The sequence below is a fragment of the Cervus elaphus genome, chromosome 4, assembly GCF_910594005.1.
Source record: "Cervus elaphus chromosome 4, mCerEla1.1, whole genome shotgun sequence".
Taxonomy (NCBI): Eukaryota; Metazoa; Chordata; class Mammalia; order Artiodactyla; family Cervidae; genus Cervus; species Cervus elaphus.
Window position 1 is genome coordinate 2973169 of NC_057818.1, and position 72089 is coordinate 3045257.

The 72089-nt window shown below is 41.2% G+C and overlaps 1 protein-coding gene and 1 non-coding gene across 2 annotated transcripts; both read right to left on the reverse strand.

Annotated features, from left to right (window-relative positions):
* Window positions 1-32458: 32458 nt before the first annotated feature.
* On the reverse strand, window positions 32459-37139 carry LOC122691467 (cytochrome b-c1 complex subunit Rieske, mitochondrial). Its single transcript, XM_043898003.1, has 2 exons — window positions 36828-37139; window positions 32459-33283 (listed from the first exon to the last, which is right to left on the reverse strand). Exons 1-2 carry the CDS (start codon window positions 37039-37041, stop codon window positions 32673-32675), a joined length of 825 nt encoding a protein of 274 aa, XP_043753938.1. The 5' UTR covers window positions 37042-37139; the 3' UTR covers window positions 32459-32672.
* Window positions 37140-39343: 2204 nt separating this feature from the next.
* TRNAH-GUG lies at window positions 39344-39415 on the reverse strand. Its single transcript has one exon. It is a non-coding gene; the product is annotated as a tRNA-His (tRNA).
* Between the last annotated feature and the right edge of the window lie 32674 nt (window positions 39416-72089).

Here is a 72089-nt window from a genome sequence, read left to right on the forward strand (position 1 = left end):
CTTCTTTCTGTGTGTTCACAGACCCATCTCTTCACCCCTCTACCATGCTTCATCTCCAATGTCTCTAAATGCCACTGCCTCCTCAGTGATTTTCTTGCTTCTAGCTTATTTCCTGCTTACTCAATCTTCTGCTTCTGCCAAGTTCACCTCCCACAAATGTAAAGCAATTTCAACTTTTAATATTTTTATTTATTTATTTATTTGGCTGAGCCAGGTCTCAGTGGCAGCATGTGGGATCTTCAGTTTACATTGCAGCATGCGATATCTTTCCTTGCAGCATGCAAACTCTTAGCTGTGACATATGGGATCTAGTTCCCACACCAAGGACCCAAGACCCCTGTGTTGGGAGCATGGAGTCTTAGCCACTGGACCACCAGGGAAGTTTTCGGTCATGAACTGAGACCCTCTGTGACCTTGTCCCTACCTTCTCTTCATGCCACTCTCCACTCACTCCCCAAGGCATTCCAACACCCTTTATTTCCTTCCCTCTGTATGCCCAACTGTTCCATGGCATCACAATGTACACACATGGTAACTTTCCCCAAGAAAGCCTTTCCTCCCTGGGTCTGCCTAAAGTGCACCACCACATCTGTGAAGGCCGCCGTAAGCATCGCCAGTCCTAGACAGACTCCACCAACCCTTCTTTTTTGGGTCTCTACTAGACCATCATATCACATACTATGCTCTAGCACAGCTACAGTATAGCAGATGGGCCAATGCTTCCTAAATAAATGAGTGCATTTTGTCATTTCCTTCTTCCACCTGTTCCTACTTTAATTTCCCCCCCCCAAATTTGAATACACCTGAAATTTGAATACATTTGAAATATATTTTTATATAATTATATAATTGGAATTATATATAATTCCAATATACAGTCCATGGAATTCTCCAGGCCAGAATACTGGAGTGGAGTTCCCTTCTCCAGGGGATCTTCCCAGCCACCAGGTGGCTCAGACAGTAAAGAATCCACTTGTAATGGGGGAGACCTGGAGGAGGGCATAGCAACTCGCTCCAGTATTCTTGCCTGGAGAATCCCCATGGACAGAGGAGCCGGGTGGGCTGCAGTGGGCTTCCCTGGTAGCTCAGCTGGTAAAGAATCTGCCTGCAATGAAAGAGACCTGGGTTTGATCCCTGTGTTGAGAGGATCCCCTGGAGAAGGGAACAGCTAGCCACTCCAGTATTCTGGCCTGGAGAATTCCATGGACTGTATAGTCCATGGGGTCACAAAGAGTTGAACATGACATTCACTTTTAGGTTCGATCCCTGGTTGGGAAGACCCCTGGAGGAGAGCTTGGCAACCGACTCCAGTATTCCTGCCTGGGGAATCCACATGAATGAGGGCCTGGCAGGACACAGTCCACGGGTCAGAGAGTCTGACACTACTGAGTGACTAAGCACACAGCCCCAGGATCCCTTCCTGACTGTGAGCTGCCTCCCTGCTGACAGCCTCTGTTAGAGACTTTTATCCCCTCTCTGCAGCCAAGCAGGCATTTCCCACAAGGCACACATTCCCTCCCTCTCACCGCTGCACACCTTGGTGTCACTGCCCACGAGTGACCGCAGGGGAACATTAGGGGGAGCCCCAAGTGAGAATTATGGGTGCCACTCAGTAAAGACCAGACTTGCAGAGTAAGGCTGCTGACAACCAGACATTGCCAGAGAGCGAGGGGAAGAGCACACAGCTTCTGAGAGGTGTGCTGCTCATCTCGTTGGCGCAAACCAATTGGATTCAGCAGATTGTTTCTGTGCGCCTGTGAGGTGCCAGGCATGGACGTCATAACAAGAACTGTCTGCCCTCCCTGAACTTCTACCCCGAGGAGAAGACGAGATGTAAATGAAGTCGTGCTGCCACGGGGACTTCAATGGAAAGTGAATAGATTGGATATTAATACCTACTAGTGAAAAGGGGCTCTATATTTAAAAGTATAGAAAAATCAAGTTAAATTTGAGTAAGCATCTTTACTCTTGGACTCCTTGGAGCTTTTCAAATGGCAGTGGTAGAGAGGGACATCAATGAGATGGTGGAATAGAAGTTTTCCACACTCATCCTCTCCACAGAAACACTGATTTTGACAACCCATGGATAAGATTACCTTTGGGAGAAACACTCTTAAGTTCAGTGGAGAGGTCCTCCCTGTACCCCTTTGGAGCAAAAAAAAATCCAAGAACAGATCCTTTGAAGAGGGCAAGAAGAACCTTTTCACTTCACCCAGACTTCAGGGCACTGGGGTTCAGTGCCAAGAGAAGCATCAACCCGCAGAGTCTCCCACAGGGGCAAGTCTGGTCTCCCCTGCCGTGTAGGACGCTGCACAAGAAGCCTACTATTTTCTCGCCTGACTACTTTCTCACCTGGTGTCATGAGTTTTTTAGTTAGGCGAAAATTCATAAGTTTTCTAAGATACATATTAGATGTATTATTTATATTTAATATACATATATACATACATAGTAGAAAGCAAAGTAGAAAGTAATATGTGTATATATATATGTATAGAAAAGCCTTTCTACTATGCTTGATAAACGCTTGACAAAAACATTTAAAAAAAAGAAGAGATAGAGAAATTGGAAAACATAAACTAAATGAAACTGGAGTACTTAATATGAAACAGAAAAAGCAAAACAAATCAGGTAAAAGTAAAAGATCACCATAGTCCAATTGTTTTAAAACATGGCTGCTCATTAGAAACATATATGGAGCTCTGGAGAAAAAAAAAGCAATACCTGGGCATTTGTATTTTTCAAAAAATTCCAAGATAATTCTGATATGCATCTAGATTTTAAAAAGTGATTACATATTTTTCTTTTAATAGCAGTTTTGGTGATATGCATTTCTGTTATTTTTCTATTAACCAATCATGAACTATGGTTTTAACTGAGTAATACTTACACAATCACAAGAGTAAATGATGTTTATCAGTTTTTACAATCAATAACTAGACAAAAATAAAAGATAATTACAACTGCAAGCCATAATGGGAACATGATTAACCTACAAAATAAAATAATCACTTGCGTTTGAGGGGTGTGGTCAAGCAGAGTGGTGTGGTAAGTGGGTGTGCATACATGCATGTATTTCCATCTGCCCAGTCAGTCTATGTCTTTGGTTGGTGCATTTAATCCAGTTATATTTAAGGTAATTATCAATGTATATGACCCCATTACTGTTTTCTTAATTGGTTTGGGTTTATTTTCTGTAGACCTTCTCCTTCTCTTGTGTTTCCTGCCTAGAGAAGTTCCTTCAGTATCTGTTGTAAAGCTGGTTTGGTGGTGCTGAATTCTCTTAACTTCTGCTTGGCTGGAAAGCTTTTGATTTCTCCATCAAATCTGAATGAGAGTCTTGCTTGGTTGTGGTTTCTGCCCTTTGGTTATTTTAAGTATATCATGCCATTCCTTTCTGGCTTTTAGAGCTCTGTTCAGCAATTAGCTGATAGTCTGATGGGAGTTCCCTTGTATGTTATTTGTTGTTTTTCCCTTGTTGCTTTTAATATTTTATCTTTGTCTTTAATTTTTGTCAGTTTTATTACTATGTGTCTCAGTGTGTTCCTCCTTGGGTTTATCCTGCCTGGGACTATGTGCTTGCTGGTCTTGGGTGACTATTTCCTTTCTCATGTTAGGGAAGTTTACGGCAATTATCTCTTCAAATGTTTTCTCAGGTCCTCTCTCTCTCCTCCTTCTGAGACACCTATAATTCAAATGTTGGTGCATTTACCATTGTCCCAGAGGTCTCTTAGTCTGTCCTCATTTCTTTTCATTCTTTCCTCCTATATTCTGTTCTGCAGCAGTGATTTCCACTATCTGCCCTCCAGGTCATTTATCCATTCTTCTGCCTCATGGTTTTCCATGGAGAAGATATAAGAAATGTTTACCAAAGACCTACAAGAACTAAAGAATGAACAAACAGATGAATAATACACTAGAAGGAATCAACAGCAGAATAACTGGGGTAGAAGAATGGATAAATGACCTGGAGGGCAGAATGGGGGAAATCACTGCTGCTGGATCATCTTCACTATCATTATTCTGAATTTTTTTCTGGAAGGTTGCCTAACTCCATTTCATTTAGTTGATTCCTGGGGTTTTATCTTGTCCTTTCATCTGGGACAAAACTTTCTGCTTCTTCATCCTGATGAACTTTCTCTAATGTGGTTTTTCTTTTAGCTGTTGTTTAGCTGTGGTTCTTGCTTCTTCTGTCTGCCCTCTGATGGAGGAGGTTAAGAGGCTTGTGTAAGCTTCCTGACAGAAGGGACTGGCAGTGGGAAAAACTAGGTCTTGCTCTGAAGGGCACAGTCTTGCTCAATAAAGCTTTAATCCAATTATCTGCTGATGGGTGGGGTTGTGCTCCCTCCCTGGTAGTTGTTTGGCCTGAGGCAACCCAGCCCTGAGGTCTACAGGCTCTAGGGGAGAGTTTCAAGAGGGCTTATGCCAAGGGGGACCTTCCTGGACTGCTACCGCTGGCCCTGTGGTGAGCTCCTGCAGACCCACGCCTCCACAGGAGACCCTCCAGCACTGGCAGGCAGTTTTGGTTCAGTCTCCTGTGGGGTCACTGCTCCTTTCCTCTGGGTTTCTTGATGTGCACAAGATTTTATTTGTGCCCTCCAGGACTGAGTCTGTTTTCCCCAGTACTGTGGAAGTCCTCTAATCAAATCCTGCTGGGCTTCAAGGTCAGATTCCCTGGGGATTCCCAGTCCCTTTGCCAGCTCCTCAGGATGGGAAGCCTGATGTAGTGTTCAGAACCTTCACAACAGCAGGAGAACTTCCTTGATTTTATTGTTCTCCAGTCTGTGGGTCACCTACCTGGCGGGTATTGGATTTGATTTTATTGTGATTTCACCCTGCCTACTGTCTCACTGTGGCTTCTTCTTTGCCTTTGGATGTGGGGTATCTTTTTTTGGTGGGTTCCAGCATTCTCCTGTCGATGGTTGTTCAGCAGCTAGTTGCGATTTTGGTGCTCTCGCAGGAAGAGATGCATGCATGTCTTTTTACCCCACTATCTTAGAATTTGAACTTATTAAAGCAAGAAGCAGAATGGTGGTTGCCATTTGTTGGGTTGGGGAAAATGTGGAGATCTTATTCAAAGGTACAAAGTTTCAGTTATTCAGGATGAGTAAGTTGTGGAAAATTAATATATAGCATGGTGACTATAGTTAATATTACCATATTATACACTTGAAATCTTGGATCCTCATCACATAAAAAGAGATAACTATGCAAAGTGATGGATATGTCAATTAGCTTGAGTGTGGAAATCATTTCACAATGTACACATAAATGAAAATATCACATTTTAAACTTAAATATGTACAATTTGTAATTGTCAGTTGTACCTCCATAAAGCTGAGGGTTGCTGTGAATCTCTATGAAAGCAGAGTTCAGTTCAGTCACTCAGTTGTGCCTGACTCTTTGCGACCCCATGGACTGCAGCACACCAGGCTTCCCTCTCCATCACCAACTCCTGGAACTTGCTCAAACTCATGTCCATCAAGTTGGTGATGCCATCCAACCATCTCATCCTCTGTCGTCCCCTTCTCCTCCTGCCTTCAATCTTTCCCAGCATCAGGGTCTTTTCTAATGAGTCAGTTCTTCACATCAGGTGGCCATAGTATTGGAGCTTCAGCTTCAGCATCAGTCCTTCCAATGAATATTCGGGACTGGTTTCCTTTAGGATTGACTGATTTGACCTCCTTGCTGTCCAAGGGACTCTCAAGAGTCTTCTCCAACACCACAGTTCAATAGCATTAATTCTCCAACACTCAGCTTTCTTTTTGGTCTAACTTTCACATCCATACATGACTACTAGAAAAGTCATACAAGAAAGAGGTGTAATCTGTAACATTTTCCTGACTTATTGACACAGAATGCCATTTGGGGACGACCTGTTTGGATGGCATTTCACCAAATAGGCCCTAAGAAATACAGTTAAAGAGCATTTCAATACAGGAGCCCAGTGCACCAATTTCAGAAGAGCCTGAGAGTGCTGAAAGTTGACCATAGGGTGATTTTGGAGATGCTTCTTACCAAGTAGGTATCCAGATTTGGTGTGGAAAAATATCTGAGTTGAGCCAAGGAGAGAAAAGTATCCAGACACATGTAACAACTACTGCTAAAACCTGGAGTTGTGAAACACTGCCATGGAGCTAGAGAACTGCATATAATTCTATATTAATGGAGTATAAAGTGCTAAGGGTACAGCAAGGGAGACAAAACTGAGTAAGCTAGCAGAAGACAGAACAAAAAGGATCTGCCACCAGTTAAGAGGTTTGAGTTTGTTGCTTTGTTGCACTGACTTCCTTAAGAGTTAATGACATTTGCTCATTCATTTACTCTTTCATTAATATACTCAATCAACATTTAGTGAGCATCTGCTGCAGAGAAGAGAGGAGTCAGGGAGAAGTCAGAAGAGGTTAGAGATGGGCCACTGGCCAGAAGTTCCTGGTCTAACAAGGGCTCAGGACCATTTATAAGCTCTGCAGAGCCACACAGCTCCCCTGAAGCCCAGCCTGGCCTGCCAACACCACCACCACACCTTTGCTCCTCATGTCCTCGGGTGGGAAGGAAGTGGCCCAGCATCTTCAAATCATTCTTGGGCCTTTAATTGCCAGATGAGGCCACCAGAGTCTGTCACATTGGCTAAAACAAGAGTATTAACATGGATCTTTGTCACTGAGAGGACGACCTATTGAAACAATTCCAAGGAGTCTTGCCTAAGAAAGAGGAGGCCTGGGAAAGCAGAGAGAAAACAAAGCTTGAGTATAAATAGTACTGGCAGCAACCACCTTAAAGACCTTGGTTTAGTAATGTGGAGATGACAAGGGATTCACAGCAAAAATAAAAAAGCTCATGATTTATGAAGCACATGCCAGGAGGGTCAAGGCTGACAATAGAGATGCTAATCATAAGCCAAAGCATGTTATCTGTCAAGGCAGGTTGCTATCTTTAAAAAACTAATGTTGGCAGAGTGGTTGGTAGCGGGAAAAGAGCTTCTTTCAGTCTCCCCAGGCGAGTGCCAACAGACTCCACCTGACGGTTAATCGTGGCATCTCCACTAGCTCCCTAATGAGGCCTGGGGTCAGACAAGCTGAAAACAGCTGGACCAGGCAAAGTGAACGAAGAGGCCCTGTATGGTTGGTCAGCACACAGAGCCAGAATGGTGGCCACAGGACGGCAGGCAGCCACCAACTCTATTTTTGTCAATGCTGCAATCTCAGGAGGGAGCACAGTGAATTCTGGCTCCTAACTCTTCCCACTTCCATTACCTGTGCCTGTGAGAGCAGAGGCTAGACTATTGCCTTTTGCTCAGCCCCCAAGAAGGCATGGAAACTTGTTTGCATCTCCTCCTTTCAGCTGAAAGCAATGAGCTTTGAAACCTAAGAGCCTCTGGAGTTTGATAACTACCTCATGGGCAGAAACACATGAAAGACCCAGCAAGTAAGAGTGAGGGAACTGGTGACTGAGTGTGTTCTGGCCTTGAGATTCTCCTCACCAAATTGGCTTCCATATATTCCAAATTGGCTTCCATGTAGGTAAAATTGGTTTACATATAGTTTGGGAAATAGCACATACTATGTCACTCCATGGACTGGTTTCTGAGCAGGAGGTACAACAGATACCAAGACCCTAAGGTGGGGAGGACTGGGGCTTTTTTTGGAGGTATTCAGACCCAGAGTGGTCCCAAGAAGAGAGGCTGAAAGTACTAGAGAAGCTGACTAGTACCCTCCACTAGTCTAACCTGCTTCCATGCCTTCTTCAGTAGCAGAGTACAGTTTTGCTATGGAAAAAAAAAAAACAAATACCAGACAGTGCAGCTCACTGAGCCTTACCAGAATCTCACAACAGGAGTTTGCTCTCCTAGACTGCTGATCAGAACTGAACTTTGCAGTCCAAAGAGTGGTGGGTTTCCTATACCACCAGCTCTACTCGTGTGATATCTCAGATTTGCATTAACTATCTCTGTGAATTATTATAAAGGCTCTTCCAGCCACTTGAGTTTGACCTATGATCTTGCACAGACATAAAGAACAAAGGTCTCAGAACAAAAGCACCTCCATTCTGCCTGTCACCAAACGATGTCCTTGGCAGTCAACTCGTTAAGTGTCTCTTTGGACTAGGGAACAAAGACCTCCAATAGTATTTTGGAATTTTACTCGTCTGTACTAGAGGAATTTCAGTGTGTTTTTTGTTTGTTTGTTTGTTTGTTTTTTCACCATAAGCAAAGTATTTGTGGCTTTGGAATTAGATAGTGGGGTTGAAATTATAGTTTGGCCACAACCACACGGTCATGTGCCTGGAGGCAAGTTAATCTCCAAGCCCCAGTTTTCTGATCCACACAATAGGGCTATAGCTGGAGTTTACAAATCCCTGTTTTGGCACTCCATGGTAAACAAATTTCATCTATCTCCACCTTATCCTGCTTCTCTCTGCTTAATCTTTTTGTTCCAGTGACCAATTAATAACTGGTCATCATATACAGGTTCTAAAGAGAGAATATTTGGAAAATGGTACTATTGACTTATCTGGGAAAGTTTTACAATTCCTGCCAAAGCCAAAGGTCTTGCTGCCTCCCCTAGTCACCTGCTCATAAGATGTTGGATCATGGTTTTGGCAGGGATAATGGACTGCACCCCAGGCATTCTGGGTGATGGTTGGCCAGACCACTTGGAGTTTGGATAGTTTTCCTTTGCATGTCAACTGGGGTAGACCATAGACTCCAAACCTTGCAACACAGATGTCATCTTAAAACATTTACTTTGCAAGTGAGGCCGTAAAAGTTGGCTCTCAGCATGGGTTTTGTTTTCTTTCACTACTGATTTTCTGAAATCCATAGCAATTATTCTCAAAAAAAATCTGCAGTTATTCATTCTTATCTCCATTCAAATCTTGGGGTTATAAAAAGGGGTTGAGAATTGGCAAAACAGTGACACATCAAATCCTAACAGACAAACTAGTTACCTGCTGAGTTTGACCTGAGGGTACTGTTGCACCATCCCCAGGCCCCTAAGGACCCAGAAGGGTCCTCACAGCATCCGTGCCTTCTCCTCCTCTTGTATCCCACTCACTTTTGAAAATCTCCCCTCTATAATCCAGGCCCAGGCCAATCAGTGTGTCCTATTTCTGGCCACAGAAATCGGTTCAGCAGTGGGCATACCACCCTACCCAAGGCAAAGTGGTACAATGGACCCGTGCAAGGAAATACAATGAAACTCTGTTTAAGAAAGGGGCAGTAGCAGCTCCTCCTCACAGCTAGAGTATCTCCTTAAAATCAAAATAGGTAGGCTAGACCTTGTAGGCAAGAGTTAGATAAACCCAGTCTTAGATAAACAGTATAAAACCACAGGCCCTCTGATTCTGGGAACTGTAAGCACATACGTTCAAACTGCCTCAAGACTCTCATGAGGTACACGGGAGGTTATCACAGGCTACGTCCATTTGTCTCTCAAAGAGATAAGTAAGTTTCCATTTTTACTTCTTCTAATTGGCTGTATAAATTGCATGAAATTCTGCCCAGATTTTCTAGTCTGGCACAGACCACCTGAAAGGATATAAGCGTATGCATATCCGGGAATAAATCAGGTTTGCTCCCTCCTCTATGTTGGCATTTGGGGCAGAGGGGAGGTCTTTTTGTTAGAAGGATTTTTAATTTCCCCAACAGCCTATTTTTTAGAAGTGCTGACACAGACTCTCTTCTCCAGGCTTGAAACTGAAAGGATGAGCTGCAGTCATTTTTATACCCTGTGGGGAGAAGTTGCTTCAGAACAGGCTAACACCAAGGAATTCGAGCCAGGAACAGACAGGAAGAAGCAGGGTCATGATGGCTTCAACTGAATCCCTGGATCCATTCTTGCCTGATTATTCCTGGACTTTGTCATTTTGTAAGCCAAAATATTCCCCTTTTGCTTAGTAAATTGGGTACCGTTTTCTATCTTTTGCAAGAAAAAAGATCGTTAACTGATCCTGGATGATTTAATGTCCAACTACTATAAGCATTTTAAGTGTTTTCCAAAATCTTTAAATATGTAATAAAATTCTGAGTCCTTGAAAATCCTGATTCATCAGGAAGGCTATCAAGGCAAAGCCTTGACCTCTTGTTTGTCCTTCATGTAATTCTCTCACTGGGTAACTGTCCAGCCAGTGTGGGAGTCTTGCTGCCTCTAAGGCAGCCCATTTCACTCTATGCAGCCCTATTTGCCCATGAGCCCTTCCTTAGGTCTGCCTTACCTTCCTTCAACAGGCTAACTATGGACCACAGGGTCCTCTATATCAAAATTAGTTTTCACACCTTTCTGAATCAGCTCTTCTCCAGGTTAAACTTCTATTATTTGTGCACCTGGTACACAATCATTTCTTATTTAAAACCAAATCAATAAGTGGGTATCACCTCCTTTAATGAGGGCTGATGAACAGAAATCCAGTTTTGCTTTACTGTGTCACCAACGATCTCAGTGTCTTATAAGAGGTGTCCTACAAATGCATCAGACCCATGGCCTGGGTTCTTGGTAGACAATTACCTGGACTATCAGTTTTGAGGATAGAGAAGAATATTGTGAAAGACTGTGCTTTGGTTAGGAAGCTGGAAGTTGCTGGTCTCCATTACAGCCCCAGGCACAGAGAGATTCTTGTGGGCCTGTAAGTAAACTAAAGATGCACCAGAGGCTGTGCAACAAGTGGAGCAACTTGGGCCCAGAGGTTCTGTACCCCTTCCAGTAAGGAAGAAGATGAAAAAACAAACTGTAATTGACAAGGATCAAAAACCTTAGAGCCAAGTTGTCTCCATTTGAATTTCAGTTCCAGTAAATGTTCTACCAGGAATGGTGGCAACTATTGATGAGTACCTTGGTGTTGAGGCTTTGGGACATGGGAGACACTATAGTTCTTCCTGCCTAGTTGTTCCACATTTGTCTGGTTAATTCTACATAGTGGAGTGAGGTCAAACATTACCATTTAATCTTTCTTAACATAGGCAGTCCAAAGGAGGTCAGAAAAAATTAACTGGAATTAAGAAGAGGTGGAAAGAATACACAGCAGAACTATACAAAAAAGATCTTCATGACCTGGATAACCATGATGGTGTGGTCACTCACCTAGAACCAGACATCCTAGAGTATGAAGTCAAGTGGGCCTTAGGAAATATTACTGCAAACAAAGCTAGTGGAGGTGATGGAATTCCAACTGAGCTATTTAAAATCCTAAAAGATGATTCTGTTAAAGTGCTGCACTTAATATGTCAGCAAATTTGGAAAACTAGCAATGGCCACAGGACTAAAAAAGATCAATTTTCATTCCAATCCCAAATAAAGGCAATGCCAAAGAATGTTCAAAGTACTGGACACTTGTGCTCATTTAGCATGTTAGTCAGGTTATGCTCAAAATACTTCAAGCTCGGCTTCAGCGATATGTGAACCAAGAGTTTCCAGAAGTACAAGCTGGATTTAGAAAAGGGAGAAGAACCAGGGATCAAATTGTCAACATTCGTTGTATCATAGAGAAAGCAAGGGAATTCCAGAAAAACATCTACTTCTGCTTCATTGACTATTTGAAAGCCTTTGTGTGGATCACAGCAATCTGAGGAAAATTCTTAAAGAAATGGGAATACCAGACCACCTTTCTTGTCTCATGAGAAACCTGTATTCAGCTCAAGAAGCAACAGTTAGAACTGGACGTGGAACAATGGACTGGCTCAAAATTGGGAAAGGAGTACTTTAAGGCTGTATATTGTCACCCTGCTTGTTTAACTTCTATGCAGAGGACATCACACAAAATACCAGCCTAGATGGCTCACAAGCTGGAATCAAGATTGCCAGGAGAAATATCAATAACCTCAGATATACAGATGATACCACTCTAATGGCAGAAAGTGAAGAGAAACTAAAGAGCCTCTTGATGAAGGTGAAAGAGGAGAGTGAAAAAGCTGGCTTAAAACTCAACATTCAAAAAACTAGAACATGGCATCCAGTCCCATCACTGCATGGCAAATAGAAGGGGGAAAATTGGAAACAGTGACAGATTTTATTTTCCTGGGCTCCAAAATCACTGTGGATAGTGACTGCAGCCATGAAATTAAAAGATGTTTGCTCCTTGGAGTGAAAGCTATAACAAATCTAAACAGCATATTAAAAAACAAAGACATCAAAGGTCCACATAGTCAAAGCTATGGTTTTTCCAGTAGTCACGTACAGTTGTGAGAGTTGGACCATAAAGAAGCCTGAGTGATGAAGAACTGATTCTTTCAAATTGTGGTGCTGGAGAAGATTCTTGAGAGTCCCTTGAACCACAAGGAGATCAAACCACTCAATTCTAAAAGAAATCAATATTCATTGGAAGGACTGATGCTGAAGCTCCAATACTTTGGCCACTTGACATGAAGAGCCAATTCATTGGGAAAAACCTTCACGCTGAGAAAGATTGAAGCCAAAGGAGAAGAGGGTGGCAGAGGAATGAGATGGTTAGACAGCATCACTGTTGGACTCAATTGACATGAGCTTGAGCAAACTCCAGGATATAGTGAATGACAGGGGAGCCTGACATGCCACTGTCCATGGAGTCGTGAACAGTCAACTTAGCAACTGAACAACAAACAACATGGGCAGTCCAAAGGAGGACAGGAATAACTAATTGTAATTGAGCTCAGAATTGACAGCATCAGCTAAGTTGAGAAAATGAAAGGCCTTTTGAAAAGTTTTGAATGCTGTAAGCCTGTGCCTCATTAAGGGAGTTATGTAACAGTAGCCCTGGAAGAATCCTCATCCAAGTTAGCATTTTCTCTGAGATTGCTCTAGGGGGTAGGGGCGGGGGGGAGTGGGGCACTGTGGAAGGAATACAGTTTCATCCAACTATAAATTAACCATAAAATCTCAACAACTTAACACAGAGCTCCATCTGTTAAATGAGAAAGCTTGGCTGGACCAATTGTCAACATTTGGTGGTACCCAGGTTTGCGATCACCATCCAGGAAAGAGTCCACAAACCTACAGCATCTGTCTGTACTTGAGAAGGCTCCCAGCAGTAGAAGACTCCAAAGTCAACTGCAAAGAGTCAGCCTAGCTTCAGTTTCTCTGCTTGGTCCTCAGAGCCTTGAAACACAGCACCTGGGAGAGGTCTGTGAACAGACAGGTGGAAACTAACATCTGAGGAAGACCACATCACCTGGGAGCTTCCTCTGCTTTGTGTGATTAAAAATAGTAAAGAAATATTTCACAGGATTATTGCTAAGATAGCAATAGTTCTGTTTGAGAAATGTAACTAATATTGGGACTTTCGGTACTGAAAAAGAGCTTTCCAACACCAATTAATAGACTGTTGGATAATGTCATAATTAAAGTTGCTAGAGTGGTCATTAAAACAGCATAATTATGCTAAGTAGTTTGTAAAAGAAAAAAAGAGAGAGTGAAAGAGTAATGGACACACTCGTGGCGTGAACTGGTAGGTAATGGGCTGATGATTTATGCCAATAATCCTCACAAGCTGCCGTCAAGTCAAATTATTAAGGGTCTTCCCCATAAGCTAATTTGACAGCTGACTTTAAAAAGTGACAGGATAGGATAATGCCTGGACTAAACACAAAAGGGCAGGTGACAAAGTGCAAAATGACAGGCAGCCATATTAAACTCTCATTTCACTTTAGGAGGCCTGGATAAAGGCAAACTGTGCAACTTTGAGAATCAGAATCTACCCCTGTAGTTTTCTAGGACCAGGTTTGGCTGTTTTCTGCTGACCACTTCAAGTTCTTCCCTTCAAAATCAAATACCATGCTGGGTGAAGTAAGTCAGACAGAGAAAGACAAATACATGATATTGCTTCTATGTGGAATCTAAAAAGTAGCACAAATGAATTTATTTACAAAACAGAAAGAGTCACAGACATAGAAAACAAACCTATCGTTACAGGGGGAGAAGGGATAAACTAGGAGATTGGGATTGACATATACATACTACTGTATATAAAATAGACAACTAATAGGGACCTACTCTATAGCACAGGGAAATCTACCCACTACTTTAATAACCTAAATGGGAAAAGAATCTTAAGAAGAGTAGATATATGTATAACTGACTCATTTTGCTGTACAAAAGAACCTAACACAGCATTGTAAATCAACTACACTCCAATAAATTTTTTTTTTAAAGAAAAAAAAAATGCCTTAAAGAAACCAGAGCTGACCCAGTTGAGTTATGGCTGTGATAGGCTACGCAGACTGTTTTACAGGCAGCCTTCTCTCTGTTAGTATTTCAAGAATATCCTTACTCTAAATTACTCTGTAGAGGGGGTATAATTTGTATTAAGAAAAGCACATAGATTCATTTGTAGGAAAAAATACTGAAATTACACACATCCAAATATTAAGAGTGTTTATCTTTCGGTAAGATTTTGGTGATTTCACTTTTTTGTGCTTTCAAGGTTTTCTTATTTTGTATTACTGGAAAAAGCACATAAATAAAATGCTGCCTTTAACTTTTCAGGTAATACATAAGAATGTTTTACACTTTATGCTATAACTGCTTTCTTCCCATGAAAAGTTTAATTACTAATAAAAGAAAAATATTAGATCTTAAATGATCTCTTGTTCCACTCTCTAGTTGAAGACCCAGCTTCTTCTCTTCGAGTCTAATAAAGAAAAGAAAACCACCCAAAGGTATAAAACCCACAATCCATATCTACAACATTTACTATTGGGATTTTTCATTTTCTTATTAATCTACCTCTTATTGCTTCCTTTTCCTCTCCCAGAAAACATTGACTCCTGAGCATAGCCCTGCATTTTTTTCCTGACAGTTCTACTCAGATACCTCATCTCACTTGACTACAAAAGTCAAATTCCATCTCTTACTGATGTTGTATCTACCCACTCACTCAACTCAGTAGTGAACTATCTTTTCCAGGAACAACCATTTCAGCCAAGTAGTGAGGGCAAGTGACAAATACACCCTTCTCCTTAGGTAATATGATTTATACTGAACTTCCCCACTGAAATGCCATTCCTGAAATGCAGCAGTGATGTGGCAGCTGCAGAAACATACTTCCCTTTGGCCCTCTGCCTCCTCACTCTCTCACACTTGTAATTCTTCTTGTGTCAATCAAACAACTTGCAATCCTTTTCTTCCTTGTAACCTCAAAGTGACTCCTGTGTTTCAAAAGGCCAGATCCCAAAGTCCTTCTGTTTTGCAGATTCTGTTGGAGAGTCCCCACTGGCCACTAGATGAAACTGTGTGTTTCCAAGTGTTTTGGATCAGATATGCTCTCACTGACTACAGGCAAAAGAGGGCCTCTATTTTTTTCCCTTGTGCCTAATTCGCTAATTATATGATAATTCTAGACTGAACCCACCACATAGAAGCCAGAAATAGAGCTCTAAATTCATTTCAGATTATTTGATCTAATTCTTTCCTGAAAACATTGACTTCCCTTGGGCCACAAACTCACAAATTTAACTTCACATTAGAATTTATTGGGGGCTTTAAATAATTTCAATGTCTAAGTTACTTCCATACCATTTTTAATGAATCCAGAACAGTTTTCTAATCACATATATATGTAATGTAAGCCCTGACAGTTTTTTTTTAATTTTTATTTTTTCATAATGCAAGTGCCTGACTTAAGCTTTGATTGCCAAAGCATCCGTTTCAAAGAGGCACCCACTTCAAAGCAAGAGATCTCAAATAAATACACAATTAGATAAAGAGCCAAGCCAGTTGCCTTCTCCCACTGAGACTCCTTTATTTTAGAGATCTTGGTTGATTTTGGTAACTAACCATTTGAGCCACTTGTTTCCTCTTTTCCTGCCCTTAAGGAAGGAAAATGTAGCTGTACGTCAATGATCACAGATGGTTTCTATACCTTGGCTATTGTAAATAATGCTGCAACAAACATGGGAGTGCAGGGATCTTTTCAAGTTAGTGTGTTTCTTTTTTCTCTTCAGATAAATAACCAGAAGTGGAGTTGCTGGATCATATGGTAGTTCTATTTGTAACTTTTTGAGAAAACTCTATACTATTTTCCATAGTCACTGCACCAGATGACTCTAATGAGCAAACAAGTTTGAGAACCACTTCCTTAGGCAAATCCTTTCATGAAAATTATAGGGAAACCTCCTGGTGGTTCCTCTCACAAGAGGAAAAATGACTCCTTCTCTTGGACCACCTTCCCCACCTATTGGCAAATGTCCATTTTCCCCATAAATCTCATTGAATTTAAATCTTCCCTAATAATTTTTTCTTTTTTTAATTTTGGGGAACAACTGGCCAATCTCATTGCATATATTTAAAGTGTTCAACATGATTTGACATACTTATACATTGTCAGTTGATTATCAAGATCAAGATAATTAACACATACATCACATCATACAGTTAATCCAGTTAAGTTTGTAGGGCGGGGTGGGGGGGACAGTGAGAATGCTTAAGATCTACTCTCAGCAATTTTCAAATATACACTATCTTATTATTAACTGTAGGAACCATGCTGTTCACTGGATCCTCAGAATTTATCCTTATAACTGAAATTTTGTATCCTTTTACTTACATCATCTCATAGCCCCCAGACCCCAGCCCATTCTACTGTTTACCTGTTAAATTCCCTTTTTTAAGATTACACATGTCATAATTTAATTAAAACTAAAATTAAATGAAATTTAAAGTTCAATTCTAGATACATTAGTACATTTCAAGTGCTCAGTAATGCATACAGCTAGCCACATCATCTAATTCTTCCAGTACAGATTTTAGAACATGTTCTTCACTGCAGAGACTTCCATCAGACAGCTCTGGTCTAAATAAGAATACATAATTATTTGAGAAGGTGCAAATGAATTTTCTGCAGTTACTCTCCATCCTTCTTCCCTTCATATTTGAAAGAACCAAAACAAATTGTGATTTGATACATGAGTAATATAAGTAAAGGTTTCCGATGATTCAAATGCAATACATTTATTGTGTACTTTATTTCTATTATTGTTACATTGTGATATATAACAAAATAATTGTACAACTCACCATAATGTAGAATAAGTGGGAGTCTTGAGATTGTTTTCATGCAACTAGACAGTCCCATCTGGGGTTGGTGGGAAACAGTGACACCCAAAGTGTGTTGCTTATGTCCGGTCTACTCTGTAATCTTGTTTTGGTTGCTGTCACTGCAGAAAACCCTGCTTCACAAAGATAGGATACTGGAAATGGGAGCAGGCTTTTCGGCACTTTTGTGGAAATCTCAGTATATTTCACCTTGACTTTAATCCAGAATGTATGGAGATTTGAAGCTGTCTCAAACATACTTTTAAGGCCACTGTCATTTGCAATTTTAAACAATTGATCCTCGTATAGTGTGGACAAAGTTAATTCACCTAGCTTATTCACAAATAGGTCATGGTTCCATTCCTTCCCAGGTTGGGGGTATTTTGTGGTTGGGAAGTAATGCCCAGATTCTTTTGAAAGCTGAGATAAGGTGATTGTGCACCAGCTTGGAGAAAGAAGGCCCTGGTTCAGTCTCTTTCAACCTCTGCTAATGTTTGAAATGTCAAAAATCACAGTGTTCACTTGTCCCCATAATTCCAGTTTGGTTTTGAATGCAGCCACTTAATCTGAAGCTTTAACACAGTTGTCATTCTCCCTAAAGTGATGGATTGAGTTTGTTGAGTAGGTTAAATATGTCACATAAATAAGCAAGTTTTGCAACCTATTCTGTGTCACTTAAGTATGCTGCCAGTGGTGATTGTTTTTCTGAAAGAAATCTCTGAAGTGACTCTAATAATGCAAAAACTCTGGCTATGATCTACCTTTAGAAAGCCATCACACTTCTGTGTAGAAGAGAAGACATGCACTGTGTCCACCTCCTCACCAAGCTGTGCAAACAGACACTGGTTAAGGGCATGTACTTTAATGTGGTTGATAATTTTAATTACATCCAGGAAAACATTGTTAAGTTAGGGTGACACTTTTTGGCTAGCCACCATTTCTCTATGGGTGAAAGAGGGTGTAGACTCACGTTCAGAAGCAACCTGCTTGATCCAAGCAGTGAAACCACAAAGCCATCCAGTCGTGGCAGCTTCTCCATCCATGCACATGCAGACACAAAGTGACCAATGCAGTTTTCCTGATATGTAATCAGTCAAAGACTTGAATAGTTCTGCAGCTGTGGGGTTGGTTGACAACAAAAGTGCACATAACATATCCTCATGCACATTCTCCTGAAAAATATATCACACAAAACCAAGCACTGTTGCCTTGTTGTCAACATCAGTGGACTTGTCAAGTTGGATTGTGTACCATGGTGACTCTTTAATCCTAACAGTTGTGCCTCAATATCCTCTTCTATTCCATCAATTTGTCTAGTTATGGTGCTAGGCAAAAGTGGAACAGGTACCGCCTGTTTAACTGAAGTCTCTCCTAAAAGTTCACAACAAATGTCCTTAGCAGCAGGCAGATCAACTTTTTTTTCTTCTGAAAATCTCCAAAAGTTTGTCTTTTAATGCAGGATCCTTGGTCTCCATGTGGCAAAGCAGTTTTGAAGTTTCATGGCTTTGTTGTATTACCTGGTCACCACATATTATACAGAGTAGGCTTAAGAATGTGAATCACCTATTGCAATGAACCCATAATTTCAGTTGGATTCTTGGTATTTTCTTTAAAATGCAGCTTTATCCTTCTTCTTTTTTGGGGGGGGGCATTCTTAGAGACTTCTGTTGTCTCATTGTTGGGTCTTTCCCTCTTTTCAAAGAAGCTCTCCGGTGATGCTTGTTTTTCACTCATTTTGGCTAGGGTTAGCCTGTGGGCTTATCAAAACCATGACTGAGACAAGTGTGCAGTGCAGGAAAGAGGCACAGATGGAAGTGGTAAATAAAATAATGGACAGGCCATGCGTGGATTCTGACTTAAAGCCTGCCACCAGATGCAGTTTGTCACTTGCCACTCACTGATAGGGCTTTGATATGAGTCTGCAAGCAGTTGCTTCATTATGGTCTCTGCAGTCAAACCTCTCTGCTAATGATAATCTATATTTGCAGCCACTCCCAGCACTAGCATCATTGCCTCAACTCCAGCTCAGACCATTAGGCATTAGATTCTCATAAGGAGCATGCAACCTAGATCCCTCAAATGCACAGTAGGGTTCCTGCTCCTGTGAGAATCTAATGCCACAGCTGATCTGACAGGAAGTGGCACTCAAGCAGTAATGCAATCAATAGGGAGCAACTGTAAATACAGATGAAGCTTTGTTTGCTCACCCACTTCACACCTCCTGCTCTACAACCTGGGTTCCTAACAGGCCAGAGACCAGCACAGACTCCTACTGGTCCGTGGCCTGGAGCTTATGGACCCCTGTTACACTTAACTTTGCAATGTTCTCTTTTTCACTTAGCAAAATGTCATAGACATTCTTGTGGGTCTATATGGATATAAGTCACTTTTGCATCTCTTTTGCACTTTTGCACAATCTCTTACTGCATATATATAGACAGATTTATGCATATACACTTATATATTCATGTATATAATGGGCTTCCCAGGTGGAGCTAGGGGTCAAGAACCCACCTGCCAATGCAGGAAATGTAAGAGATGCCGGTTCAATCCCTGCGTGGGGAAGATCCCCTGGAGGAGGGCAGGGCAACCTACTCCAGTATTCTTCCCTGAAGAATCCCATGGACAGAGAAGCCTGGCAGGCTTTGTGAGTCCAGGGGCTCACAAAGAGTCAGACAACTGAAGCAACTTGGCATGCACAAGCATATATATGCATATATATATATATATTATTTTACAAATTGGGCTACTATGTATACTGGGCATGGGCAGGCAGCAGGTAGTTAGTGGCATTTTCTTGCTTCTTCCTTGTTAGCTTGTTTCTACACACCCTCTGCCACCTCTTCTGACCTCTCCATATCCACCTTGCCAACTAAGTTCTGACCTCTCCATAAGTTCTGACCTCTCCACACCCACCTTGCCACCTGGTTCTACAAGAATCAAGTCAATAGCCACTGCAATTGCTGACTTACAGCACACCCTGAAAGGAATTCAGGGCAAAGATCAGGATGAGGCACTCTGCTCTGGGAAAACTGGCAGAACAGGCCTGCACATAGTTAGATATTTTCAGGAAAATTTTATAAACCTGGATTCTTGCATATCTCATCCTATGCTGAAAAAAGCATTAAAATCATTAAAAGGAATATCTGTTCCTTGTGACTAGCAATAGCATTCTACCAAATGTGTGCTTGATTGCATGTACCTCTTGGCCAAAATCACATATACTGACCACCCTTGCCACCTCTTTGGAGCAGTTCCTCAGAGCTCTCAGTAAGTCCTCAGATAAAACTGAAACTCACAGCTCTGATGTTGTACATTTTTTTTCAGTCAACAACCTCAATTCCAGATAATCCACCTTAGTACCTGGTATTCTTCCACACTTTTCTCACACTCATAAAATCATATGCAGAAGCATTTATACATTTTTATTGTGTTTATCATTGTCACTTTGTTTCTAGTTTGGACCCATTATAAATTCACCAAAACAAATACTTTTACCTTCATCTTCCCATAATTGTGTTTTTATTTCTATGAGGCATGTCTCAGAAAAGTGACTGCTGCACCAATAAGTATGTGTATTTTTGGTTTTGGAAAAAAGTCTGGAGAAATATATTAAAATGATCTATATCCACCAGCAATGTGTGAAACTAACATTTTCTCACACTTATTCAATAGCAAAAAATATTGTTTTTCTGTAAAGTTTTGCCTATATAATGGATGTAAAATATCTCATTACCACTGTGCTTAATCTGACAATTGGGAGATTTTATACCTTCTTATCTATTTACTGGTCACTCGGATTCACTTTTCCTCTATTTGCTTATGTATTCCTTTTTCTCATTTTTTTTTTTTTTCTGGAGTTTCGTCCTTTTCTTGTCAATTTATAAAATCTCTCTCTACATTATAGGTATTAACTAATCCTTTCATTAGAATTTTAATAAACTTCTCTCTCATTTGATTTGGCTAATATCTTTTGTTATTCAAAATTTTGGTTTTTTTTTTACATAGACCTATTTGGTCTATCTTTTCTGCTATAGTTTTTTTTTTTTTTTTCCTTTTTTTAATTGAAGAACAATTGCTTTACAGAATTGTGTTGGTTTCTGCCAGACATCAACATGAATCAGCCATAGGTGTACCTATGTCCCCTCCCTTTGAATCTCTCTCCCATCTCCCTCTCTACCCCACTCCTCGAGATTGTTCAGAGCCCCTGCTTGAGTTCTCTGAGTCAGACAGCAAATTCGAGTTGGCTACCTATTTTACATACGGTAATAAAAGTTTCCGGTTACTCTTTCCACACATCTCACCCTCTCCTCCCTCCCCTTCTCCCCGTGTCCATAAGTCTGTTCTCTGTGTAAATGTCTTCACTGCTACCCTGCAAATAAATTCATCAGTACCATCTTTCTAGATTCCATATATATGCATTAGTATATGATATTCTCTACGATATCTATGATATCAGATACGATATTTCTCTTTCTGACTTACTTCACTCTGTATAATAGGCTCTAGGTTCATCCACCTCATTAGAACTGATTCAAATGTGTTCCTTTTTATGGCTGAGTAATATTTATTATATACATATGTACCACAGTTTTTCATTATCCATTCATCTGTTAATGGACATCTAGGTAGCTTCCTTGTTGTAGCTATTGTAAATAGTGCTGCAGTGATCATTGGGCTACACGTGTCTTTTTCAGTTTTGGTTTCCTCGGGGTATATGCCTAGTAGTGGGATTGCTGGGTCGTATGGTGGTTTTATTTCTAGTTTTTTAAGGAATTTGTACACTGTTTTCCATAGTGACTGTATCAATTTGCATTCCCACCAACAGTGCAAGAGGGTTCCCTTTTCTCCACACCCTCTCCAGCATTTATTGTTTGTAGACTTTTTGATGATGGCCATTCTGATTGGTGTGAGGTGTTATTGTAGTTTTGGTTTGCATTTCTCTGATAATGAGCGATGTTGAGCATCTTTTCACGTGTTTGTTAGCCATCTGTATGTCTTCTTTGGAGAAATGTCTTTTTAGGTTTTTTTCCCACTTTTTGATTGGGTTGTTTGTTTTTCTAGTATTCGCTGCTTATATATTTCAGAAATTAATCCTTGTCAATTGTTTCATTTGCTACTATTTTCTCCCATTCTGAAGGTTGCATTTTCACCTTGTTTATAGTTTCCTTTGCTGTGCAAAAGCTTTAAATTTTAATCAGGTCCCACTTGTTTTTATTTCCATTACTCTAGGAGGTGGGGTCATAGAAGATCTTGCTTTATGTCATCAAATATTCTGCCTATGTTTTCCTCTAAGAGTTTCATAGTTTCTGGTCTTACATTTAGGCCTTTAATCCATTTTGAGTTTATCTTTGTGTATGGTGTTAGGAGGTGTTCTAATTTCATTCTTTTACATGTAAGCTGTCCAGTTTTCCCAGCACCACTTACTGAAGAGGCTGTCTTTGCCCCATCATATATTCTTGCCTCCTTTGTTAAACATAAGGTACCCATAGGCAAAGTTTCTCTCTGGGCTTCCTACCCTGTGGCATTGGTCTATATTTCTGTCTCCATGCCAGCACCACACTGCAGTTGTGCAGCACAGTCTGAAGTCAGAGAGCTTCATTCCTCCAGCTCTAGTCTTTCTTAGGATTGCTCTGGTTGTTGGGCATCTTTTGTGTTTCCATATCAATTGTAAATTGTTTACTCTAGTTCTGTGAAAAATGCCATTGGTAATTTGATAGGGACAGCACTGAATCTGTAGATTGCATTGATCATATAGCCATTTTTCACAATATTGATTCTTCCAAACCAGGAACATGGCACATCTCTTCATCTGTTTATGTCATATTTGATTTCTTTCATCAGTGTCATTTAATTTTCTGTATACAGTTCTTTTGTCTCCTTAGGTAGGTTTATTCCTAGATATTTTATTCTTTTTGTTGCAATGGTGAATGGGATTGTTTCCTTAATTTCTCTAATTTTTCATTGTTAGTATATAGGAATACAAGTGATTTCTGTTATTGATTTTGTATCCTGTGATTTTCTAAATTCACTGGTTAGCTCTAGTAATTTTCTGATGGTATCTCTAGGGTTTTGTATGTATGGTTATCATATCATCTACAAACTGCAAACTTTTCTGTTATAGGTTTTAAGTGTCCTGTCATGATTAAGGCCTTTCCATCCTCAGATTACATATACAGTTTTTCAGATTTCTTATATTGTTTTGTCTTACATACATTTTAATCTCCCTACAATTTATGTGTAAGAAGAGCCTAGATCAACTGTTTTCTTTGAAATAGATAGTAGGTTTTGCCAGTACCACTTATTAAACAAACCATTCTTTCCCCTCTGAACTGACTCCTGTTTCCCTTGTACTAGATTCTCATACACCCTGGTATCTAGTTCTTGATAGTCTATTTTGTTCCACTGATCTGTTTGTTCTCATGTCAATGTCATATTAATATAACTACAATTATTTTATGGTAGGTTCTCATATCCTAAGCAAATCTTCATTCTTTTTATATTTTTCTTGGCTATTTCTGGGTATTTCTTCTATATAAATTTTATGACCATTTTATCCTAAATAAAAGAAAGTAAACAAGGAAAAAAAGAAAGGCTGTAGCAATCCTAAATTGCAAATTCACTAAATGTATACATTAATTTGGAGAAAATTTACCTTTTAATGAAAATAAGTTATCCCATTCAAGAGCCTTTCCATTTATTTATATCTTGATTTGACTTGTTTTCTATATTCCTGTATGTTTCTAATGAAATGCATTCATGTTATATTCTTTTGGTCACAGGCATATTTAACAAATATTTATTTAGCATCTACCATGTATCAAGCACTAAGTGCTGAGAAAACTGACTTAAAAAGGCAATCTTCAACCAAATGTAGCTTACATATTATAAAGTGAATCTGAAAGTCTCTCATTTGCATCTAACTCTCTGCAACCCCATGGACTATACAATCCAGTAATTCTCCAGGCCAGAATACTGGAGTGGGTAGCTGTTCCCTTCTCCAGATCTTCCCAACCCAACCCAGGGATTGAAACCAGGTATTCCACATTGCAGGCAGATTCTTTACCAGTTGAGCCACCAGGGAAACCCAAGAATGCTGGAGTGGGTAGCCTATCCCTTCTCCAGTGGATCCTCCCGACCGAGGAATCAAACTGGGGTCTCCTGCATTGCAGGCGAATTCTTTACCAACTGAGCTACCAGGGAATCCCTTACATATTACAAAGGTAATTATTTCCCCCATTTTCAGTTTTAGGAGCTTACTTCTGATGTAGTGAAAAGCTCCAATTTAGAATACCTGTCTTACAGCACCTTACCAAATTTTTAATTCATTTTAATTAGGACCTTTAGGTTTTCTGGAAATATTACATTATCAACAGAAAAATATAGTTTTCTCTCTTGTTTTCAAGGATTTGCACTGATTACTTCATTTTCCTGTCCTACATTTTCTAGAACCCCCAAAACAGTATTAAATAATGCTAGTGATAGCAGGCATCACTAGCTAGTTGTAATCTTTGGAGTTGTCCTAGTGTTTCACAATTTAGAATATTTGCTATTAGTTTTGTTAATTAACCTCTCTCACATTTCAAACTTCTCCTTCCCTATTTATTTATATTGATGTTAGAAATGATTTTTCCACATCTATTGCTAGCTTTATGTATTTTCTTCTTTGCTGTTTTGATAAAGTGTTGATACCAAATCACGTCACATTTCTAGAATAAATCTTACATGGTCAGTTCATTATTCTTTTGCTACATTGATTTTGGGAGGAGGGGGTGATGCTGGGTATGGTGTATTTTATTGATAGTACATGAGAAGGTAGGGCTCCCTAGGACTCTCCTCTTCTTCAGAGTCTAGAATGGAAACTATACTGGCACAGGAGGGTCTCAGTGTATTGGGCGATGGAGTTGGGGCAAGGACTCCACAACTGAGGGCCTCTCATTGTGCCTGGTGGTCCAGGGCTCCGACTCTGTAGAGGCCATGTGCACCATAACAGCCACCACCCTCTTGCTATAGTCAAATACACCATCCCATCAGGAAAGAAACTTGACAAAGTGGTCACTGAGGGCATTTTCCAACCCATGTTCAAGATGGAAAAGTAGGTTTCACTGCTAAACTTGCAAGAGACAACCTGGTTGTCAGTGTAGCCCAGGATGAACTTTTGGGGGCCTTCTGATGTCCACTTCACCATCGTCTTGATGTCTTCATGTTTCACAGCTTTTTCTAGATGGCAGGTCAGATCCACATTACAGGTGGAGATATGGAAAGTCATGTTAGTGAGCTTCCCATTCAGCTCAGGGATAACCTTGCCTACAGCCTTGGAGATGGGCTTTCCATTGATGAGAAGCTTCCCATTCTCAGCCTTGACTATACTATTGAACTTGCCATAGGTGCAATTATACTGGAATATGTTGACTGGAATATGTAAACTAAGTGGGCTGCCCAGGTAACTCCGCCCGCCAAAGCAGGAGACGTAGGAGACACAGATTAGACCCCTCGGTCAGGAAGATTCCCCAGAGTAGGCAATGGCAACCTGGGGTTCCAGTATTCTTGCCTGGAAAACCCCATGGACAGAGGAGCCTGGCGGGCTACAGTCCATGGGGTTGCAAAGAGTTGGACAGGACTTAGCGACTGAGCACACATACACATATGTAGACTAAGTAGCTGATATCAATGAAGGGGTCATTAATAACAATATCCACAATATCCTCTGTGAGAGTTATAAACAGCCCTGACGAACAGGTGTTTAACACAGCCAAATCCATTGACTCCACACTTGGCCATCATGTCTCAAGGATGGTGTGACTGCCAAAGGGGAGTGGCAGAGAGCCCATATTTCCGTTACTGGTGAAAAAAATACCAGAAAATTGTACTGATTCGGTAAATCAGACTGATGTATTATTTTTGTATATTTCATAGCAGGCTTTTAATATTAAATTTTTATACTTAATTTTATCTCTGCTAATTGGTACATTCAAGGTTTCCACTTCTTGGAGAAATTTTGGTATATTTTGCTAGTAAATCATCTGTATCCTCTGAGCTTTATAACTTTGTTGTAGTACAGCTGCATTCTTTTATTAGTAACCTCTTCCATCAAGTGACAATGGTCAGCTCTTTTGTCTCATGTATTTTTGTTCTGTCTCATTTTTATCTATTTTCTTGGTCTTCTCAAATAACTAGACTGTGGATTCAGTTAGTAAAATCCTTGGACGTTAAAAGGGGCAGGGAGGTCTACAATGTGAACCATTAACTGGAGATGAATTTAGCTTTGCTCTCTATTAGCATCAAAACCACGTAAACATGCAAATCTGAACTTCCAGGGAAGAACGCAAGGATTAATACCAATCTTCAGTTGATAAAACAGTCTTGAAAAGGGACATATTTTCACCTAATCACCTTTCTATATACTTAATCATATTCTAAAGACATATTCATATACCTCATTGGTATACCTCACTTCAAGCTTTTGTACATTTAGTTTATTTACCTTTCACACCCTTTACTTCATTTGAGATTTATATTTAAGAGGGTCTAACATATAATCCTTGACTAAAGGGAAAACGGTCCCTAGTCTGATTTTTCTATCCTGAAATCAGTTGGAATCTTCAGAATGCTCTCTCCCTCCAAATCGCCAAACGGGCCACAGGAGAGACTGTGCCTTTGGGTAGAGCTAAGAAAGCCTGCATTCCCTCAGAAACAAGAAGAGACTGAGTTAGAATTTTATCACGCACAGATTAAAGAAAATGGAAGGTTTCAGATACTCACCCTAGACTGGACAATTAGGTGAAACGTGTTAGCCTTTTTTCCCCTTCAATTAAGGAGTCCAAGTTTTGTTTGCTCTTTTAAAAATGTATGAAAAATCTATTACTTATACTTTGATTTACCTTTGCAAATATTCAATTAAGAATTTCAAAAGTCAGATGATTGTAAGCTTTTGTACTCACACTGCCCTAAGTTTAGGATAAGAGCTGCAAAAATATCAAGTGTGGTTTATTGAATTTGTGATTTTCATTCACTGATAGACCAGTCATGTGTTGTTATGGAGAAATTATTACAAAGATGTTGCTAAACCTCTTCACAAAGTTAATTTTAATTTTGTGCTCCAACTAGAGATTTTCAATCTATAATTTTTTTATAAGCATTCACATGAGTAAGCACTTGAATAGTCTTATGTGGTATATTCTGGTCTCCTTTAAGTAACTAAAGTAGAAATCATCTCAACCTTGTATTTCTGGCAGTACTATACTTATGACATTTTTAACCCCAGTAAGCAGTGCTGACTATTAAAACAGAGAAAATAATCCACAATCCTTCCTACCTCAGAGAAGAACTGATCAATTCACGTGCTTGATAATATTTTTCCTCTCCAAGCAAAATGTTCCCTTCCTAAATCCCAGGATGAAAGGAAAATAGGAGAGAGATAAAATGGTAAAAATAATGATGTCAATTACATTTAAAAGTTTTAAAAATAAAATTAATTAAAGAACAATCCTTTTGACATTGAAATCTCACATGAGCCGAAGAAAGGTCATTATGAAGTACATGAAAATAAAGTAAAATATTGTAATACCAGATTTTCTTTAAATGTTGAATTCATTATTTACTCTTCAATTTTTTCTTCTGGGAATGAAGTCTAAATTTAAATCCAAAATATCCTGTACTATATAGTTCATTCCTCCCCTGACCTAAAATCCCAGAAAGGTAAAATACACAGATGTTACACTATTGTTCTATTTTTTTTAATGTCAAAGCTGATATTTACAAAGTAAGCCCTTGAAATTTTTCCTTTCACATGCCACTCAGAAATTCACCTCTTTCCCCCATTCAGAATTCAAACCCATGACTGAGTACTTGCTATGGGCCCCAGCCTCTTGCCTGGTGGTGGGGAGACAAAACAGGATAGTGAACGTTACAATGAAGTAAAATACAAATATCTAAATGGCTATGTCCTAGTTATTTGGGGGAAACTTGCTGGAGAAGTCTATGCGATTTAGGTGCAGAGTACCACACTAGGTCTTAAAGGCAGAGGTCAGCCTAGTTAATAAAAAAGGAAGGAAGGGAAACAAGGCAAAGGGGTCAGTGTGGGAAGAGGTTAAAAGGAGAACATCAGTGACAAGCAAGTCATGTTACTGGAGCAAAGCGTTTCCTGACGGGATGCATGCAAGTAGCACCTTACAGAGGTTCTACGTTCAGGAGTTTCGAAGTCATCTCTTGACCTACACTAATGTATTCATTCATAAAGAAACACTTAGAGGGTATTATTTTTCAGATGAAGGGAAGCACAAAAAGATGAAGTGATTTATATCAGATCACCTAAGAAACAGCAGAGCCAACACTGGAACCCAGGAACCACACCCATACTCTTCTGGTAACTATGTAGAGGATGGATGGGTTTTTAGGGGACAGGATTGGAGGAAAAGACCTGCTTGGAATCTTGCTGCAATTAGACCAAACAAAAATGGACAAGAACTTGGGTATAGTGCTTTAAGACCTTTTTCAATTATATGTATATAATGGTGATCAGAAATACAGGCTCTAGACTCAAGACTCCTTGGGCTGAAATAAAACCTACCAGCTGTGATTGTAACGAGGAACATGTTTGCATGCCTCAGTTTCTCTGTAAACTAGGAATAGCAACCAAGATTTTGTTGGTTGTCCTACCCGACAGGATTTTTTGTTTTAAATGTGATAATACACATAAAGTACACTTAGCCTGGGTGACTAAGTCAGTGCTCTAAAAGTTTGTCATTATTAGAATGCTACAGATTGTCGTCAATCCTAAAGGAAATCAACCCTGAATATTCATTGGAAGGTCTGGGGCTGAAGCTGAAGCTCCAATACCTTGGCCACCTGATGCCAAAAGATGACTCACTGGAAAAGACTCTGATGCTGGGAAAGACTGACGGCAAGAGAAGGAGGTAACAGAGGGTAAGATGGTTGGATGGCATCACCAACTCGATGCACATGAACTTGAGCAAGTTCTGGGAGATGGTGAAGGACAGGAAAGCCTGGCATGCTGCCGTTCATGGGATTGCAAATAGCCAGACACAACTTAGCAACTGAACAACAGATTACAGAGACAGTAATTCGATCTGTTTTATTAAGGAGACACAATTAGCAGGGTTTGGGGATTGATTGTAATGGAAAAGGAGGCAGGAGGGACTAGGAGTTTTAAGCTTGCCAACTGCAATGAAGATGGCTTCAGAAAAAGACAGGACTTCCTTTTCTTTTGGACATTTTGGGTCAGGTGTTAATGCAACGTCCATGCACAGATGCCAGCTAAGCAGTTGAAGGGAGTATGAAGTTTAGAGAAGTGATCAAGGGGAGTCATTAGAAAATACAGATGAGAATGTGTTAGAACAGTGGGTCAAGGATATCATTCTGAAAAATATGGACATTTTGGGTTAATATAAAAAATGCAATGATATTCACATGACATGAAAATACAGAAAATGAGTTTCAGCAGCACTGGAATGAAGAATGACTTCTCTGAGATTCAGACAAACAGTACATTCCTATTGTTCAGAAAAATTAGAGAGTACTTAATAGCACACTTTGATATCAGATAAGGACTCGGACTGAGTCAAAGATTTTCCAAAGGTATGATCCAAAAGATCATGGTAAATTTGGTGTTATCTCGTAACAAATTCTTTTTAAAGAAATAATCTTTCCTATAACCCCTCTTTTAAGAGCATGTGGCATGGACCTCAAGATTGCCCCAATTCCCTGTATAGAGAAGTACATGCTAATAATCTCACATCAGGGTGCCAACTGGTCAGGCTTCCCCCATTTTTCTCCCCGATATCTAGAATTTTGTTTCAGCAAAATAATAAAAAAAGCTAACATAGATCTGCTCTATCCACTCATTTAGCAAAGTAGTATAAGTAATTTTACTTTTCCAGTCACTTGTGGAAAAACCTTCTTCTTAAAAATTAAATGGGATACTGGGATTTAATGGTTTAACATCATTAGTCAAAGTATCATGAAAGACATAAGCAGTCCACCAAATACGGCAATTCCAGCACATAATGCCTGTGATATATCTAGAAATCAGTAAATTGCCTATTTTTGTCCTCCATTGCCAGGTAGCCTCTAATGCAGTTGTTTTGGCATTTGAAATATGAAAATATCAACTATTTTGAGGTTATCACTTCAGGGTAGGAGAAAAATGCCAACTTTTCTCTACAGAAAAATGGTGCTGTTAACATTTTTGGCAACACTTTTTTTCCCCCAGTGTGTGGATCTGTTTTCCTCAACTGAACATGTTACATTGCTGTTTCCTCCCCCCCCAGAACCACCTCCCCCAATACTGAAAGCCCCCTGCAACCACTCTGACATCCAACAATGGCCCCAAATGCCCCATAAAGCAGCAGAACTGCCCCTGGCTGGGCACCAGTTATGAAAGGTTGACTCTGTTAATTAAAACAATTCTACCTGAGTCTGAACCAAATACAACAAATGTTTATCTAAGGAAATCAATTCTCATTATTATGGGAGTAAGATTAAGGGGCTCAAAAAATTTTAGTTGGAAGGATTCTTAGAGAACAACTGTCCTAAGGAGAGTAAGTAACAGGCCCATGGTTAGGAAATGGCAAAGCCAGAAAACCCTAAAGTTCCAGTTTAGTACTTCTTCCACTACACCATGCCCCCAACTCATGCAACTAACAACTAGCAACTACCTGCTGGATACCGGAGCTCAGCAGCTTCAATTATGTACAAATAACACAGTTATCAATACTTTTTGACATAGGATGACAAATGAACGGTCACACAATTTGCTGGGTTCTAAGGATTCATTCAATGTTTCAAGATCTCTACTCAAGGTTTTAATTCACCTTCAAATTAAAAGTTGAATCTTTATCACCCCACAAAGTTCCTCCAAGCAATAATCCTACAAATGTAAAATATATACAGCAAAGTTCCTACTAGTATATCCCAAGAAGTTATGAATAGCTCCTGGGGCCACTTAAAAACAGAAAACAGCCTCAAAATTTGTCAGCTTCTACTGGAGGTATTATAGTTTTAAACAGTAAGTTGTGGGCAACTGGGAGCATTAAAAAGTAGCATGAGTATAGGAAAAGGTATACGATTTTGTCCATGAATATTTAAAAAATGGAATCTTCACCGAAATGATGAACAAGCGAAATATCCAACAGATAGTGATTCCCTTGGCCTCATAATAAATCGGGGGGGGGGGGGACTTCACATGAAATGATCCAAATATTAAAACCAAACACTACAAATATATATTATTCATACATGATAGAGTTTCACTATTTTTAAATGAAACAATACCAACTTTTCCTTGGTAATCTACATACGCACAAAAGGTCAGAGGGCCCTCCATTTAAAATAGAGAACATGTCAAAAAGTAGCCAATTTGCAGGTTTGTCTCATACTTATACCTAAATACTTGAACCTAAATGTCACTATATGGAGATCTGGAACAAAATACCATTAAGTGCGCCGTATATCGTACCTGCTAATCTTCCCTCTAGAACGGATGGATTAGTATCTACTTGTAAGCCTGGAAACTGACATTTTCTTTTTGACACACATTGAGTTTAAGGTCTGGAACCCTGAAAGACCAGCCCCTCTGGAGACCCAATCACTGCATCTCGTTTGCTGTTTTACAAAAACAAGTGTGATCACAAGGTGTGCCCAGTGGAGTACATTACTAACCCACCTCCAAATGGAAAAGACAAGACAAACCCATTAAGATAGCTGGTGATCTCAACAAAAGGCAAAGTCCACTTCCAGTTCCTACAGAGAATACCAGATCTTGGTCTTTTTCGACCTGTGAACTGGAAGCAAGAAGCAGAAAGAAGAGCGGGTTAATTCAGGTTTGTCTCCCTGTCCCCACCCACTTCACAGTGAAAAGTGGTGTCTGCAAATCCAACTGGAAGAAGCACCTCAAAATGCTACCATCAAAGAAACAAAACTAGCAGGATCATTTTCACACAAAGGTAGCATTAAATCTCAGATATGCTATGTCCTTTCTGCCTCTTGACAGGATGGATATATGAGCTCTGGGGGACATAAATACCTCCACCAGATGAAGGAAATACCAGAGCAGCATTTCCATTTTAGAAAGCTTCTCTAAGATAATCTCCCACACCACTGCCTCTTAAAACTGGAGAATTCTAATTAATAAGTTACTCCCATAAACGATGAATAAAATTTCTTGGCCTGTCGTACAGGTGGGAGTGGAAGGTGTGCATAACCAGGTGTGCAAAACAGCAAAGAAACTTGGATACTATTGTTTCTGCCAATGCCAAAAGACATCTCCCAGGTCTTGACGATGACCAGCTAATTCTACCTCAACCTAACCATGAGCTCTGTAGAATCTCTATCCCTGACAGAAGGTAAATAAACAAGAAAGTCAATTACAGATTTCACAAATATTTTATACACTGGTCTACAATTTTTAATTAGAATTAACTATCAGAGACACTGCACCCTTTGAGCATAACAATGTTTAATGGTGGCTTTTTTAGGTGAATGCTAAAAAGTATTCAACATTAAATTCAATTTACTTTACATGTTTGCAAACACATTATTAGCAATTCTTAAATATTTCAAATCAACTAACTCAAAGCACAGAAGGCTTGTTCTCAAGTAACTCTTCTGAGGTGACATGAGACTGAATGAAGCCTATAACTTGAGTCCAGGTCTCTAACCAACAATCACCATATCATCACTGGTGAACTCATATGAGGGAACTTCAAGGTTGAGAGGTGCAGGCCCCTTCCTGATCCTGCCAGACGCATCATAGTGTGACCCATGGCAAGGGCAGTAATAACCACCAAAATCTCCCGCATTTGCAATGGGTACACAACCAAGATGAGTGCAAACACCTATCAGGATAACCCATTCAGGTTTCTTTACTCGCTCTAAGTCATGCTGTGGGTCCCTCAACTGGGACACTTCAACGGCAGCTTCCTGGTCAATTTCCTTCTTGGTTCGATGGCGCACGAACAGGGGTTTGCCTCTCCATTTGAAAGCCATGTTCTTCCCCTCTGGAATATCGGATAACTTGATTTCAATTTTCGACATGGCCAACACATCAGCAGAAGCACTCATGCTGGAAACAAACTGAGAGACGACATTCTTGGCAGCATATGCAACACCCACAGTAGTTGTTGCAGTTATCAAATAGGAAAAACCTTTTCGAGCCTCACTGCTCTCTTTTGAAGACTTTGTACTGTCTAACACTTCAGGGCGACGATAGTCAGAGAAGTCAGGCACTTTGATGTCTGTATGGGAATAACGAACAGAAGCAGGGACTGCAAGATAAACAGAAGGTTAAAAAAACACAATTAGATGAGGACCCTGAAAGAGGCATACATCAGGGAATGGGCCCTTATGAATTCATAAGCAAAAATAAAATTATTAAAACATGAAATACGGCACTTACTGGTCTCAGAAATGGCCAAGTTGGCAGTGCCAGCAAATAAAATACTGAAAACAAAATTAAGTCAACCACTACCTATCATATTGGTATGAAATCATAATATGTATAATTGACTCCACCTGATTGAACACTGCTGATTCAGAATTTGTAACAATTCAGTACATCAGGTTAAAAAAAAGTTAAACAGTACTGCAAACAGCAATATTTTAACTCTCCAAAAATTCAACCTGCTAAGATATACTGTACAATTATGCTAAACATCATCCATATTTTCTGGATTAGAAGAGAACCTAAAACTCATCTAGTGCATTCATTAAATTGATGTGAACATCTTATTAAATCAAATATCTAACTTTATCTTCCTATCTACCTGCTCTCCGAACTTCTAAAAATTCATAAATTAAGAATTGTAAGATAATAAACATTCTGTAAACAGTATAAATTTAGTTGCAGAAAACTTAAAAGAGATTTCTATTTTAGATTTTGGGGTAAAAATTCAAGTAAAACCACTAATGGGCAGAAAAGGCACCCTTATCAGACTATGTAACTATCAAAATCAAATGAAATCTCCAAAAGAACCAATTACTTCAATTTAGTATAATAAAAAAGAGCAATTTTTTTCATATAACATCTATAAGAGTGGGGTATTATTATTATTTATTTTTTTACTGCTGTGGATCTCTTAACTGGGACACTCTACTCCAGGCCATAAATAAGCCAGATGTTAAATGAACATTAAACAACCAAATAATTACTGTTTATGCAGCATAGTAAGTCCCCCACATACAAATGAATTCTGTTCTGAGAGTGCATTTGTGAGTTCAATTTGTTCCTAAGTCCAACAGAGTTAGCCTAGGTACCCAACTAACACAATCAACTACACAGTACTGTACTGTAACAGGTTTATAATTCTTCTTACACAAATAATACATAAAAAACAAACACAAAAAATAAAAAATATATATGTTTAATCTTGAAAAGTCTAGAAGTACAACAGCTGGTGTATAGGGGCTGGCATCAAATGAACAGGCAAGAGGTGTCCACTGGAGGAGGGAGAGGAGGTGGGAGATGGTAGAGCTGAAGAAGTCAGAAATAGACAAGACGAAGGGCAAGCTGCAATTTCACTCACACCTGACGCTGATGGAACACATGTTCCAATCTTTGAAAGTTCAAAACTTGGAGGTTCTTATTGTATTATGGATGCAAACAGTGTCTTTTTTCAAACAACAGATATGTCCTGTCCCATACCATTTTTTAATGTCTGACAAAAAATTAACTTACAATATCACCTTTAAGTATGTTTCACAAAGTAAATCTCTTTGCAAACTGCATATTTGTTTAAAAAAAATCTACAACACGGGCCTGCTTTTTAGAAAAGGAGACACTAAAAATTCCTCAATTTTAGAAAATGTTCCCAAAAGAAACATGCACTTATAAAAAGCATTGTCATATAAGCTGCAATTCTGGTTGATCTCCTAGGCTGTCTCACCCTAACATACTTCCTTGAGCAGTCAAACATTACAATAAGGAATATGTTTCACATGATCAGTAATTTTGTGGAAGCCGTAAGTAGTCAAAAACAATGGAGAAACCTATCAAAATCACTCTAATGTACTTTTCTAACTCACTCAACATTTTTTGGAGGGGACAAGGACACAGGTAGTGACTACTGGATACTCGCAACTATAGCAAAGTGACATTGTATCACATACTACCCTACCTAACTGTGATTTCCTTTCCCCTAGCACTGTCTGGGATTACACAGGAAAGAGATGCACAGCATATGTAAAAGATGAAGAAACCCAAGTTCACACTTAAAAGCCCTGTCTACAATTCTTCCACACAAGGAAATGAACAGGATACTACAGAGAATGACTTTGACATTATCATCCAGAGATTTAGTAGCAAAAGAAATCCAGTTGTCTGCTCCCATTTTATCTATTAGGTTACACTTTATCTTGAACTCCATCATTAAGGACACTTTGGGAAATTAAACTGCTATATTGTAAAAATCATTCTCTAATAAATAATTCACATGAATTCTATTAGGTGTGACTTTTAGTAGCAAAGATGTTAGCTATATTGAGTTCTAAATGAAAACAAAATCAAATACTTATAGAAACATCATCTAGAAATGGAGAAAACTTAAGGCATTATAACAAAACAGTTTTGTTTAAAGTGAGCTCTAATGTATCCCAATTCAGGGATCTTCTAACTCAACTGCCCCTTACCACACCCTCAATTAACCATCTTTCCACAAACCATCTATACAGAAAATTTTAACATGAACTTAAGCTTCAAACTGAAGGCATAATTACAGAAAACAGGGCTTGCCTTATACCTCTACCACTTCTTGGAAAAGTCAAGTAAGCCCGTGATTTTTAGAAGAAACTCTTTAGCCATTTGACAAATTCCAAGATAGTTTTCATCTTTGTTATTGAAATTTTCTCCTCCCTAATTGTTTCTCATTTGGGTCCACATAACTGGCTTGGGCAATTTCTCTAAAACCGGGGTGCACACTAAGAAAAACTGCCACTTTATTCATTCACAAATACTCTGCACCAACTACATGCAAAATCTGAGGTTGTGGAAGACAGAAAAATAAAGGATACTCTCTATACCTTGAAGGTCAAGGTCAGAGGAATCCTCAATAAATCCAGTAGAAAATAGAAAGTGTTACGTGCTATAAAACATAAAGGAATCAGCAACATAAAATTTTACTAACCTGATCCTGAACTGAGATTGAGAGGATGGGTAAAACTTGGAAATGTGGAAAACTGGGAGGGGCGTTTAAAGTAAAGCTAAAACGGTAAATGCAGGGGGTGGGGGACAACTTCCTGTAACGCAAAGGTCAATGGGGCCAGGCAAGTAACATAAAGAATCAAGAAGGCCTGATGAGGACTGGGATGAACTGGAGAAGCACTTGCTTCAAATGAAGGATGCGACCAATGCACAGTACACACGACAATGGAAACCAGAGCCCAGCACTGCCAACTTTCAACATTTCAAGAGACGCCAAAGATAGTCCGTTTCTAACAACTATGCAGGTAAGAGGAGACTACAGGTACCTGGCTCACAAGCTGCCAATTAAGGATCTCCAAACAGTGCATAAAAACAGAGAACAAGGCGCCAAAGATAAACTACAATCTGCTGACAAGAGGCGTAAAATATACTTTTGGTGAGAGCTTATGGCTAAATCAGTCTTTCAAAATCTATCACTATCACATCCGCACAGGTGTGGACACAGAGGCCTGGGGAGGCGCAGAGGCCTAACCAAGGTCGACCCAGCCCGCAGGCCATGCCATTCCCAACAAGGGCTCTGTTCCATTTTCCCGCAACCCCCTGCCCTTCTCGACTTCTCCCTGCGTCCAGGGTCGGAAGGAGCAAGCCAAGAGGCACCCCTCAGCCCGGCTCACCATTGAGGCCAACGGAAGCGACCAAAGGCCGGCCCGCGGCCTGGCCTCTGAGCGACTCCCGGCACAGGACGGAGCGCTTCAAGTCCAGCACAGGCGACTGCGAGGTGGCGGGCACCGCGGCCTGTACCAAGGGCCGCAGAGCGCCCGCCACCCCGCGGGACGTGGCCGACAGAACAGGGGCGAACGGGCCCGAGCGGGCGGCGACCGACAACATGGCGACAGCAGCTCCAAAAGCCAAGCCGGTCACAGGGACGACCTTCCGGCCGCAGCGCAGGCGCGAACAGGCGACGAGGGCGCGGGACCGTGACGTCAGCGCCGCCGGCAAAGGGGGGGGGGGGGGAAGCCCCGCCTCCACACGGGGCGGGGCCAACCTGGAGAGCCGCGGCGTCGGAGGGCGGGGCGAGGGCCCGCGCGCAGAAGGGGGAGTGATCTCATTTGCTAGCCCTTGATGTCTGGCGGCTTGAGTCCCTGCCTCTGGCATCTGCCCCAAAAAAGGTGGCAAAGGAGGCCACCAGAAATGTCACGGGGGCCGATTTTGCCCCCGTTCCGGCAAAAACCTCATCTGTGGGAACGACGGATAAGAATAAATTATCATAATAGTTTAAATTGGGATAATAATAATTCTTAACGTATGTAAAATGTTTATATATGTAAAATATGGTTTGGCATATATATATACATAAATATATATAAAGAGCTTCCCTGGTGGCTCAGACAGTAAAGAATCTATCTGTAATGCAGGAAACCTGGGTCCAATCCCTGCATCAGAAATATCCCCTGGAGGAGGGAATACCCACTCCAGTATTCTTGCCTGGAGAATTCCATGGACAGAGGAGCCCGGTGGGCTACTGTCCACAGGGTCACAAAGGATCAGTCATGAATGAGCGGCTAACACATACATATAAAACCCAGAGAAAAACCTATTGTAGTAATCGCTGTGTGTTTACTTTAATGAATATTATTGTTATGCAGCTAAAAACTTTTAAACATTTTTAAAAGTCCAGAGACTTATGTGCAAAGCTTAATAATAATGGTGATGATGGTGGCTTATGTTTATTAAGCATTTACTATGTATTAGATTTTGTGCTTTACCCTCATTCGTTCATTTATAATCAACATCTTTATAAGTACTCTTTTACCAATGAAGAAAGTGAAGGTGAGAGGAATTATGTTCGCAGGACAAGATAGCCAGCAAATTGTGAGGTGGGGGGAAATCTGTCTTCTGAGTCTATGCTCTTAGCTATTGTCACAGTTTACCTATGGTTGAATTCAGGGGATGCAGAGATAAATCCCTAAATCACTATCACATGGTGAAAATATTACTTCTTTTTTACTCCTCTTTAAATTCTTCTGATTATACCAATGAGAAAGTCACATTTTGGTGTTAATCTTTAATTCTTCTCAAGATTTACTAATCTCGCTTTAACAAAATAGGCCTTAAATTCAAAGCCTTTAGGTAGTTGAATCTAGAGAGGACTTAATAAGAGTTTATTTTCATGGTACATATTTTGTAACAATACTGATTTTCCAATGACTGTAATGAGATTACATTCATTCAGTGAAAAGTTAACTAAAAAAATAAATAAATAATTGCCTTTGTGCATGCTTAATTGTGTCCAGTTCTTTGCGACTCAGTGGACTGTAGCCCGCTAGGATCCTCCATCCATGGAATTTTCCAGGCAAGAATACTGGTGTGTGTTGCCATTTCCTTCTTCAGGGAATCTTCCTGACCCAAGGATCTAACCTGCATCTCTTGCATCTCCTGCATTGGCAGGCAGATTCTTTACCACTGCACCAGCTGGGAAGCTCAATTTAAATATCAAGTAATTATTAATACAGGCAGTACACAGGCTTGGCAAGAATTGTGATGGTGATGCATGTGTGAACCAATGAAGTTTCTCTACAGTTCAGTTTAGTTCAGTCACTCAGTCCTGTCCTGACTCAGCTTGTCTTTGAGATGAGCAACAACCCAAATGATCAAAGCAGACCCTTCCAGAGCAGCTAGTACAGTTGGAGTACTTTATATAAAATAACACATTTAATATCACAACAACCCCCTGACGTGGGTAAGAGTAAGTGAAGGATGAATGGTGAAGGAAGGAAAGAGTTTCACAAGTTGAGCAGAATAGGAAGACTCTCTAGACTCTAGAGAGTTCTAGACTCTCAGAGTTCAATCCTAGTTCTGCTGTTCACAAGCTCTGTCCTAAGATGATTTATGTATAAGCTTTATGTATGCCTCAGTTCTTCTTCTGTAAAAAGAGAATAATGAGAGTTGTTGTTTAGTCACAACATTGTGTTCCACTATTTTGCGACCCCATGCCCACCAGGCTCCTCTGTCCACGGGATTTCCCAGGTAAGAATACTGGAGTGCATTGCCATTTCCTTCTCCAGGAGATCTTCCTGACCCAGGGATTGTAATCCATGTCCCCTGTTTAGCAGGCAGATTCTTTACCACTGAGCCACTTGGGAATCAGATATGTACTGGAGTGGGTTGCCATTTCCTTCTCCAGGGAATCTTCCCAACCCAGGGATTGAACCTGGGTCTCCTGCATCACAGGCAGATGCTTTACCCTCTGAGCCACCAGGGAAGCTGATATTAATAGTATCTACCTCCAAGTGTTACTTTGAGGATTAAAGGGATTTATATACATCCTGGTGGCTCAGACGGTAAAGCGTCTGCCTACAATGCCAGAGACCCAGGTTCGATCCCTGGGTCAGGAAGATCCTCTGGAGAAGGAAATGGCAACCCAGTTCAGTACTCTTGCCTGGAAAATCCCATGGATGGAGGAGCCTGGTAGGCTACAGTCCATGAGGTAGCAAAGAGTTGGACAGGACTGAGCGACTTCACTTTCACTTTCATATATATATATATAATGAATAGCACGGGGCCTGGTAAGTGCTATGGAAATGTCCATAATAATAAAAAAATGACTTTTTAAATTTTCTAGTTGAAGAAACTGAGATTCAGAGAAGACAAATGGCTTACCCAAAGACATGCCATTTTTTTTTCAGTTTTATTGAGATATAACTGACATATAACATGTGTAAGCTTAAAGAGTACAACTTGTTGATTTGATACATATAGAATGCAGCATGATTATCACTATAGCCTGCTAATATCTAGGTCACCTCACGTAATTATTACCATATCTTTTTGTGGTAAGAACATTTAAGATCTACTCTCTTAGCAACTTTCAGTTATATAACACACTATTATTAACTATAATCATCATGCTGTACATTATTTCCCCAGGAATGGTTCATCTTATAACTAGAAGTCTCTACCCTTGACCGACATCTCTCCATTTCCATCAATCCCCAGCCCCTGGTCAAACTCAATGAAACTATGAGCCATGCCATGTAGGGTCACCCAAGATGGATGGATCGTGGTGGAGAGTTCTGACAAAATGTGGTCCACTAGAGAAGGGAATGGCAAACCACTTCAGTAATCTTGCCTCGGGAACCCCATGAACAGCCACTGAACCCCATGAACCCCACTCTACTCTATTTCTATCAGTTCTGCCTTTTTAGATTCCACACAAAGTGAGATCATACAGTGCTTGTCTTTCTCTATCTGAATTATTTCACTGAACATCACACCCTCAAGGTTCATCCATGCTGTCCAAATGGTAGGAGTTCCTTTTTTCTCATGGTTGAACAATATTCCATTGTGTATATGTATATGCACCACATCTTTATCCATTTATCCATTGACAGACACTTAGATTGTTTCCATATTTTAGCTACTGTGAATAATACAGCAATAAACATGGGGATGACCATATCCCTTCATGATACTGTTTTCATTTCTTTTTGATACGTACCCAGAAGTAGGATCACTGGATCATATGGTAGTTCTATTTTTTTATTTATTGTGGAATCTCCATACAACTTTTCCATAGTTGCTGCACAAATTTATATACACATTAATAGTGCACAGGTTTCCCCTATTCTGCACATCCTCTGTGTGTGGCATTCTGTGAGGTGGCATCTCACTGTAGTTTTAACCTGCAGTTTACTGCTTATTAGCGATGTTGAATACATTTTCATGGACCTATTGACCATTTGTGTGTCTTCTCTGAGAAAATGTCTCTTGAGAATCTCTGCCCATTTTAACTTGGACTGTTTATTTGATTATATTGAGTTGCATGAGTTCTTTATATATTTAGAATATTAATCCCCTATCAGATATATGATTTGCAAATGTTTTCTCCTGTTTTGATGGTTGCTTTTTATTTTGTTGATAGTATTTCAGCTATGCAAAACCTTTTTGGTTTCAGATAGTCCATGCGTGCTTGCTCAGTCACTTCAGTCATGTCTGACTCTTAGTGACAATATGGACTATAGACTGCCAGGTTCTTCTGTTCATGGGATTCACCAAGCAAGAATATTGGAGTCCTGGGTTGCTGCCGGGGTCCAGCCCCAGCAGGATCCAGGGGGTACACTCAGGATGAACGGCGTTGGTGAGAGAAGACACGTGAGACCAGCCTTGATAGGGCCAAGTCTGCGAGGGGGAGAGAGAGAGAGAGAATGACCAGACAGGGGTGTTTGCAGGGTCTGGCAATCCTTTATTTTTTACCATAGCTTTTATACCCTAAGTTAGTACATTTCTAAGGGGAAGATAGTTTAACATTATGTCAGCTTGTCCTTCACAAAACCAGGGTGTTTTCTGCATACTTCTTTGTTTATGAGGGTCTTGTACATTATCTTCTGGCCTTGGGGGCCTATTAACATTTTATGCAGGTCAGGTGAATGTAAACCTATTTTCTGTTTCTATGGTGACCTTAACTGAAAGGTAGCAATCTCATAGGGCAACAGTACAGAGTAGAAGTATAACCTTGTTAACATAAGAGTTAGTTCTTCTGCAGAAGTTGTCAGTTAAATTTATCTAAGAGGTTTACCCCACACTGACTCTGACTTTGGTGAGGCAGCCTCTGCCTAGCACTCCTGGCTGACAATTAACAACCATCTCATTATTACTACACTAGGGCTAAGCTCTTATTTCTCTAGATCTTTAACTATATTAACAATGGTTTCTATAACACAACCTTAGCACATTAAGAGCAAAAACACAGCAAGCAAATGTTAACCCAGTAGCTACTTTTAGAATAATTTTTCTTGTGTTTTCTAATAGGACTTCCTCACCCCCAGAAGGGCTCTATATCTATTAGGGCCTTTATATGATCAGGTTCGTTATGTTATTTTATGATTAGGGTATTATAAGCAATCATGCATATTAGTACCAAGGGCATAAAAGCATTTGCCAAACAAACTAAAATACCAGTAAAGGAGTTTAAATTAAAACACTCCTTTCAACCTAAATAATCTCATAAAATACCACCACCTGGGAAACTTATTGATTAAAATTCTAAATTAATTCTTATTTGAAAAGAGATAGAGGAAGGCCTTCTGCCTGTGTCACAGAAATTAGGGAGCAGTCTATTAAAGCAAGCATCAGAAAAACAGATGTCATCTTTAAGGTGAGCACCAGGGGCAGCTTTTCGGAATCCGTGAAAACCTGATCCGCCTTGCCCGTCAGGCTTTCTCCCTCATGACCTTCTCATGGGTGGGATCTCGTGTGCCGGCTCCCGGCAGGTTGCCCTCCTCCAGAGGATCTCCCTGACCCAGGGATTGAACTTGTGTCTCCTGTGTCTCCTGCATTGCAGATGTATTTTTTACCAAATGAACCACCTGGGAAGCCCGGTTTCACAGAGACTCACTCATTAATTTTGCTCTTGTTCCTTGTGCTTTCAGTGTCATAGCCAAAAAATTATTCCCAAGGCCAACATCAAGGAGCTTTTCCCCTATGTTTTCTCCTAGGACTTTCATAGACTTTGTTTCTACATTTAAGCTTTAACCCATTTTGAGTTCATTTCTGTGGGTGACCCAAGATGAGAATCCAATTTCATTTTACTCCATGTGGTTTTCCAGTTTTCCCAACACCATATTTTGAAGACACTATCGTTTCCCTTATTTAGTATTCTCAATTTCCTGGTCAAATACTAGCTGACTGCCTCTGCAAGGGTTTATTTCTCACTCTCAATTCAGTCTCGGTCTCCTTTAATTTTCTCAGGCTTGTTAGTGACCTTTCTATGATCTAAGCTGAGGAAGGGTCCATGTGCCCTTGAGAAGAATCTATATTCTTCTGTTGCTGGATGGAATGTTCTATATACGTCTGTTAGGTTCACTTGTTCTAAAGTTTGGCTCAAGTCCAACATCTCCTTGTTGTTTTACCGTTTTTTCAACATATCCATTGTTGAAAGTGAGGTATTGAATTTCTCTACTATTATTGTATTATTGTCTATCTCTCCCTTTAGAGCTGTTAGTTTTTCTTAATATATTTCACTATTCTGATGTGGAATACATATATATGTATGATTATTATATCTTCTTGACCTTTTTATCTCTTGTTACCATTTTTGGTTTAAAGTCTATTTTGTGGTATAAGTATCAGTTCAGTCACTCAGTCATGTCTGACTCTTTGCAACCCCATGGACTCCAGCATGCCAGGGTTCCTGTCCATTACCAACTCCTGAGCTTGCTCAGACTCATATCCATCAAGTCAGTGATGCCATCCAACCATCTCATCCTCTGTCATCCCCTTCTCCTCCTGCCTTCAGTCTTTCCCAGCATCAGGGTCTTTTCCAAGGAGTTCGTTCTTCACATCAGGTGGCCAAAGTATTGCAGCTTCAACTTCAGCATCAGTCCTTCCAATGAACACCCAGGACTGATTTCCTTTAGGAGTGATTGGTTGGATCTCCTTGCAGTCCAAGGGACTCTCAAGAGTCTTCTCCAACACCACAGTTCAAAAGCATCAATTCTTCAGTGCTCAGCTTTCTTTATAATCCAATTCTCACATCCATACATGACTACTGGAAAAACCATAGTTTTGACTAGATGGACCTTTGTTGGAAAAGTAATGTCTCTGCTTTTTAATATGCAGTCTAGGTTGGTCATATCTTTTCTTCCAAGGAGCAAGCATCTTTTAATTTCAAGGTTGCAGTCACCATCTGCAGTGATTTTGGAGCCGCAAAAAATAAATTCTGTCACTGCTTCTATTGGTTTCCCATCTATTTGTCATGAAGTGATGGGACTGGATACCATGATCTTAGTTTTTTGAATGCTGAGTTTTAAGCCAGGGTGAAACAAGATGGTGGAGTAGAAGGACGTGTGCTCATCTTCTCCTGTTAGAACTCCAAAATTACAACACACTGCTGAACAACCATCATCAGGAGAATGTTGGATCCCACCAAAAAAAGATACCCCACATCCAAGGGCAAAGGAGAAGCCCCAGCAAGATGGTAGGAGGGGAGAAATCACATTTAGAATCAAACTTCATACCTGCCCAAGATGCTCAGAGGGCTCAAACAAAACCTTGTGCACACCAGGACCCAGAGACCCCACAGAGAGTAACCCAGAGCTGCCTTTGAGTGTTTGAGTGTCTCCTGCAGAGGTCTGGGTCAGCATTGGCCTGCCACTGGGGCAGGGGCTCTGGATGCAGCAGACCGGGTCACACAGCATGTGTCATAAGCCCTCTTGGAGGAGGTCACCATTAACCCCACCATAGAGCTGCTGAGCAGATGACCCACAAACTGCATAACTATTATATCAAATAAATTTTTGCACTGTTAACAAAGTTCTAACACCCACAACAGATTTCCCAACCTGGGAATCTGGCAAAGTGGACTGAGAACCCCCAGGGAGTTTGACTTTGGAGGACAGTGGGTTTTGATTATAGAACTTACACAGGACTGGGAAACAGACCTTTGGAGGACACAAACAAAACTTTGTGTGCACCAGGACCCTGGAGAAAGGAGAGTGATCCCACAAGAGACTGATCCAGACTTGCCTGTGTGTGTCTGGGAGTCTCCAGTGGAGGCATGGGTCAGCGGTGGCCTGCTTCAGGGTTGGGGGCACTGTGTGTGGCAGCGTACAGGACCTATTGAAGGAGGTCACCACTATCTTCATTACCTCCACCATAGTTTGGTCTCAGGTCAAATTACAGGGAGGGAACACAGCCCTGCCCACTATGGAAAATTGGATTAAAGACTTACTGAGCATGGCCCTGTCCATCAGAACAAGACCCAGTTTCCCCCACAGTCAGACTCTCCCATCAGGAAGCTTCCATAAGCCTCTTATCCTTACCCATCAGAGACCAGACAGAATGAAAATCACAATCACAGAAAACTAATCAAACTAATCACTTGGATCACAGCCTTGTCTAACTCAATGAAACTATGAGCCATGCTGTGTAGGGCCACCCAAAATGGATGGGTCATGGTGGAGAGTTCTGACAAAATCTGGTCCATTGGAGAAGGGAATAGCAAGCAACATCAGTATTCTTGCCATGAGAACCCCATGAACAGTATGAAAAGGCAAAAAGATATGACAGTGAAAGATGAACTCCCCAGGTTGCTTCAGTTCAGTTCCATCACTCACTCATGTCCAACTCTTTGCAACCCCATGAACTGCAGCATGCCAGGCCTCCCTGTCCATCACCAACTCCCAGAGTCTACCCAAACTCATGTCCATTGAGTCGGTGATGCCATCCTAACATCTCATCCTCTGTCATCCCCTTCTCCTCCTGCCTTCAGTCTTTCCCAGCATCAGGGTCTTTTCAAATGAGTCAGCTCTCTGCATCAGGTGGCCAAAGTATTAGAGTTTCAGCTTCAAAATCAATCCTTCCAATGATCACTCAGGACTGATCTCCTTTAGGATGGACTGGTTGAATCTCCTTGCAGTCCAAGGGACTCTCAAAAGTCTTCTCCAACACCACAGTTTAAAAGCATCAATTCTTCTGCGCTCAGCTTTCTTTATAGTCCAACTCTCACATCCACACATGACTACTGGAAAAACCACAGCCTTCACTAGATGTACCTTTGTTGACAAAGTAATGTCTCTGCTTTTAAATATGGTGTCTAGGTTGGTCATAACTTTCCTTCCAAGGAGTAACTGTCTTTTACTTTCATGGCTGCAATCACCATCTGCAGTGATTTGGGGGCCCCAAAAAATAAAGTCAGCCACTGTTTCCACCGCTTCCCCATCTATTTGCCATGAAGTGATGGGACCGGATGCCATGATCTTAGTTTTCTGAATGTTGAGCTTTAAGCCAACTGTTTCACTCTCCTCTTTCACTTTCATCAAGAGTTTCTTTAGTTCTTCACTTTCTGCCATAAGGTGCCCAATATGTTACTGGAGAACAGTGGAGAAATAACTCCAGAAAAAATGAAGAGACAGAATCAAAGCAAAAACAACACCCAGTTGTGGATGTGACTGGTGAGGGAAATAAAGTCCGATGCAGTATTGCATAGGAACCTGGAATGGTAGGTCCATGAATCAGGGTAAAATGGAAGTGGTCAAACAGGAGATGGCAAGAGTGAACATTGACATTTTAGGAATCAGTGAACTAAAATGGGCTAGAATGGGTGAATTTAACTCAGATGACCATTATATCTACTACTGTGGGCAAGAATCCCTTAGAATAAAAGGGGTAACCCCACAGGCAATGAAAGAGTCCAAAATGCATTAATTGGATGCAATCTCAAAAATGATAGAATGATCTCTGTTCGTTTCCAAGGCAAGCCATTCACTATCACAGTAATCCACATCTGTGCCCCAACCAGTAATGCTGAAGAAGCTGAAGTTGAATGGCTCTATGAAGACCTACAAGACCTTCTAGAACTAACAACCAAAAAGGATGCCCTTTTCATTATAGGGGACTGGAATGAAAAAGTAGGAAGTCAAGAGATACCTGGAGTAAAAGATGAATTTGGCCTTGGAGTACAAAATGAAGCAGGGCAAAGGCTAAGAGAGTTTTGCCAAGAGAACACACTGGTCATTGCAAATACCCTCTTTCACAACACAAGAGAAGACTCTACACATGGACATCACCAGATGGTCAATACTGAAATCAGATTGATTATATTCTTTGCAGCCAAAGATGGAGAAGCTCTATACAGTCAGCAAAAACAAGACTGGGAGCAGACTGTGGCTCAGACCATGAACTCCTTATTATCAAATTCAGACTTAAATTAAAAACAGTAGGGAAAACCTCTAGACCATTCAGGTATGGCCTAAATCAAATCCCTTACGATTATACAGTGGAAGTGACAAATAGATTCAAGGGACTAGATCTGATAGACAGTGCCTGAAGAACTATGGACAGAGGTTTGTGACATTGTACAGGAGGCAGTGATCAAGACCACTCAAGAAATGCAAAAAGGCAAAATGTTTGACTGAGAAGGCCTTACAAATAGCTAAAAAAAAAAAAAAAAAAAAAAAAAGAAGCTAAAGGCAAAGGAAAAGGGAACGATATACCCATTTGAATGTAGAGTTCCAAAGAATAGCAAGGAGAGATAAGAAAGCCTTCCTCAGAGATCACTGCAAAGAAATAGAGGAAAACAATAGAATGGGGAAGACTAGAGATCTCTTCAAGAAAATCAGAGGTACCAAAGGAACATTTCATGCAAAAATGGGCACAATAAAGGACAGAAATGGTATGGGCCTGACAGAAGCAGAAGATATTAAGAAGAGGTGGCAAGAATACACAGAAGAACTATACAAAAAAGATCTTCATGACCCAGATAACCATGGTGGTGTGATCACTAACCTACAGCCAGATATCCTGGAAGGTGAAGTCAAGTGGGCATTAGGAAGCATCACTATGAACAAAACTAGTGGAGGTGATGGAATTCCAGTTGAGCTATTTCAAATCCTAAAAGATGATACTGTGAAAATGCTGCACTCAATATGCTAGCAAATTTGGAAAACTCAGCAGTGTCCATAGGACTGGAAAAGGTCAGTTTTCCGCCCAATCCCAAAGAAAGGCAATGCCAAAGAATGTTCAAACTACCACACAACTGCATTCATCTCACACGCTAGCAAAGTAATGCTCAAAATTCTCCAAGCCAGGCTCCAATGGTACATGAACGGTGAGCTTCCAGATGTTCAAGCTGAATTTAGAAAAGGCAGAGGGACCAGAGATCAATTTGTCAACATCTGTTGGATCATCAAAAAACCAAGAGAGTTCCAGAAATTCATCTACTTCTGTTTTTATTGACTTCGCCAAAAACTTTGACTGTGTGGATCACAAACTGTGGAAAATTCTTGAAGAGATGGGAATACCAGAGCACCTGACCAGGCTCCTGAGAAATCTGTATGCAGGTCAAGAAGCAACAGTTAGAACTGGACAGGGAACAACAGACAAGTCCCAAATCAGAAAAGAAATATGTCGAGGCTATATTGCCACCCTGCTTATTTAACTTATCTGCAGAGTACATCATGTGAAATGCCACGCTGGATGACGTGCAAGCTGGAATCAAGATTGCCAGGAGAATTATCAATAACCTCAGATATGCAGATGACACCACCCTTATGGCAGAAAGTGAAGAACTAGAGAACCTCTTGATGAAAGTGAAAGAGGAGAGTGAAAAGGTTAGCTTAAAGCTCAACATTCAGAAAACTAAGATCATGGCATCTGGTCCCATCATTTCATGGCAAATAGATGGGGAAACAGTGGAAACTAACTTTATTTTCTTGGGCTCCAAAATCACTGCAGATGGTGACTGCAGCCTTGAAATTAAAAGATACTTTCTCCTTGGAAGAAAAGCTATGACCAACCTAGACTGCATATTAAAAAGCAGAGACATTACTTTGCCAACAAAGGTCCATCTAGTCAAAACTATGGTTTTTCCAGTAGTCATGTATGGATGTGAGAATTGGATTATAAAGAAAGCTGAGCAGTGAAGAATTGATGCTTTTGCACTGTGGTGTTGGAGAAGATTCTTTAGAGCTCCTCGGACTGCAAGGAGATCCAACCAGTCCATCCTAAAGGAGATCAGTCCTGAATGTTCATTGGAATGACTGATGCCGAAGTTGAAGCTGCAATACTTTGGCCACCTGATGTGAAGAACGAACTCCTTGGAAAAGACCCTGATGCTGGGAAAGATTGAAGGCAGGAGAAGGGGATGACAGAGGATGAGATGATTTGATAGCATCACTGACTCGATGGACATGAGTTTGAGCAAGCTCCAGGAGCTGGTAATGGACAGGGAAGCCTGGCATCCTGCAGTCCATGGGGTCGCAAAGAGTTGGACATGACTGAGCGACTGAACTGATCTGAACTGCTGTGTGCCTTTTAGCTGATGTGAGCCCCTAATACACAGCATATGGTTGGGCTTTTGTTTTTATTGTTGTTTTTAATTTATCTAGCCCCTTTATGTCTTTTAAGAAATTCAGTCCATTTATATTTTGAGTAGTTACTAATAGGTAAGGACTTACTAATGTCATTTTATTTTCCTAGCTGTTTTTTAGTTCCCTTATTCCTTTGTCTCTCTTGCTGTCTTTCTTTTTGAACTGGTGATTTTCTGTAATGTTATGTTTTGATTAACTTCTCTTTATCTTGTGTGAATCTGCTGTGGTTTTAGCTTTGTGGTTACCGTGAGACATGTGTGTATAGCTGTCAGTTTTTATGCTTGTAACAATTTAACTTCAATTGCATATATTTTAGTCTTCCCTTTTATGTTTTTGATTTACATTTTTATATGGTATATCCATTAACAAATTATTGTAGCTATAGCTGTTCTTTTTAATACTTTTGTCTTTTAATTTTTGTAGAGAGTAGTTAACATACCACCATATTACAGTTTAGGGTATCTGATTCTGACTATAATCTGATTGTATGCTTACCTTTACCAGTGTTTTGTATGTTTTCATGTTGTAAGTTAGTATTCTTTCATTTCAGCTTGAAGAACTCCTTTTACATTTCTTGTAAGGCAGGTCTGTGCTTAGTCGCTCAGTCATGTCCAATTCTTTGAGACCCCATGGACTGTAGCCTGCCAAGCTCCTCTGTCCATGGGGATCCTCCAGGCAAGAATACCAGAGTAAGTCAGGTCTAGTGAGAGTAAATTTCTTCATCTTTTATTTATCAGGGAAAGTATCTCACCTTGATTTTTGAAGCACAAGTTTGCTGGATAGAGTATTCTTGGTTGGCAGTTTCTTTCAGCATTTTAAACATATCATCCCATTCTCTTTTGGCTGAAAGTTCTCTGCTGAGAAATCTGCTAATAGATTTACAAGGGTTCCCATGCATGAATATTTTTTCTCTTGCTGCTTTTGAAATTCTCTTTTTGGCTTTAATCTTAAACAATTTTATTATGTGTTTTAGAGATGATGATTTTGAATTGATTTTGAGGATGACCTGTTAGCTTCATGAACTTGGATGTCTAAATCTCTCCCCAGATTTGGGGAGTTCTTAGCCATTATTTCTTAAAGTAAACTTTCTAGCCCTTTCTCTTTCTTATCTCCTTTTGGAACTCCAAAGACAGATATATTGCTCCTTTTTATGATGTCCCATAGTCCTGTAGGCTTTCTTCATTCCTTCATCCTTTTAACTTTTTGCTTCTCTGATTGGATAATTTCAATCAATCTGTCTTCTAGCTCACTGACTCTTCTGTTTGGTCAAGTCTGCTGTTGACACTGTCTATTCAGTTCTTCAGTCATTTTATTCTTTTGCTGCAAAATTTTTGTTTGGTTCCTTTTTATGTTTTCTATCTCTTTGTTGAACTTCTCTCTATTCTTGTATTGTTTTCCTGATATCATCAAATTGTTTATCTATGTTCTCTTGTAGCTCTCTGGGCAGCCAGAGGACAATTATTTTTGAATACTTTGTTTGATAATTCCTAGATCTCTATTTCTTTAGGACCAGTTGTTGTTATTGTTCAATCACTCAGTCGTGTCCAACTCTTTGTGAACCCGTGGGCTGCAGCAAGCCAGGCTTCCCTGTCCTTCATCATCTCCCAGAGCTTGCTCAAACTCACATCCATTGAGTCTATGATGCCATCCATCCAGCTTGTCCTCTGTCATCCCCTTCTCCTGCCTTCAGTCTTTCCCAGTATCAGGGTCTTTTCTAATGGCCACATCAAGTGGCCAAAGTATTGGAGCTTCAGTTTCAGCATCAGTCCTTCTAATGAATATTCAAGTTTGATTTCCTTTAAGATTGACTGGTTTGATCTCCTTGCTGTCCAAGAGACTCTCAAGAGTCTTCTCCAGCACCACAGTTCAAAAGCATCAATTCTTCAGTGCTTAGCCTTTTTTGTTGCCCAGCTGTCCCATCTGTACATGACTACTGGAAGAACCATAGCTTTGACTATACGGACCTTTGTCAGCAAAGTAATGTCTCTGCTTTTTAGGAATTGTTAAACAATTCCTAGATCTCTATTTCTTTAGGGCCAGTTACTGGTGGTTTACTATATTCCTTTGTGAAATTGTTTCCCTGACTCTTGGTGATCCCTATTGCCTTGCATAGTTGTCTGTTCATTTGTAGGAGCAGCTCCTCTTCCAAGACTTTATCAACTGACTCAGTAAAGAAGGATCTTTTTTCATCTGTGGGTGGGGCACACCGGGTCATGCTGTGACCCTAGATCTAGTGATACAGGATACCAAGTGTGGGAGCATGTGACAACACTGGATCTGGAGATGTGTGTTATTTCTTTGACTGAGGGGTCATAAAGCGTCAACTGTGTAGTCCTTAGTGAACACTGTAGGGGTCACAGTGGCTGCAAAGGCTATTAAGAATCTTCCTCAGTGACTTCTCCAGGTCTAGTAGCCAGGTACCTTGGCAGGCAATGGTGATGCCCATAGCTAGTGGTATGCACACAGTGGTCTGCAGTAACCAGCTTTAGTTTCCTACATAGTGGCAAAAGCCAGATCCAGACACACACAAAGAGATGGGACCCAAGGCAGGCAGCAAGGCCAGGGTCAACGAAGGACTCATTGGCAGCTGCCAGGCCCTGTATGTTAGCACTCTTCTTTGGCTGCACCATCTCCCTCTAGGCGTGCATGTTACAGAGAGGCTGATGATGAGCATCGGGCTACTGATGGGCTACTCATGGAGGGGCTAGCCCCAAGCACATGCCCAGTGGTAGAGGTCAACCACAGCACTGGCATCTGGCACTTGTGCAGCCTTTGAGGCCTTAACTGGCTGCCAGTGCAATTCCTGGGCTCCAGTAAGGGAGGGATCTCAGGCAGCTAACATCAGCAAATATGAATACCTGTGAGGCAAACGCTGATGAAATCTGCAGGGTTGTCTGAGGAGCAGGTCACTGTGAACCACGATCGCTCCTGCTGCGTGGCTGAAACTGGCACCCTACTTTTCCTCTCTGTTCTTGGCCATCTCTGTATTTTCCTACTTTGCCTGTCTGAGTGTGGTAAAACTGAAGCAGGGCCTTTGTGCAGTGTCCTCTTAAAACTGGGGAAGCCAGGGGTTCACCCTGCTCATCCTTTCCTGATGAGAATTGTCTCTGGCTAGGACATCCCCTCTTGGCACTGAGCAGTGCTGGCTTGAGTGGTGGGTTGATGTAGGCTAAACAGAACTTTCTTTCTTCTTTCCTTTTGAGGTTTTTCTCAGGTTTTTGTTCCACTGTCTTGCTAAAGTTTCTTATATAGTCCATATATAGAGCTCCCAGAGATTTATTATTTTGCAGTTAATAGGCAATTAAGCGCTTGTCTTTGTGAGGGAGATAGAGACTGGGTCTCCCATGTTGCCATTTTGATGACATCACTAGCCCAAAGACATCATTGATAAATAAAGGCCATTTATTTGTTCTGGATTCTAGTCTAGTGTTGCAGCAGGAAGAAGGGTAACTCTGTGGTTGAATATCTGTCCTCTCCTAGAAGATGGAATCCATGAGTGGCAGATACATTGGAAGTTGAATATCTGTAAACCAATCTGAATTCTACTTGGGAGTTGTTTTTGTTTATTTGCTTGTTTGTTTTTTAACTTAAGAAGCTATTATTGTTCCTGCTTCACATCTCTTTCCTTGAACACTGCATCTTGATAGGTTCTGGGGGCAGACAACCTAGTTTGCATACTAGCTCTGACCCCTATCATTGTGTGACTTTGGATAACACTGAGCTTCAAATTTCTCAGCTATGAAACAGGGAATAAAAATGAGATTGCTATGAGGATTAAAAGAAATGCACATGAAGTACTTAGTGTTTGGTACACAGCAAGAGCGAAATAAATGTTTGACCACCTGATGCAAAGAGCTGACTCATTAGAAAAGACCCTCATGCTGGGAAAGATTGAAGGCAGGAGGAGAATGCAGTGACAGAGGATGAGATGGTTTGATGGCAACATCAACTCAACGGACATGAAGTTGAGCAAACGCCAGGAGACAGTGAAGGACAGGGGAGCCTGGCGTGCTGCAGTCCATGGGGTCTCAAAGAGTTGGACACGACGGAGCAGCTGAACAACTACAACAGTGTAGTCACAGGGTTCTTACCAGAGAAAAACAGGAGATCAGCGAGGGCAGAAGATATTACACTGCTGACTTTGAAGATGCAGGGATGGGGCCTGGAGCCGAGGAATCTGAGCAGCCTCCAGAAGCTGGAGAAGTCCAGGAAGCAGATTCTCGCCTGAAATCTCCAGATGTAACACAGCCCTGCAGACCCACTGAGACTTTTGACCTTCAGAACATAAAATAATAAATTTGGTTGTTTTAAGCCACTAACTTTGTGGTAATTTCTTACAGCAACAATAGGTAACTAATACACACATTTGTCTTTTCTCTAAAAAGTGGAAGATCTAACCACACTGGGCCTGGATCCTCAAGTAGAAAATGTCTGGGTAAGTCCTTGATTGTTGATCTGGGTTCTTTCCCAACCTACCCCCTTGGTTCAGTTACATCTGACAGGTCTCTGCTGAGGCCTCTGAGTCTGGGGCCTCAGGTTTGCACAATCCCACTAACAAACCTGATCCATTGCCAGTAGTGGTAGTTTATCAACAAGCAGTTAGTTCTCCCAGTCTCAAGTCTGTGAGTTTTATTCTGAGATACTTATTCTCTACAGTTTTGACCCTTCCATCTGGGCAATGGGTGTGTTTGGAGCCAGGGAGGGAAGTGTGTTTTAAGGAGATGTGCTAGTATCCTCCAAAGATCATCCTCAAGCCTTTCATAACAGTACTTCTGTGTATGAGCTTGGATGATATGCAAAGCTATTAAGATGCCTTTGGACCTGCCTCAGGGGACATTCTTCCTCAGCCACTTTCATCTCACCTTGTGCTTAATTGTAAGGCAATCAGCCTCCCTGCTTCAGGGCTCCCCGTCTGTCTCCTGTTTCCACACCATTACCCTGGGAAATGCCTGGCTCCCCATTTCCAGCTCCAGTCTCTGACAGTTTCAGCCTCTCCTCTCAGCCCACATCTCTCACTTGAGCACTGAGACATGAAGACTGACAGCCTCTAGAGAATTGCACAGCCTGTCCCTGATTTAAGCCATTTAAAATGCATTTCTGTTCCATAAAATCCATTTCTTTAATTCTGTGCCCCTATCTCTTTGAAAAATGGTAACCCTAGGGAGGAGAAGAAATTAGCCAGGGAGGAGAAGTTCAGACGTGGTAATATTTTAATTGCTCATTCCTTTAACACATTAGTCCCATTCATTAAGTATGATTAATTTTCAGGCTTTGCTGAAAACCGGATCAGTTTCCCTATCAGTCACACACCCACCTCTCGCCAAGTGAGCTGCTGCAGCAGCACAAAGTGCTCCTCCTTTTACACTCTGATCGCACTTTCACTCATTCATTCGAAGGATTCTTTCCAGTGGCTTCTATACGCTAGGTAGTGTTATGTGCCAACTCTAGGCAATAAAACAGTGAACAAAATAAATGTATCTTTTAGGGCCTTACATGCTAGTGCAGGAAGATGAAAAACAAATAAACATACACAGTATGCCAGATGGTGGTGTATTCTATGGAGAAAAGAAAACAGGACTAGGGGAAGGGAGTACGAAAATGCAGGAGCAGGTCAAAGGGTTCACAGAGATAACTCACTTCAACCATATAAAGGGAGAGATATATCTCAGTTCAGTTCAGTTCAGTTCAGTTCAGTCTCTCAGTCGTGTCCAACTCTTTGCAGCCCCATGAATCGCAGCATGCCAGGCCTCCCTGTCCATCACCAACTCCCAGAGTTTACTCAAACCCATGTCCATCGAGTCAGTGATGCCATCCAGCCATCTCATCCTCCGTTGTCCCCTTCTCCTCCTGCCCCCAATCTCTCCCAGCATCAGGGTCTTTTCCAATGAGTCAGCTCTTCGCATCAGGTGACCAAAGTATTGGAGTTTCAGCTTCAGCATCAGTCCTTCTAATGAGCACCGAGGACTGATCTCATTTAGGATGGACTGGTTGGACCTCCTTGCAGTCCAAGGGATTCTCAAGAGTCTTCTCCAATACCACAGTTCAAAAGCATCAATTTTTCAGTGCTCAGCTTTCTTCACAGTCCAACTCTCACATCCATATATGACCACTGGAAAAACCAAAGCCTTGACCAGATGGACCTTTGATGGCAAAGTAATGTCTCTGCTTTTAAATATGCTGTCTAGGTTGGTCAAAACTTTCCTTCCAAGGAGTAAGCATCTTTTAATTTCATGGTTGTAATCACCACATGCAGTGATTTTGGAGCCCAAAAAAATAGTCTGACACTGTTTCCACTGTCTCCCCATCTATTTGCCATGAAGTGATGGGACCAGATGCCATGATCTTAGTTTTCTGAATGTTGAGCTTTAAGCCAACTTTTTCACTCTCCTCTTTCACTTTCATCAAGAGGCTTTTTAGTTCCTCTTCACTTTCTGCCATAAGGGTGATATCATCTGCTTATCTGAGGTTATTAATATTTCTCCTGGCAATCTTGATTCCAGCTTGTCCTTCTTCCAGACCAGCGTTTCTCATGATGTACTCTGCATATAAGTTGAATAAGCAGGTAACAATATACAGCCTTGACATACTCCTTTTCCTGTTTGGAACCAGTCTGTTGTTCCATGTCCAGTTCTAACTGTTGCTTCCTGACCTGCATACAGGTTTCTCAAGAGGCAGGTCAGGTGGTCTGGTATTCCCATCTCTTTCAGAATGTTCCACAGTTTATTGTGATCCACACAGTCAAAGGCTTTGGCATAGTCAATAAAGCAGAAATAGATGTTTTTCTGGAACTCTCTTGCTTTCTCGATATATCTCAGGATGGACATAAATTTGAGCAAACTCCAGGAGATATTGGAGAACAGAGAGCCTAATGGGCTACAGTCTATGGGGTTGCAAAGAGTCAGATAACTTAGCAACTGAACAGTTGTTGTTCAATTGCCGAGTCGTGTCCAATTCTTTGTGTCCCCATGGACTGCAGCACACCAGGTTTCCATGTCCATCAAGTCGGTGATGCCATCCAACCATCTCATCCTCAGTCATCCCCTTCTCCTGCCTTCAATCTTTCCCAGCATCAGGGTCTTTTCCAAGGAGTTAGCTCTTCGCATCAGGTCGCCAAAGTACTGGAGTTTCGGCTTCAGCATCAGTCCTGCCAATGATTATTCACGACTGATTTCCTTTAGGAGTGACTGGTTTGATCTCCTTTCAGCCCAAGGGACACTCAAGAGTCTTCTCCAACACCACAGTTCAAAAGCATCAAGTCTTCGTTGCTCAGCTTTCTTTATAGTCCAACTCTCACATCCTACATGACTACTGGAAAAACCATAGCTTTGACTAGATGGACCTTTGTTGGCAAAGTAATGTCTCTGCTTTTGAATATGTTGTCTAGGTTGGTCATAGCTTTTCTTCCAAGGAGCAAGCGTCTTTTAATTTCAAGCTGCAGTCACCATCTGCAGTGATTTTTGGAGCCCAAGAAAATAAACTCTGTCACTGTTTCCATTGTTTCCCCATCTATTTGCCAAGAAGTGATGGGACTGGATGCCATGATCTTAGTTTTCTGAGTGTTGAGTTGTTTTTTTTTTTTTTTTGAGTGTTGAGTTTTAAGCCAACTTTTTCACTCTCCCTTTCACTGTCACTTTCATCAAGAGGCACTTTAGTTCTTCTTCACTTTCTGCCATAAGAGTGGTGTCATATGCATGTCTGAGGTTATTGATATTTCTCCTGGCAATCTTGATTCCAGCTTGTGCTTCATCCAGCCCAGCATTTCACATGATGTACTCTGCATAGAAGTTAAATATACAGCCTTGAAGTACTCCTTTCCTGATTTGGAACCAGTCTATTGTTCCATGTCCAGTTCTAACTGTTGCTTCTTGACCTGCATACAGATTTCTCAGGAGGTAGGTCAGGTGCTCTGGTATTCCAGTCTCTTTAAGAATTTTTCACAGTTTGTTGTGATCCACACTATCAAAGGCTTTGGCATAATCAGTAAAGCAGAAGTAGATGTTTTCCTGGAACTCTCTCGCTTTTTTGATGATCCAGTACATGTTGGCAATTTGATCTCTGGTCCCTCTGCCTTTTCTAAACCTAGCTTGAATATCTGGAAGCTCACCATTCACATATCATTGGAGCCTTGGTGGAGAATTTTGAGCATTACTTTGCTAGCATGTGAGATGAGTGCAATTGTGCAGCAGTTTGAGCATGCTTTGGTATTGCCTTTCTTTGGGATTAGAATAAAAACTGACTTTTACCAGTTCTGTGGCAATCACTGAGCTTTCCAAATTTGCTGGCATATTGAGTGCAGCACTTTCACATCATCATCCTTCAGGATTTGAAATAGCTCAACTGGAATTCCATCACCTCCACTAGCTTTGTTCATAGTGATGCTTCCTAAGGCCCACTTGACTTCACATTCCAGGATGTCTGGCTCTAGGTGAGTGAGCACACCATTGTGGTTATCTGGGTCGTGAAGATCTTTTTGGTACAGTTCTTCTGTGCATTCTTGCCACCTCTTCTTAATATCTTCTGTTTCTGTTAGGTCCATACCGTTTCTGTCCTTTATTGTGCCCGTCTTTGCATGAAGGTGGCCTCCTTCCCCACAGCCAAAACCCACCCCCCGCCCGCCCCTCAATGAGGAGAGGAGGTGCTTCTGCCATGTCCTGATCCAGCCCCAACAGGAGAGGTTCAATCCGATTACTGTGTTTCTCTTGAGGCCGAACATCGTGAACCTTTGCTGTTGCCTCCTGAGGATAACGGAGGCTGAGCTCAAGTCCTAACTTGAAGAGAGCAGAAAAACTTCCAGTCTTCAACGCTCATGAATGAAAAGATGGTGCAGTAGAAGGACGTGTGCTCATCTTCTCCTGCAAGAACTCCAAAATATTTTTTTTTTAATATTTAGTTTTAACCCAGCTTTTCTACTCTGATCGTTCACCCTCATCAAGAGTTTCTTTAGTTCCTCTTCACTTTCTGCCATTAGAGTGGTATCATCCACATATCTGAGGTTGTTGATTTTTCTCCTGGCAATCTTGATTCAAGATCGTAACTCATCCAGCCTGCCTTTTCTCATGATGTGCTCTGCATATAAGGTAAATAAACAGGGTGACAATAAACAGCCTTGTCATACTCCTTTCTCAAACCCGAACCAGTCAGTTGTTCCATACAAGGTTCTAATTATTGCTTCTTGACTAGCATATAAGTTTCTCAGCACAGAGGTAAGACGGCCTGCTATTCCCATCTCTTCAAGAGTTTTCAATTGAATTGTAACATAAAAAATACCTCAGGAAAAATATGTTTCATGTACCCACCAAATGAATATTGAAAACCTCCTAGGCTTCCCTGATAGCTCAGTTGGTAAAGAATCTGCCTGCAATGCAGGAGACCTCAGTCTGATTCCTGAGTCGGGAAGATCCGCTGGAGAAGGGATAGGGTACCCACGACAGTATTCTTGGGCCTCCCTTGTGGCTCAGCTAGTAAAGAATCTGCCTGCAATGCAGGAGACCTGGGTTCGATCCCTAGGTTCGGAAGGTCCCCTGGAGAAGGGAAAGGCTGCCCACTCCAGTATTCTGGCCTGGAGAATTCCACGGACTGTGTAGTCCATGGGGTTGCAAGAGTCGGACACAACTGAGCGACTGTCACTTTCACTAGGCCTCGGCCCTGACCTGGAGGGGCTCCTGGCTTACAGCGGGGGACAGCCATGCTGTGGGCCCCGGCATGTGACGCATAATGAGAAAATGCCGACAGGTGCACAGACCAAGACAGTGGTGAGCGAGCAGAGGCTCTGCAGCAGGAGCGCTCAGAGAGTGCTTCCCGAGAAGGGCTGTGAGCCTCGCCACGGAGACGGAGACGCAAGAGGAGACCAGCCGGTGGGAGAGAAGTGGAGCAGGGCTCCCCTGGTCCTGCCTGTACGCCCTTCCCAGATCTCCAAGGCTGGTCCCTGACTGTCTTAAACTGAAGGCTCTCCCTTGCCCATCCTGCAAGCCAGAAGTGCAAGGGAATGACCAATCCAGCCCACCCTGGCCCTCCAACAATGACTGAGAGCCCCTCGCTGCCTTCTTTTGAGAGAGGCCTCTGAGGGTATGTTCTACATTACCCCCAGTGTTCCTCAATGGGATTCACCCCTCCTCACGTGCCCCCAACCCCAGCTCTCCTGGTGTGATAACTGCGTGATTACACCCTCCTTCCTGGCTGCCTTCCCTTCCCGTCTCACTTCCTCCCTCCTTTGCTGATGTTCTATCCACCTCCCAGACCGATAACTTGTCTTCTGCCAGTTATCTTGGGCTCGGCTTCTGTGGGAAGGGGGAAGGTAGAGGGGACTTCACATTCCCAGAATGAGGGTGGTTTCAAGTGGACAGAATAGAAGCTGGGTCAGAGAGGACAGGTCTGGGGACTTAGAGATTGGGACCTTTATTTATTTTCTATTGTGTAACAAATACCACATACTAAGCCACTGAAATAAAGCCCATTTATTACTTCTCGGTTTCTATGGGGCAGGAGTCTGGGCATAGCTAGTTGGGCCCTCTGCTCAGGTTTCCACCAGGGGCAACCAAGGTGTCAGCCAGGGCTATGATCTCACTTGAGGTCCAGAGTCCTCTTCCAGGCTCAGAGTGTCAGCAGAACCCAGACCCCTGTCGTTGGAGGACTGACATCACGGCACCAAAGGCCACTGCGGTTCCCTGACATGCAGCCCTCTCCACAGCATAGCAAAGGTTTCAGCCTCAAGAGGAGAATCTCCCTCCTGGGGTTTCTCTGACTCCTTCCGTCTCTGACTTCTAGACCCTCTTTGATGTGGGCTCAACTGATTAGGCCAGGCTCACTCATACCGAAGGGGAGGACTCTACCAGGCCTTTACACCAGGGGTGGGAATCTTGGGAGCCGTCTTAGACTTCTGCCTACCCCACTACCTCACTGTGAAGAGCCTTGCATGCTTAACTAAGAAGCTTGGGCTTTCTTTCTCCAGGAATGGGAACCATGAGGGCCAGTAAGCTTGGAAACAGCATGGAGATGGTGCTGTCTCATTGGCACATGCTTGCTTTGAGCTCTGCAGTGACTCCAGAAGAAAGTGTGGAAAGTGAGCAAACATGTTCCCACATGGGAGTACTTAACATGTGGTCCACTCTGTCTTCCAAACAACCACCATTTTTGCATCATTTTAGGGCTTCCTCTCCATTCCTGGCAGACTGGACAGAACATGCGGAGAGGGAGGCATAGGATAAACAGTTTTGATGGAGAATTGTGCATTTTCTGGAGGGAAGGATGCATTTGGAGATGTGGGGTAAGTTTCAGGGGTTACCTCTGGAAAGCCTCGGGCAGCCCGGGGAAGACAGAGAGAGTGCTCATGTAAAGAGTCTTCCTCCTCCGAGCTCCTCCTCCCTTTGCCCCAGTGGTATCATGGCTCTGTACTTCTGGTCATTGTGCTCCCAAGCACAAAGTTCTGAACCTACTCAGCTTGGACTCAACTCAAAACCTCTGTGAAGCTTTGCCTGTCACTCAGGAGAAGCTGCTGCCAGATCCCATATTGCAAAGAGAGACTCAGCAAAGGCCCCTTCATCCTGGGAGAACTAGGCCCCTTGAGTCTCCAAGACATCCCTGGGTATCTCTAGATGTCTAGAATATGAACTAGAAAAGCAGGAGGGAGATTCAGGCCCACCCAGGATCCCTGCAGGATCTGCACATACAATTTGTCATTATTTCCCCTTCCAATTTATGCTCAGAAAACACTGAGGCAAGTTAAATCCATCCACTAGTTTGTCCAGCATTGCCATTGGAATAATAAATGTATATGTTAAATAAAATATTTTATTTGTACTTGTTTCAAAATTGATGGATACAGGAAAGATGATTGTAAAGTGCTTGGTATTTAATTTGTATTCCAAGGTAATCATGAAGGCAGCACCCATTCGTAATTTCAAAGGTCCTTTTACCCTTGAATCTTAAAACATACTAGAAACAAAAATAAGTTATAAAACTCCCATGAAAAAAATTAAGCATTCTCCATGATTTTGAAGCTCCACTTGAGTTTGTCCATTTATTTGCTTTTCAAATACACTCACCTATTTTCCTTAAAATTCTTTTTCACAGAGGAAGGAAATTTCTGTGGCAGGTAGAGTCACACACCAGAATAAAAGGGCAAACCTCCAGCATCTTAAGAAAAGCTCAATACCACCTTCTGTATCTAGATGATGGTAATTAAATCAGATATCCCATAATAAGATATGCTGATTAATAGATTATTTGATTACCAAGTATAAGTGTACCTGCATCAATACAATTGCCTAAAAGCTCTAAATTAGAAGTTGTGCAATAAAGTATAACTGAAAGTTAGTAAGAATTGGTAGTTTTAATTGTAAGGAATGATTAATTGATCATTCAGATAGTATTGATCTACAACTTGTTGTAATTCTTTGCAATTTGATTTGTCAAATTTGAGTCCAAATAACTGATAATCTGTCCTACTAATGGTAGAGCTGGAAGGGACTGGAATGATAAAGGATGAAAGGCGAGAGCCATAGACACAAAGGCCTAAGCTCCTCTAATCCCCCTGTTGGACCAACGTGGGTCCTCATCTGGAGGGCCTTTTGTCCCCACACTCAGTCCTCTCCCTGCAAAAGCTCCACAAGCCCAGGGAGCCCTGGAGGCTCAGGCAGACCTGGGCAAGTGTCCAGCCTCCGCCTCTCATTCTGAGTCTATGTCCCCTTGCCTCAGTCTTCTTAAGCAGATGGGGGTTAGAAGGTGAGAGTTTTGTGATATGACAGTGCTATATATATATTATATATATATAATATATATGTTACCCTGAGCTCCTAGGGGAGGTTTGACACCCTTACCAGGTTCCAAGACAGCAGCCTACATTCTCCTCTGTGTCAGCTCCACTAAATAAACTCCTTAGGGTGCAGATAGAAGCTTGCACTCTTTTGATCCCCCACAGAAATATTGCTGCATCCACAGCTGCAGAAGAATGACCGAATTTCTTCTATTCAGTCTATAATGGCACTTTATGGACACAGATGCAGCCCAAGAAATTTGTGCTGGTTGAAGGGAAGTCACAAATGCACATTTTCTTGGGCTCCAGAGACAGAGCAGTGCAGCCAGTGATGATGCTGATTGGAGACAGAACCTGGAACCTGACACCTGGGGAAAGAGAAACCCCCAAAATGGGGCGGGGGCAACAGGGAAGGAGAGGAAGTCAAGAGAAACCATGTGGGCACTCGTATGAGAGGATACGGTGGGCCCCGAAGACCGTGCCTCTAATCACTAATCTGGGTGGAGTAAAAGCCAAGCACGAGACAGGCCCCTGTCCAGGGAGCACTGGTTCCCAGCTCCTGAAGTAAGAGGCGTCCCTGGCTTGCCCTAGAGGACACAGGGGTTCTCACAGACCTCTTCCTGGGATGTGATGTGAACACCTGAAGATTCTGAAGGTCAGGTCTTGTGTTCCCCCAACCCAGGACCCAGCTGGGGCTCTCCACTTCCTTTCCCTGTAACATGGTGTGGCCAAATACTCTGCCAGGCACTAACTTTTTCCCAGCACTTTTGTGAAAAGAAAACCTAGATCCTAAGAGAACCTGGTCTGACTTGCTGGTGACACCAGAAGACAGAGGCCCATAGAGCTGGCCGTGGAGCTCTGCCCACCTAGGGAATGAGGGCAGCTCTCTTGCCCCACTGTGAGGTCTATCCCTGGACCCTCAGATCCTCTGTGGGTAGAACTCTGCAATTGCACTCACAACCTGAAGCCTTTGCCCATCACTCCTGTTTGTAGGAATGTGACCAGACAAGTACACGGTATGTAAAGGTATTCACTGCAGTGCTCTTTATAACAATGAAAAATTATCCCCAGATGATGCAAAATCAGTTAGATTGGGGTACATTTATAAATGTCTTTAAAAGTTACATGGTTGATCTATGTTCAATAACACAGTAAATGATATTCAGTGTGTTATGTGAAAAAAGCAGCATATAAGTCAGGATGCACAAGATCAGGTTTTTGTTAAAGGTGTATGGGTGGGTGTGGTGTTGTTCAGTCAACCAGTCATGTCCAACTCTTTGTGACCTCATGGACTGCAGCATGCCAGGCCTCCTGTCCCTCACCATCTCCTGGAGCCTGCCCAAGTTCATGTCCATTGCATCAGACATGTGAGTGGGTGTGTGTCTGTAAATGTCCATTTTTGCAGACAAAAAACATCTAGCAAGCTGCACATCAAATGTTAATTATCACGTTTGGATGGGGGAATTTTTTCATATATTTATATTATATGCAATATTGTATATAATCATATAGTTATAATATATAATATATTGTATATTATACATTTTAAGCTTTCTCTTATTTTTCTATATTATCTGATTTGTTTACATTGTTTTTATTATATTATATTACTATTTTTATAAAAAATAAAAATAAATAAATCTACCATTTGGAAAGTAATAAAAAGTAAATCTCACTTGCTTCTGTTTCAACTGCCTGAGGACAACAGGCTAGGATGTCCAAGAGGATAGGATGCCCATGGACCGAGCGGGAAGTGGCCGAGAATTCTGGCCCAGCTTCCTCCCCTGTGCTTCTAAGCCCTGCCCACCGTTCTGACCCACCCCTTCCTGCTCCTCCTCCCTGCCCTTGGTGTTCCAGCTTTCCTGGGCACCTCACTGTCCTCTAACATCCAAACTCACTCCAGCCATCCCTCTGCCTGATACGCTTCACTCCTCAGGTCTTCACACAGTGGGGCCCTTTCCGTCACATGGTTCTCGGGTTAAACGCCACCACCCCTTGAAGTCTTCCATTACAGCCAGTTAAACTGGTCTTCTCACCCTCCACACCCCTTGGTGTTCTCTATCACTCTATCCTTTCTGTTTCTTGGTTGAACTCCTAACCGTCTGAAATGACAATGCTTATTCTTTGCCATCTCATTTGTAGTCCATTTTGTTCACTACTGTGGGCAACTGGTGGTGTCTGTGATGGCCAGATAGGACCTTCAAAGAGGCTGAACATGGATTTCCGCTGCCCTCCCTCATGGGTACCTGCTTCGTTGTTTCAGTCGTGTCCAACTCTTTGCGACTTCATGGACTGTAGCCCACCAGGCTCCTGTGTCCATGGGATTCTCCAGGCAAGAATACTGGAGTGGGGATCTTCCTGACAGAGTGATGGAGCCAGTGTCTTTACATCTCCTGCGTTTGCATGCAGGTTCTTTACTGCTGAGCCACGGGGAAGCCCAGCCCTCCATTATGACCCAAAATTAGAGCAATGCCATTTTTAATATAAGGAATTCCAGTGGTCTCTCAGTTTTACCATATTTCTCTCTCTTCACCATGGTGACCCCACAGAAATACATGGCTTGTCACACTATATTCCGTGAATACACATTGAATGAATGAACAGATGAAAATGAGTGCGTGTCTCCTGAGCCTTGGAGAGGAAAGCAGAAGAGGGCTATCTGAGAGAGGAAAAGGTCCCAGATTACTGGGTGTGTGAAAATAATAACAGGTTTGGGACAGTGAGATGATACCCCCAGCCTCCAATGGAGTGGGAACCACCCCAAGATAGACCCCTGAAACAGCCAGGTCAGAAAGTAACCATCCCTGGCAGTGGCAGGGCCCACCCAGGTACTGGAGGTCATTTTCTAAACCTGGGGAAGTGTTAACTTGTCAATCTACGAAGTAAAACTTTTTTAAATATGAAAGAGAACAAATAATCTTTTCCCAATGATACCATCACACTGACATATAGCACAGTGTAATTCATTTTTATGACTGAGTTATAAGTTGTTGAAAATAAAAGTTACATTGGAAATCTTGACATAATAATCTTACCAACAGAAACCTGAATAACCAGCCATAACCATTGTTATTTTGTTTTCTATTAATGTTTACTTTTTTGAAAGTTCAACTTGCTCAATGTGTTCATCTTTTAATGTGAGGTAAAAGGTAATTTGCATGAACACAAATATCACAATATCAATTCAGTGGCATTATAAATTAATTAGCTACAACCCACCATAATGACTTGGGAAAATAAAACTGTGTTATCCATGTCTTTTATTTATAGCTTTTCTTGCTACATTATAGCTCTTTCAATATTAAGTGCTTAACACGCTTGCTTCTTAATAAGGTTAATTATCCAAGACAGGTTTGTGGCACCTTGTCTAAAGGCCATATACTCTACTTCTTTCGTATCTTGGATTTATGCATTTGCAAAAGGTGGAAAGTTAATCAGTTCAATTTTCCTTCATTCCACGCCCTCGTAGGCCCTTCTCTTATTTCTGTTAGTACTTGGTGGGTCTCTGTTTCTGATTCTGGTGAAGAAACATCTACAGTTTGGGTTATCTAACTCTCATCGCCTTCACTGTGGGTGAGCATGGGATACTCAAAGTGAGCCAGAAAGGTCAAAGTCAGCCCCAACCCTACCATATCTGGGGCAGAGCATGGGTTCTGCGATTCTTTAGCTCAGAAAGTATTGAAAAATGAAATTGTTGGCCAATATTTTAAAATCTGAAGACTTCTCTCTCTCTCTCATATACAAACACAATAAGGTATTGGTCTATGATGGGAAACCAGAAAGCGAAGCAGTATTGGCCACATTCCTAAGTCGCAACCACAAGGAGCTGTGTGGAGGCCCCTCCTTACACAGGCCTGACTCTAGGGCATCCTTTCAGTCCCCACCAGTTCCTGTTGGCCCCTGGACACAGAGGTTGAGTGCTGGTTGTCATTTGTCACCTTACACGGGGCCAATTTGAAATGTTTGTGTTACCTGCCTGTCTCCTATTGCTGGAAAGGACATCTCATGAGAGGCGTTGTAAAAGTCCAGGGAGGCAGGCCTCCAGCAAGTAATTCAATCACCCACAGACAATTAATAGAAGAGCATTTCAGAGTATGGTAGGTGCTATTGAAAAATAAATAGCAATTGTGAGGGAGAGGCCTGCTGGTGAGAGTGAGGTCTGCTCACCTTGGATGATCAGCAGTGATTTCTCTGTAATGATGGCATGTAAGCGGAGACCAGATGAGGTGGCATAGGAAGGGCTAGGGCAAGGGTTCAGGGTATGTTCAAAGGGCTTGAGGTGTGAATAGTGTTGGCATATTACAGATTTCACAAGAAGGCCAGGGTGGGAGGCTTTAGCAATCCAGCACAAAATGAGAAAAAGAGGTCAGGCAGGGTGTCATCAGCCTGATCCCAAGAGCAGAGCCTCAACAGACATTTGCGTGCAAGTACTTGATTTGGGAATACGATCTCAGAGATTTAGAATGAGGGAGAAGGGAATGAAACAAGGAAGGAAGAAAAACCAATACAAAGATGTTTTATTGAGTGATTCTCTGTTGTGGGGGAAAGGAGCCTTGCCAAGGGTGCCTCAGAGCTTTCAACATAGAGGATGAAAGAGGAAAGCATGTATTACTGGCTTCCATTCCCCATAGAGCTAGTGTGGCCCAACAGGAATTATCTTCTCAGAACGTCTAGATTTAATATGCACAGCTATAGAGCATATTCCTGGGCATCTAACATTTCAAGATTAGAAAAATCCTAGTGCAAGAACAAGGGATGCAGGTGGATATGGCATTGTCAGATTGTCTCCATGCAATGCTGGTCAGAGCCAGCATGAAACTCTGTTGTACATTTACTCTGCTTAAAAAAAAAAAAAAAAAAGGAATGGGACTGAGAGGATGTAAAATGGTACCAAAACAGGCCCATTATAGCAATAGCACGATGGAAACCCCTTCGTCTTCCCCACACCAAACCCACCAACCTTCTATCTGAACTCATACTCTGCTTTCTCTCCTGGTAATAAAGTCAGTGTATCTATGTGCAATCAAAGTGTCCCATTTCCCCTCCATTCCTCTTTCTACCTCATCAATTTCTGCCTCTACTTCTGGCCATACTACCCTCATATATATATGCCCTAACACTTCACCTTTTTTTTTAACACATCATCTTTTAAAAGAAAAAACCTTGAGGATAACCTAGAAGAAATGGGTAAGTTCCTAGAAATGTACAACCTACCAAATCTAAATCATAAAGAAATAGAAAATCTAAACAGACTAATAATCAGTAAAGAGATTGAATCCATAATATAAAACCTCCCAACATAGAAACTCCAGGACAAGACGGTTTCACTGGAGAATTCTACCAAACGTTTAAAGAATAAGTAATGCCAATTCTTCTCAAATTTGTCCAAAAAATTGAAGAGGAAGGAACACTCTGGAACTCATTTTATGAGACCAACGTTACCTTAATACTAAGGTCAGATAAGCATACTATCAGAAAAGAAAAATACAGACCATTATCCCTGAGGAATATAGATGCAAAAATTCTCAACAAAATACTAGCAAACCATATATATTACCATATGTAAAATAGATGACCAGTGCAAGTTTGATGCATGAAGCAGGGCACTCACCGCTGGTGCTCTTGGACAACCCAGAGGGATGGGATGGGGAGGGAGATGGGAGGGGGGTTCAGAATGGGGGGACACATGTGCACCCATGGCTGATACATGTCAATGTTTAGCAAAAACCACCACAATATTGTGAAGTAATTAGCCTCCAATTAAAATAAACGAGTGAGTTTTAAATATACTAGCAAACCAAGTTAAACAGCACATTGAAAGGATCATCAGTATGATCAGGTGGGTTTTGTCCATAGCTAGCAGCCTACTCAAGAGTGAAAGATTGAATTTTTTTTTTTTTTTAAGATCAAGAACAAGACAAGGAAACCTATTCTCACCACTCCTATTCAACATAGTGCTGGAAGTTCTAGCTAGAGCAAGAGAAAGAAATAAAAGGCATCCAAATTGAAAAAGAAGATGTGAAGATGTCTGCAGATGATATGATCTTTTATATAGAAACTTCTAATGATTCCACCAAAAAAAAAAAAAAAGAGCTAATCAACAAATTCAGTAAAGTTTCAGGATACAAAATCAACATACAAAAACCAGTTGTGTTATATAGAGTGAAGTAAGTCAGAAAGAGAAAAACAAATTTCATGTATTAACACATATATACAGAATCTAGACAAAACGGTACTGATGCACGATATTTGCAGGGCAGGAATAGAGATGCAGACACAGAGAACAGACTTTAGACACAGTGGGGGAAAGGAGTTGTTGTTCAGTTGCCCAGTCTGACTCTTTGCGACCCCACAGACTGCAACATGCCAGCCCTCCCTGCCCCTCACCATCTCCCGGAGTTTGCCCAAGTTCATGTTCATCACATCGGTGATTCTGTCCGGCCTTCTTATCCTCTCACACCCTCTTCTCTTTCTGCCCTCGATCTTTCCCAGCATCAGGGACTTTTCCAATGAGTCGTCTATTTGCATCAGATGACCAAACTACTGGAACTTCAGCTTCAGCATCATTCTCTCCAGGAGAGGGTGGGACAAACTGAGAGAGTGTCATTGACATATATATACACTGCCATGTGTAAAATGAATAACCAGTGGGAAGCTGCTGTATCAACACAGGGAGCTCAGCTTGGTGCTCTGTGACAACCTAGAGGGGTGGGATGGGGTGGGAGTGGGAGGGAGGTTCATGAGGGAGGAGACATATGTGTACTTGTGGCTGATTCACTTAGTTGTGTGGCAGAAGCCAACGCAATATTGTAAACCAATTATCTTCCAATTAAATATAAAAAAGAAGTAAAAAAAAAGTTGTGTTTCTATACACTATAAGTTATCTGAAAAAAATAAAGAAAACATTTGCCATAACATTAAAAACAATAAATACTAAAAAATGGATTTAACCAAGGAAGTGAAAGATCTTTATACTGAAAAATACAGGACTTCGGTGAAAGAAATTGAAGAAGACACAAATAAATGGAAAGATATCCAGTGTTCATGGGTCAGAAGTATTGTTGTTCCTCAGTTGCTCAGTCTTGTCTGACTCTTTGCAACCCCATGGACTGCAGCATGCCAGCCTTCCTTATCTTTCACCATCTCCTGGAGTTTACTCAAATTCATGTCCATTGAGTCAGTGATGCCATCCAACCATCTCGTCCTCTGTCATCCCCTTCTCCTCTTGCCTTCAATCTTTCCCAGCATCAGGGTCTTTTCCAATGAGTCAGCTCTTCACATCAGGTGGCCAAAGTACTGAAGCTTCAGCTTTAGCATCAGTCCTTCCAATAAATATTCAGGGTTGATTTCCTTTAGGATTGACTGGTTTGATCTCCTTATAGTCCAAAGGATTCTCAAGAGTCTTCTCCAGCACCACAGTTCAAAAGCATCAATTCTTTGGTGCTCAGGTTTCTCTGCAGTCAGAAGTATTAATATTGTTAACATGTCCACAACTACCCAAATCATTTGATGCAATTCCTATCAAAATTCCATTTTTTTTCCACTGAAATAGAAAAAATAATCTAAAAATTCATATGTAAGCAAAGAATACCCCTATTAACCAAAGAGTCCTGAGAAGGAAAACAAAAAACTGGAGGCATTACACGTCCTGATTTCAAACTATATTACAAAGCTATAGTAATCAAAACAATATGGTATTGGCATAAACAAAGACACATAGACTAATGAAACAGAGTCAAGTGACCAGAAATAAGCCCACAATACACTAAATTTTAATACAACATATAAAAATATGTATAATATACTAATAAAAAATACATAAACTAATATTTCACAAGAGAACCAAGAATACCCAGTGGGGAAAGAATATTCTCTTCAAGAAATGGTATGGAGAAAACCAGATATTCACATATGAAAGAATAAAACTGGACCCTTATCTTTATACCACTCACAAAAATTAACTTGAAGTGGATTAAAAATTTAAACATAAGACCTAAAGTCCATAAAACTTCTAGAAGAAAATAAGAAAAAAGCTCCTTGACATTGCTATTGGCAATGACTTTTTTAGATAGACATGACACAAAAAACAAATACAACAAAAACAAAATCTAAAAATAGACAAGTGAGAGCATATCAAAGCAAAAAAATTCTGCACAGAAAAGAAACAGTAAATGAAAAGGTAACTTAAGGGATGAGAGAAGATATTTGTAAACCATACAGCTGATAGGGAATTAATATCCCAAAATATATGGGATTCTTACAAGTCAATAGCACAGAACCCTAAATAATTCAATTTTAAAAATGGACAGAGGACCTAAACAGACATTTTCCAGTGAAGATATCCAAATAGACAACAGGTACATGGAAAGATCCTCAATGTTGTGATAATCAGGGAAATGTAAATCAAAACCACAGTGAAGTATCACCACACATACTAAGATGGCTATTATCAAAGAGATAAGAGATAACAAATGTTAGTGAGGTTGTGCAAAAAAAGGGAAATTTTGTAAACTGTTGGTGGGAATATAAATTCGTTCAGCCATTATGAAAAACAGTACAGAGATTCCTCAAAATATAAAAAGAGACCTGCTACATGATCCAGCAAACTCACTTTTGGGAATATATCTGAAGGAAGCAAAATCAGTAAACTCAGAGATATTTGCATTCCCATGTTCATTGCCAAGATATGGAAACAACTTAAGTGTCTGTCGATGGATGAACGGATTAAAAAAGATAGGATATGTATACACATATATGTATATATATAATTTAATATTTATATTAATTTTAATATTTATATTAATATATTATTTAGCTATGAAAAAGAAGGAAAACCTGCCATTTGCAGCATTGTGCTAAGTGAAAAAAGCCAGACAGAGAAAGACAAATACTGTATAGTGTCATTTCCATGTAGACTCTAAAAAAAAACCTGAACTCAGAAACAGATAGTAGAATGGTTATTGGTTGCCAGGTGCTAGAATGGAGGAAATGGGGAGATGCTGTCAAAGCATACAAAATTCCAGTTATGAGATGAATCAGTCCCTAGCATTTAACATACAACCTGGTGACTATTATTAATAGTTATTAATACTGAATTGTATAATTGAAATTTGCTAAGAATCTAGATCTTAAACATTCCCACCCAAAGTACACATATATCAAGTCATCACAGTGTATTAAATATATACAATTTTATTCATTGATTATATTTCAGTAAAGCTGGGGGCGAGGGCAGGAAGAGGGGACAAAAACCTCCCTTGAGTCCAACCTCTCTCCAGCAATGACTACCGCTTCTTTTCCTCTGGAGGACACTTATTGAAAGAGGTGTCTACAGTCATTCTTTGCACTTCATCCTACACTTTCTGAAAAGGCTTTGATTAAGACCTCACAACGAGGTTCCATGAAGCAGAAAGAAATAATCGTGGGTAAATAAAGCTGTCCAGAGTTACACAGCTACCCACCCCGTTCACCATTTTCATATGCACATGAGTGGGCTACCCACCCTCTTCACCATTCATATGCACATGAGTGAGCCTGGCTGTCCACTCCCAAAAGGAGCAACTTTGGCAAATGGGCATAGCTGGGCAGAATCAATAGCTGTGTTACTTATAATTTAGGTTGGCTCTCTCTCCTTCACTTTACATTTAATATAAATGAGAAATTAGCATTTTTAGAACTGGAAAGCCACAGATGAAACCAAACTTCAGTCCGCCCCTGGTCTCCCTGGCCTGGGTTGCGCAGCCCAATCTACTCCTGACCCCACCAGCTGTAAAGGCGCTGGTGGAGGCCTGTGGACAGGCCACAGCCAGTGAAAATGAAGGTGAGGCTCTAGCGACAGAGTGGATATGAGGGGCTTGGGTAAGACATCATCCAGAGATAGTGTGGTATCGGAAAGCTGTGTGAAGGGAGGCCAGGAGGAGCATGCGGCTAGCCACATCACAGACGCCTGATCCGCTGTGCACAGCTCCTCGCCCAGAGGATACGCTCCTTCAAGGAAGGCCTGCAGCTTGGTCAGCATTATCGTGTTCTCCGCTGTACCCTCAGCCTGGCAGGTAGCAGGCACCACACAGGCGTTTGTATGATGAACGAGCAAAGGTAAGAACAGCTGGGGAAGAGCCACCCTTGGAAGCCTCTGGGGAGTCTGCAGCTCTCTGCGCTCTGTGTGTCTGTCAGCTCCCTGCCCGCAAATCCTCAAAATGCAAAGCCCTCAGGCCCAGGGAAGTCTTATCCGTCTCTGATTCCTAAATCTCAGCACTGAGCCTGGCCCAGAGTTGGAATATGAATGAATGAATGACCAATGGGTAGAAGTTTCAGGAGTA

What these genes read in the sequence shown, in the direction of transcription:
- LOC122691467 (XM_043898003.1), bottom strand. Translation starts at nt 37,041, where the DNA reads ATGTTGTCGGTCGCCGCCCGCTCGGGCCCGTTCGCCCCTGTTCTGTCG. An exon ending in CGCTTCCGTTGGCCTCAATG is followed by an intron (nt 33,284 to 36,827) that starts GTGAGCCGGGCT and finishes TTTATCTTGCAG; the next exon opens with TCCCTGCTTCTGTTCGTTAT.